General features: G+C 37.2%; 2 protein-coding genes across 4 annotated transcripts; both read left to right on the plus strand.

Annotated features, from left to right (window-relative positions):
• Positions 1-19,864: 19,864 nt before the first annotated feature.
• incenp (inner centromere protein) lies at positions 19,865-37,333 on the plus strand. Of its 3 annotated transcripts, none has more exons than XM_073831888.1 (21): positions 19,865-20,002; positions 21,129-21,278; positions 21,423-21,530; positions 22,912-23,504; positions 24,132-24,183; positions 24,299-24,371; positions 27,997-28,129; positions 28,215-28,248; positions 28,335-28,422; positions 28,646-28,780; positions 28,906-28,923; positions 30,442-30,551; positions 32,104-32,227; positions 32,319-32,441; positions 32,686-32,897; positions 32,980-33,079; positions 33,686-33,775; positions 34,729-34,815; positions 34,910-35,002; positions 35,289-35,436; positions 36,775-37,333. In XM_073831888.1, exons 2-21 carry the CDS (start codon positions 21,139-21,141, stop codon positions 36,957-36,959), a joined length of 2,646 nt encoding a protein of 881 aa, XP_073687989.1. In that variant the 5' UTR covers positions 19,865-20,002; positions 21,129-21,138; the 3' UTR covers positions 36,960-37,333. The 3 variants fall into 3 exon arrangements, with proteins under 3 accessions (XP_073687989.1, XP_073687990.1, XP_073687991.1); XM_073831889.1 differs by having other exon boundaries at positions 28,221-28,248; XM_073831890.1 differs by lacking the exon at positions 28,906-28,923.
• A 3,013-nt stretch (positions 37,334-40,346) lies between these two features.
• prnprs3 (prion protein, related sequence 3) lies at positions 40,347-50,121 on the plus strand. The gene is made up of 2 exons (XM_073832016.1): positions 40,347-40,462; positions 46,244-50,121. Exon 2 carries the CDS (start codon positions 46,246-46,248, stop codon positions 47,944-47,946), a length of 1,701 nt encoding a protein of 566 aa, XP_073688117.1. The 5' UTR covers positions 40,347-40,462; positions 46,244-46,245; the 3' UTR covers positions 47,947-50,121.
• The last annotated feature ends 21,968 nt before the right edge of the window (positions 50,122-72,089 follow it).

Genomic DNA, 72,089 nt, shown 5'->3' on the forward strand with positions numbered 1-72,089 from the left:
GGATTAATCGTTATTAATTTCAGAAAAAAATTGCAACATATAAATAATAGGTTTAATTAGATTTCGAACTTTCCTCAACATTTTCAATACTGCAAAGAAAATATTTGCAAAATTACAATTACAATAATTGTTTTTCTATGTAAATGTACTAAATTCCTCGGCAAAGTACTGCAACATGAGCACAAGTTAGTAATTTAAGAGCTTCCAACAAAACAAGGCTTCGGACAAAACAACGCATCTCAAAAGGCAACATAGCCAACATGTCATGTCAGAAGCATGTCATGACTTAAAATGCTATCTAGGCAGGCAGCTCACTAAGTTTGGATCAGAGCTAGGAATTAGCAAAACCAAAGGTAGGGAAGAGTTGTGTTATTTGGCCCATCAGGTCAGCATTATAAGATGACTGACAGTTTTGTTTTTGAAGCTGGAGCGTCAATGAAGAACAAGAAGACAGAGGTAAAACAAAGTCTTCACTCGTTACGTAAGTTGCTCTGAGACTCTTCCCGGGGTCCTACCTCAAGTCTGGACTTCCACAGTCTCTCGTCAACCTCATCGGAGTCAGAAGAGGGCACTTCTAGAACTTTAGGTGGGACTTGTAGCTCATTCTCAACCAGCAATGAAGGTTTGTGAAGTTCTACAGGTTCTTCGTCTACGTTGCTTGCAGATTCTAGAGGACACTTTTCTTTGCTTCCACTATCAGGTTCCTCAGTGTCATCTGCTTGGTTCTCAGGCTCCTGGTCCTCATCGATTATGGCTTCTGGGATGATTTGAGGGTTGTGTTGGTCATTGGGAAGCTCTGTATCGCTGACCTCAACACTAACCGTACGCTGGACGCTTTCAGATTGCGAGTCCTCCAGGCCTGACTCTCTCTGCTCTGGGATGGGCAAAAGTATGGCACTTCTCGCCCGGGCGGTGGGCCGCACTATTGGCTCTTCCTCTTCCTCACTGGAATCTTCATCATATTCTTCCTTTTCCACCTCTTTCTTTTCCTCTTCATCATCTTGTTCATCTTCTTTCCATTCTTGCTCCGAAAGATCACTCGTTGGTTCCTTGTGCTCCAGTTCTCCGAACCTCTCTTTTAGTTCAGCGGCCACGTTTTTGAACTGGGACTTGGTCTCCTTTTTTTCAGTCTCCACCCAGATTTTCTCATAGCGTTCCTCCCAGGGAATCTCATCAGCTTTCTCTTCTTGTTTATCCTCTCTAGGAGAGGTTGGGCGCTCCAGTGTTTCATGGTTAGATGGACTATTTATGTCTACAGGTGACGCTTGTAATGCCTCTCTTGCCTTTGTTTGCACAATTAGACAAAAGAATAGAATTAACAATGAAAAACCAAACAAGTCTGGTTGACAAGGACTTCAGACCAAACTTGAGACACATGCATGTGACTTGTGCCAACATTTAAAACCGATCACTGTCACAAATACCACATTTAACTAAAATAAAGCACAAAGGAAACGTGGTCACATTAAACACACAATCCTTTGAAGAAAACATATCACTGAAGCTTCCAATTACCACTAGGGCAAAAGATTGAATTTTCAACACTTAATTTAGTATGAAGAGGCAGAATTTTATTAAAGGCATATTCTTCCAATCTTCAATTAATAAACTGATAAGAATTTAAATAATTGAAAAATGTCTGCAAAGTATGCACCAAAATTAAATCATTCAATTTTTTCACAGTGACTGTTTTTTTTTTTTTCACACAATGCATCATCCATTAAATGCAATAAAATGCAACATTTCAATAAAAAAGGCAAATGTGAAAAAGAAATGTAAAAATTAAAAAATAAAATGCTACTGCAATAATAAAAAGGCAAATGTGAAAAAGAAATGTAAAAATGAAAAAATACAATTGTATTGCAATATTAAATGCAATAAAATGCAATAAAAGAAGTTTAAAAATAAAAAAATGAAATGCTATTTCAATATTAAATGCAATAATAACATAAAAAGGTAAATGTGAAAAAGATGTTGCACCTACACATTTTTTTAACAGTGACATAATTCAAATTAAAATGTAAAGTTTATTTTTTATTTTATTTATTTTTTAGTTTCCATTTTCAGTCAACCTGTATGTTAAATTCTGTTAATCAGTAGGTGGATCTTCTTGTACTTGTAGATTGTAGTGGACATTATAAGTAAATGCATTTTGCATTTATATTTCAGTTTGACAGGATGATACGTCGTGACTGTCAAAATTAAAATGAATATTTTATTTTTATTTTATTTTATTTTTAATTTTGGCACATAATTTGCAGACGTTTTCAATTATGAAATGCTTAATTGAATTTTTATTTTTAGTTTATTAGCTTATTTAAAATTGGTAGAATATGCCTTCCACAGAGCTTTTTTATTATATTAAAATCGCCCACCTGATCTGCATCTTCACTTGCGTCAGAACTGTCTTCACTCTCGACATCTTCAGCTTTAGGTTCCTGCCGATGAACTGAAGAAAAATTCAGACACATTACTTTATAATATAAAATACAGTGAGAAGTATATTGAACTCTGAATGTTTACCCTCACATTAAAGAGTTTTACCTGCATTAGGCTCAGCGACATTTGGCTGTGAATTTGTCGTCTTGGCTGGACTGGAGGTGTCAGTATCCCATTCCGATTCTGTGTATCAATAAATCATATTACTTAAAAATTTTATTTGTGAGCAGTTGTATTATCATAAAGATTTCTAGTTTCACCTTCACTCTCTGGTCTCTGATTGGAATCCAAGCGTAGTCGTGGCAGTGGTTGTGGTTGTGGCTTTGAGCTGGTGTTTGGGTTGAGAGATCGTGGACTAGGTAAAGGTGTTGTGCTTGAGTTTGTGGGTTTGTGTCTCTCTGGACTGGCTTCTTTATGTTCTCTTGTGTCCTCATCCTGTTGCTGGGGTGTTATGGGTAGTGCGGAAGGTGTTGGGCTTTCAAAGATGGGTTCCTCATCCAGCTTATGAACTGGGAAATTTTTACTGGCCTTACTGGCGGTACTAGCAGAGTCCCAGTCTGAAGCATCTATGAGAGGCAGTGAAGATAAATAATAAATGCAGACCTAAATAGGGTTTGACTGATTATCGGCCTGGCCGATTATTGTCACCGATATTAAGCATTTTTATAAGTCATTTTCAAAAACGATTTGTCACTAAAATTAATTAAAAGCATTTAAAGATTTTTTCAGAGCCTTTGTAATTCTTATTTTTGACATTAATTATCATTTTTACACCAGACATATATATTAGTTCAAAATATCGGTTATCGCTCTAATTGATCTGTAATAGTTGGTATCGGCGTCGGCCCTGAAAAACACATATCGGTCACATGACATTCTGACAGAAGATCTTTCCAAGTAAGCAGTTCCACAAAGAGTGTTTTTTATATATTATATACATTTTTTATATATTTTTAGCCTTTCTGCCATTTGACAATAAATGATAAATGCAGACCTAAATATGGGTCGACCAATTATCAGCCTGGCCCATTATCGGCGCCAGTATTAAGCATTTTTATGGTTATTTGGTGATCAAATTTAAAAGCATTTAAATAAAGTTTTTGTCAAAGCCCTTGTTATTCTTAATTTTGACATCAATTTTCATTTTTTACATAAGACATATATATCGGTTCAAAATATTGGTTATCGGTCTACTTGATCTGTAATAATTGGTATCAGCATCAGCCCTAAAAAACACATATTGGTCGACCCATAGACCTAAATGAGAATAATGCGGAACTGAAGAGTTTTCATTGACATTCTGACATTCTTCCAAGTAAGCAGTTTCACAAAGAGCGTTTTTTATATATTATATTAAATTTGTATTTATTTTCAGCCTTTTTGCCATTTGACAGAAGACATTTGAGAAAGAACAGAAAAAAATGTGGAAAAAGGCCAGGGAAATAGCTAAATGGCACAAGCCGGACTGAAAATTGTCATCCACGGCACGTGCACTAACTGCCAGGCTCCGGCTCTGATATTAGCAAGCATCAGCAGAACTATCAATGTCTAATGGAGGTACTCAGAGCATAAGTGCTTGAGTATCTGAACTGGAGGGCATTGATTAAATTAAGACAAAAACATGAGACATCAGACATACAAAACAATCATTCAGTGCGAAATTTAATTCAGGAAGGATTCAGGAAATGTTTTTTATTGAAAGAAAACATCAAGATTACCTTCAAGATCATCAGCATCCCCCAAACCAAGCTCTTCCATCAGGTCTGTAAGAACAGAGATGTTTAAAAGAGATGCCAAACATGTAACAATATAATATAATTGTTGAAAAAAATGAGATGACCTGTTTTCTTATTAGCTTCTTTTGAATCCATCAGCTTACTAAGAACAGACACTGGCTCCCTTTTAATCACTTTGGGCTGTGTGGAAAAATGTTGCATTTATTATTAAATTCAGAAGTTCTAAAAAATATTACTTACTTATATTTATAAAAGAAGCAAATCAAGTTCAATAACTTGTTATTAATTCCAAAATGATGCTTACTGGTATTTCGGTTTCCTTCTCTTCTTCATCATCATCCTCATCATTTCTTAAAGCTGAAAAGCAAGAAGGGACAATGTTGAAAACTCAAAAACCTCACATAACTGAAAACCGAAAATGAATGGACAAAAACAAGCATCCATGTAGCGAGGGCGCATGCGTGCGCAGGCATGCACATGCAGCAAAGGAGGTCTCCCATGATGCCTGTGAACTGCTGTTTGAGAGTGGCCAAATACTCAAAAACAATAAGAGAAATAGTTCTGTAAATGTTCATTTCAATAAACCAAAAGAATAATGGACCTTCCCCACTAAAGCATGTATTAGTTGAGGATCATGCTGTGTCACATCACATGCCTTGAATGCACAACAGATGCATAAGACGAGATAAGGATGCGAGGACAAGATGTTAATGTGACAGCTGTTACAATCATGATTAATCTAGCAGGACAACAGCAAATCATGAATGCCTACCCATCGGCCTGCAGCCTCCTGGCTGGCCTATACTTCTCAATAAATTAATGTTCCTCCCTCCTTTTACAAAGGAGGGAACGTATAAGAAGTCTACAAAGGAATTCAATGAGATCATGAAATGCAAATCTACAAATAACCTAAAATTTTGCATAGCATGTCTGGTAAAAACATCTGTTAAGCAGAAGCAATGGAAAATGTCAATCTTTTGCATATTTTTAAGCATGAAATGGTTGCAGAAGGCTACACAGACAAAGCTATTATGGTATTCCATTAAAATGCAATCATATTTTTATGTAGAAAAACAGAAATCACTAGAAATGCCTTACATACCTTCAGTGTTCTCCTCACAAATACTGGACATGGATCTATGTGATTTGGCAGGAGTGTGTGGAGTACTGGCCTTTTTCTTCTGTGGGCTCTCAGAACCAGACTGTGAGGGGAAAAAGAGAGAAATGTTTTTTTTCAGTGTTTATATTTCCAATGAATATAAATTAATCTCTACATTTTTGCATAATTTAAAAGCTATATGTGTACTGTTATAAATTAATTGAATTAAATATAACTTTTAAGTTAAAATTTTATTAAATATATATTCTATTTAATTACAAAATAAATACAAACTAATTTTTACAATTTTAAATAACAAAAACTTTGTCTGTATGTATTTACACTATCAGTCAAAAGTTTTTGATGTTTTTTTTTAAAGAAGTCTCTTCTGTTTACCAAGCCTGCATTTATTTGATCCAAAGTACAGCAGTTCTAAATACAGTTTTCTATTTCAATATATTTTAAAGTGTAATTTATTCCTGTGATTTATTCCTGTGAAGCTGAATGTTTAGCATCATTACTCCAATCTTCAAATGATCCTTTAGAAATCATTCTAATATTCTGATTTGCTGCTCAAAAAACATTTATTATTAGTATGTTGAAAACAGCTAAGTAATATTTTTCAGGTTTCTTTGATGAATAGAAAGTTCAGAAGAATAGAATTTCTGAAATATAATCTTTTGCAACATCATAAATGTCTTTATCATCATTGCTAAATACAAAAGTATTAATTTTTATAATTTCTTTCCCCTTACCTTTTAAATGATACAGTGTATAATCTTTGAAAAGCTTGTTATTTCAGATAAATGCTGAATTTTGGATAATTCTAATTATCAAAGAATCCTGAAAAAAAATGTACTCAACTGTTTTAAATATCGATAATAATACAAATAATAATGATAATGATGCGGAAATTTTGCTTTGATCACAGGAATAAATTGCATTTAAAAATATATTCAAATAGAAAGCAGTTATTTTAAATAGTAAAAATATTTCACAATATTATTGCTAATGCAGGCTTGGTGAGCAGAAGAGACTTCTTTAAAAAAACATTAAAAATCATACTATTCAAAAGCTTTTAACTGGTAGTGTATTACATAATTTAATTAAATATACAGTAATTGTTAAATAATATTGGATATCAATGTGCAACTCACCTCCGAATCCCAAGGAGAGTCGTCATTTTCGTCTTCTTTTTCGAGTCCCAATTCTGAAAGGAAATCTGGAAAAACATGTAAAGAACAATATATGATCATGTAATAATGTAATACATTGCACATGTGGTCACTAAATGCCAAAAACGTAAGTAAAAATCCATCAAATGATAAAGAATGAAAATGTACCTCTACGCTTTTCTTTGCTAGTGCCACCATTTTGAGCGTTTTTAGCTTTTTCACACATTTCCTCCGGTTCATCCCTCTCATCCTCATCTTCTTCATCCTCCTCTTCCTCATCCTCTGTGGAGGCCTCTTCCTGTTAAAGGAAGATGCGTTGCAAACCAGTATAAACGGCAAGCATTTTACACTCAATAAATGGTTGGCATCGAAGCGGCATACTTCAACGAGATTAGATACATAAAAGTCAGGATTGCATCTTTGTCTCCTATCCATATCTACCACATCTAGAAGCTATAGCTACAAACCACAAGCCAACACCTTCTATCCACAAGCTATGGCTATTCTAGCCATCGTCTCCTGAGTACCTGTAATGATCCTTGCTCTGAACATCTTTCTTTCATCACAGACTCATTTACAGAGTTCTGTTCACTCAACATCTCAAGTTCTTCCTCTTCATCATCTTCATCAGAATCAGACGAGAGATCAACTTCATCTATGACGGTGTAGGGGATTTTTTCTTGAAGAGCAGTTTCTAGACCTGGACGTTCATCTGCAAACTCTCCCGTAAGGTCATCCTCATTTTGAGGGACAGGGCTTAAATGTTGAGGGGAATCTAGATTTGTAGATTTATTAATGTCCTGTGAGTATTGATCCCGATGGATAAACATTGAAGGTGATGGACTACGATGTTGAGGACTTGGCAAACGGCTTGAGGAACTTGAGTTTTGTGGACTAGCTGCTGTTGAATGTTGATGGCTAGGTGCAGGAGATTGCCTTGGACTTGGTGTGCATTTGGGACTAGGACTTGTTGGAACTGGGCTTATTGCATTTAAAGGTTTGGGGCTACTTGAGAGAGATCTCATCAGCAATGGTTTGTCCAATTGTGCTTGACTTGGACTTGATGTGATGGAACATTTTGGGCTACTATTGGAGAGATTTGAGGTCTGTGGCTGATCTGCATCATCAATGCAGCCATCATCTTCTTCCAACAAAGATTCATCATCAGAGCCATCAGAGATCTGATCTATTCCAGAAACCTTGACAGAGCCACTTGCAAAGTCATACTGCATTTGCTTCACTTGGCTGTCATCCTCTTGACTTATACTTTGGTCCTCATCACTTTGACCAACAATCATGGACACTGGTATAGTTACACTGTCACCACTCTGATCGATGCAACCAGGTTCTTCATGTAAAGGACTCTGGGAATGTTGTGCAGTAGGTTCTTCATGTAAAGGACTCTTTGAAAGATGCTCAGACGATTCTTCATGTAAAGGACTCTGGGAATGGTGCTCAGCAGGTTCTTCATGTAGAAGACTCTGGGAAAGGTGCTCAATAGGTTCTAATGATGCCCTTTTTGAAGTACTGTCATCTTGAACCAAAGCCTCTTGATGTTGGTCCGTTTCTCCACTTGGCATCTCCATGTTCAATTCCTTATCTCCTTCGGGCGCCCCATCACTTTTGTCTGAGCCACACTCCCAAGATACCTCAGGGCTCTCTGGTTCCTTCTGTCCCAGCAGTGTCAGAAATAGGTTCAGTGGCTTCTTCGTTTGCACTTCATCTTCTTCCTCATCAACATCATCCCAATCATCTTCATCATCATCTGCAGTAGTTACAGCCTTTGACTTAGGTGATGCTGAAGGAACTTCGAGATTGCTGGTTTCAAGATCATTTATTCCTTCATTTTGACTCAGTGGAACATCTTGAAGTAGTGGATCACATGTATTAGTTGTTCCTTGAGAGTTCTCCACTTCTAAAATGTTCTTCTTAGTCTTCAAAAGCTCCTCATCTTCTTCGTCATCATCCTCCCAATCATCATCACTTTGGTTTTCATTCTTGCTCTCAACTGGATTTTCTAAAGACACTTCACATTCTGCAGGAGGACCTGGACTGTCATTGGCCTCCTCGCTGTCCTCCTCATCAGAGAATCTCGCCACGACTCTGATAGCTGAGACAAGACAGCCATCTTCTAAATCGAGAATCCCTGGAATTGGACTTCCAAAAAGTGTCTTTTCAGGAATTGTTTCTTTTTCTGAAGCCTCTGTAAGTACCTTCAGAGGATAGTCCTCCTTCATGTCCTGTCCAGGTTGGTCGACATTTTCATCAGCCATATCTGATTGTTCAGTTGTACCAAGAGCCATGGTTTCGGGCAACCCAGGAAGGCTTGCTGCCTGTTGTGCCACAGCAGCTTCTTCTTCTTCATCTTCCTCTTCATCATCTTCTTCACTATCTTCATTTTCATCTTCTTCATCATCATTGTCATCATCATCATCCTCATCTTCTCCCTCCTCCTCTTCTTCTTCTTCACCATCATCATCCTCATCTTCATCATCCTCACCCTCATCATCTTCACCTTCTTCAGATTCATCCTCTGGACTTTCATTGCCTTCCTCATCTAGTTTACTACCAGAAGGGAGCTCTGTTATCTCACTCTGGCCACCTGATATGGCAGGGTGGATTGGGTTGAATAAAAACAATAAAGAAGGGAAGAGTTAGACAGTGTACCACACAGAGACACAGTCAGGTTACCTTAAGGGTGCTGCTGAAGGGGGTGGAGCTCATCTGGGGTAGGTGGGGTAAAGAGGCAGGTGGGGTTGCTAAAGGGGGCTGGAGGGAGGTGCTGCTGGAGGGGAGTGGCCTAGACAGTGGTGGGCGGATTGCACCCTTATCCTCACTGTCTAGTTCAGACTCTGATCCGCTCCAGGATTTGTCTGCATCCCGATCTGCTATGACTACAGACAAAGACAGTATATCACAATGCTCAATTGACCCTTGAAATCTGGATTTGTTATTGTAACAAGCTTAGCCAATTTTTTTAAAAACGTCAATCTTTCCCCATTATCCCCAAGTAGATAATTGCATTGTTTGCTACCTATTATCCTTGCCAAGATGGCCACCTAATGGGACTAATGCTACAGGGTAGGCATTTCAATTTACACTACCAGTCAAAAGTTGTTGAACAGTAAGACTTTTAATGTTTTTCACTTCTGCTCACCAAGCCTGCATTTATTTAATCCAAAGTACAGCAAAAACAGCAACATTTCGAAATAGTTTTACTATTCAAAATAACCAGTTTATATTATATTATATTCAAATATTCTGATTTGCTGCTCAAAAAACATTTATTATTATGTTGAAAACAGCTGAGTAGGATTTTTTTTTAGGTTTCTTTGATGTATAGAAAGTTCAGAAGAACAGCATTTATCTGAAATAGAAATCTTTTGTAACATTATAAATGTCTTTATCATCACCTTTGATCAATTTAAACCATCCCTGCTAGATGAAAGTATTAATTTCTTTTATTTCTTTACCCCTCCCAAAAATATTCTCCAATATTCTTAATGGTATAGTGTATAATGTTACAAAAGGTTTTATTTCAGATAAATGCTGATCTTTGGATCTTTCTATTTATCAAAGAATCCTGGAAGTAATTTTAAAATATACTCAAATAGAAAGAAGTTATTTTAAATAGTAAATATTTCAAAATGTTACTGTTTTTGCTGTTCTTTGGATCAAATAAGTGCAGGCTTGGTGAGCAGAAAATGCTTGTTTAAAAGCATTAAAATTTAAAACTTACCTTCTACATTTTCCCTTTTTGAGGCAATTATGAGTTTCTTCAAGTTTACTTTCTGTTTCTGTAAAAAAAGCGTGGTTTTACCTAACCCAGTATTACAATATTTGTAATCAATTTCACGTGTGCTATAGAGAACATCTTAAAGTACCTTTGGGCTCAAATCTAACTCGTCGTCATCATCTGATGAAGGCCAGGAATCAGCAGCACCACTTTTTGATGCCCTGAAAATGAACACAATGTAGTGCTTGATAAACGTATCATTCGTAGCTGCTGTTATCACCCATTCCTGTTTAGACATACCCATGACATCTCACCTGCTAATAGAGTCTGTGTGAGAATTGTCCTCTGTATCTGAGGAGAGAAATTTAAAATTGATTTTCTACATTGAAGACAAGAGACAACCTAAATATAACTATAGCTACAAACATTTTCTTGCAATATAGCTAAATGAACATCTACAGACCTATTCACAATTTGTGGTGAAATTATACATTCCTACAGACCTATTCACATTGATACATTATGTTTTTTTGTTTGTTTGTTTTTTTCATTTGTTTGACAAAAAACTCCAGTGGGTTAAGACCAATAGGCATTTGGTTCAAGTATCTAAAATCTATTACAAATTCTACATTTGATGCTGAGTAAAAAGCAGTTTGACAGTACATCAGTATCAGCTTGATCAGTACAGCTATTACTTCTATTATAGCTTACATTTCTACATCACAGCATTAAAGAGTGAGCAAAACTTGCCTTAAAAATACATTACATACAGTACACATTAAATTGAGTGAAATTTGTCTGTTGAGCTGTAGGCCCTATTCTGCTTTAAATTGTCATTCTTGGTGTGAGTAGGTCTTTAATCTAGTATGCAAGCATACAATACACAGAAGAATGGTTCCTATGACAAGACACACCACGGTTTACCATTCAGTAACACAAAATGATCTCATATGACCCTTAATATTGTGTCTTAAAGGAATAGTTCACCCAAAAATGAAAATTTGCTTAAAATGTGTTCCCCCTCAGGTCATCAAAGAGGTAGATGAGTTTATTTCTTCGATGGAACAGATTTGGAGAAATTATTGTGATGTTTTTATCAGCTGTTTGGACTCTCATTCTGAATGGCACACATTCACCTCAGAGAATCTACTGGTGGTCAAGTGATGTAATGCTACATTTCTCCAAATCCGTTGAAGAAACAAGCTAATCTTCATCTTGGATGGCATGAGGATGAGTACATTTTCAGCTAATTAAAATATTTGAGCGAACTATTCCTTTAATCCCGAGATGGTAAAGAACAATGTGTCTGATCTACAGCACATCCATTGGCGCACATTGGAAATACCTTTCCCTGCTCGTGCGGAGCTGCTTCCTGCTGCTATAAGAGCTGAGTGTGAAGTAACAGTGGGGAAACAGAACCAAATCAAAACACTGCAGTCAACACTGCAGCAATACTGACACACATATACAAATGACACTGAAAAACTTGAATTATGCAGAGTTAAACTCACCATCTTTATCCAGAGCTGGTCCTCCCAAAGCCAAACCGGCCCCAATACCACCGGGGCTCCCGAGCACGGATGTTCGTTTCTTTTTGCTAGCAGTGAAATGTGAAGGTGACTGAAGGGATCTTCTCTTCGTCCCATGCTCGATAATCAGATGTGAACACCTGGAACAGAACGATTTTTGATATGAACACCTACAAGCAATTGCTTCAAACAAAGCTTTGGGTTTTCAAAATCAAATGGTGAGTTTGAAATGCAAGCAGGCAAAAGAAGAAAGCCCTTACGCGTGGTGTCCATTCATGACGGCATAATCATCAGAAGACCATCCCTTATCATCTTTTACTGTGATGTCGGCATCGTACTGCAGGAGCAAACGCACCATGCTGATTTGTCCGTTGCACGCAGCTATCATTAACGCAGACCTTAACAATGACAAACAGAATGTGAATCAGTGTTGTTATTGTTAACTAAAACTAATAGATGAACTAATCCAATAAAGTGCATCATTCGAACCGTTGCTCCTGGTTCTTGACATTAACATCCGCTCCCTCTTTCAGTAAAAGCTCTGTCATGTCTGCATGGTTTTCCATCACAGCCAGCATCAGTGGAGTGTTGCCATCCTGTCAATCCAAACACAACAAAACATCTCAAGGTTGGACTTCACTGACTGTCTTACCTTTCAATGTGGAAGACGGTTGCTTTTGGGTTTTAAGTGCATCTTTGTTTTAAGGATATATTACGCTGAGGACAACTGAGGGATTCATGTGCAACTATTACAGAAGATTCAAATGCTCACTGATGCTCCAGAAGGAAACACAATGCATTAAGAGCCGGGGGTGAAAACTTTTTGAATGTGAAGATCAGGGTAAATTTAACTTGTTTTGTCTTCTGGGAAACATGCAGGTATCGTCTGTAGCTTCTGAAAGACAGTACTGAATAAAAAAATATGATATTTAGGCAAAATAGTAAAAATGTACACATCTCATTCCGTTCAAAAGTTTTCATCCCCTGGCTCTTAATGCATAATTTTTCCTTTTTGTTTGAACCTTCTGTAATAGTTGCATGTGAGTCCCTCAGTTGTCCTCAGTGTGAAAAGATGGATCTCAAAATGATACAATCATTGTTGGAAAGGGCTCAAATAAACAAAAATGCTGACAAAACAAAGAATTTGTGCGACCTGAAAGATTTTTCTGAAGAAGAGCGGGCAGTTTAACTGTTCAGGACAGACAAGGGACTCAAGAACAATTATCACTAAACAAATAAACACGTTCAGGTAACAACACAGTATTAAGAATCAAATGTATGTAAACTTTTGAACAAGGTCTTTTTTTTTATTCAGTTTAAAGGTGCCATAGAATTGAAAACTGTGTTTACTTTGGCATAGTTAAATAACAGTTCAGTACCTGGACATGACATACCATGAGTCTCAAACACCATTGTTTCCTCCTTCTTATATAAATCTAGTGTTTGCAAAAGACCACTGAAAAATAGGTCAATTCCAACATAACACCGACTGTTACGCAACAGCCCTGGGATCGTTAATAGTTATGCCTCCAACATTTGCATCGCCCAATCATCGGTAACGTCAGTACATCAGTAAAACAAGGCAAGCCACTGAAGAGACACGGTTAGCTTAATGTTAGCGCTAGCCTGTTACATTGCAGTATATAGGATTTCACTTACCACATAAACAGAGAGATGACTGCGCTGATGATGGTGAATGATGGAGAAATGACTGCGCTGATGATGGCGAATGATTTACAGATCCCAAGTATCACTGTCAAGCAGCTGAACTTGTGTGGTAAGTAAGCACTCCCTCTGCATTATAACTTTACACAGAGCACACACGATCACAGTAATGAGACTAAAATGTTGGCGATTCAAAACGGCAGATTCAACAAACCGCATATTAAAAGCAGCTAGAGATCCTAATTAAATATATATTTTTGTCAATGTGCCAGCTATAGAGATGAGCAGCTCTGTGAAACAGCCAATCAGAGCAGAGCTCATTAATATTCATTAAGCTTCCAAAAAAAGGCAATAACAGAGCATTTCATTCTAGGGACAAATCCTAGAGTAGTAAATGGACCTGTAAAACCATTTCTGGAGATTTTTTGCCCTTTCCTATGCCATATACCTTCTATGTAGATATCAGAGAACAATTTAAAATATTCTCTCAATGCATTCTATGGCACCTTTAATTTTTCCTGTAGACTAAACGTCTTTTTGTGAAATGTGACCCTGGACCACAAAACCAGTCATAAGGTTAAATTTTACAAAACTGAGATGTATACATCATATGAAAGTTCAATAATTAAGCTTTCTACTGATGTATGGTTTGTTAGGATAGGACAATATCTGGCCGAGATACATCTATTTGAAAATCTGGAATCTGAGGGGGCAAAAAAATCTAAATACTGAAAAAATCACCTTTAAAGTTGTCCAAATTAAGTTCTTAACAATGCATATTACTAATCAAAAATTACATTTTGATATATTTACAGTAGGTATTTTACAAAAAATCTTCATGGAACATGATTTTTACATAATTTCCTAATGATTTTTGGCATAAAAGAAAAATCTATAATTTTGACCCATACAAAGTATTTTTGGCTATTGCTACAAATATACCCCAGCGACTTAAGACTGGTTTTGTGGTCCAGGGTCACAAATATCTTATTCAGGCCAGTACTAAATTCAAAAATAACATGCATTTTGTATGATTCCTCCTATTTTGATAAAATAATTGACATTTTACAGATTCTGCAAGGTGTATGTAAACTTTTGACTTCAACTGTATTATTTCTGCAATTTGGCACTGCATAAATGAAACACTTCATCTTTAAATATCAGACACCAGCTGTGTGTGGTTAATACTGTCATAATCTGAAGTCAGGCACTAAAGATTCACCTTGTTCTGTGCATTGATGTTGGCTGAGTGCTCCAGAAGCTGCAGCGCCACAGGTAGGGAGGGGATACGGGCGGCCAGGTGCAGTGCCGTGTTTCCATTGATGTCTACCAAGTTGGGGTCAGCTTCATGTTCCAGAAGCAAAGAGACAGAGCGGTCTTGTTCACATTGAACCGCCTACCAGACATGCATAACCACAAGAACATACCAGTCAGCATGTATTTTACATGCATACGATTTCACAAGAACAAACTGAGGGTACCTTCATTAAGGCGGAGCGGTTCTGATTGTCGCATAAGTTCAGCTTCGCTTTGCCCTCCACCAAGAACTGAACCACGTCTGTGTGTCCGCAGGCACAAGCGATGTGCAGCGCAGTTCTATGGGTCCAATTAAAGAATATAATTTAGAGCATTACTGAAGATACAAATGATTGGAAGCTACATGCAATTTAAAGCAACAGCAAATAATATCTAAAAAAAAAGAAACTAATATTTTTATTCAACAACGATACATCAAAAGTGACAGTAAAAGTATTGATCATGTGACACTGAAAACAGGTAATGATGCTGAAAATTCAGCTTTACATCACAGAGATAAAATACATTTTAAAATTGTAATAACCTTTAACAATATTACTGTTTTTGCTCTATTTTAGACTAAATAAATCCAGCCTGGGTGAGCAGAAGAGACTTAGTGTAATGAATGAATGTCTTTTCTGAAAGAACAAGGTGAAATAAGTCGACAATTAAGCTGCTGGGGCTGCAAATATGATTTTGCATCAACAAATGCTACCATTAAATGATTCTTAATGCAGTTTAATGTCAACAAGAAATCAAAATTGAGCCTATTTACTCTCTAATTAAACATTCTTTGTATTATCGTACTAAGGTTGTTCCAAAGAAACATGTTAACCAATAACCAAACACTATTTAGCCATTGACTTACCAAACTGGCATTAAGTCTAGCTGCATTCTAGTAAGAAACAACCATTTTTAACAATTCCATAACTTCTCAAAATTGAGCCTATTTTTACTCTCTAATTAAACATTTTTTGTATTATCGTACTAAGGTTGTTCCAAAGAAACATGTTAACCAATAACCAAACACTATTTAGCCATTGACTTAAAAAAAACTGGCATTAAGTCTACCTGCATTCTAGTAAGAAACAACCATTTTTAACAATTCCATAACTTCTCAATTTCAAGTTGAACATCGAAATAGTTGCTTTATAGGTGCATTAATAACTTACTTACAACTTCATGAAAATTAAAATGTCTAGCCAATATAAAAATGCTAAAAATTGGTTATTACTTTGTTATCAGGGGCAAGTAAAAGGGCAAGTAAAAACCAACAAATTCATTCTGACCAAATCAATATTTTATATGCATTTAGTTTGTTGTAAATAAAAAAAATAATAATAATATTAATGAAAAAATTAAGTTAAATTTTATCAAAAATACAAATATATATCTAGTAAAATACAAATACTTATTTGCTAAAAAAATAAATGCACACTACCAGTGAAAAGTTTTTGAGCAGTAAGATTTTTTAAGCCTGCATTTATTTGATTCAAGCTCAGTAAAAACAGCTAAATTCTGAAATATTTCTATTAAAAATAACTGTTTTTATTATGTTTTGAATATATTTTAATATTTTATATTTTAAAAAGCTACATTTTCAGTATCATTACTCCAGTCTTCAGTGTCACATGATCCTTCAGAAATCATTCTAATATACTGATTTGCTGCTCCAAAAATATTTATTATTATTATGTTGAAACATAATTTTTTTCAGGTAGATTTTTTTTAAGTTTCTTTATTTGAAAAGAAAGTTCAGAAGAACAGCATTTATCTGAAACAGAAATCTTTTGTAATATCATAAATGTCTTTATCATCACTTTTGATCAAGTTAAAGCATCCTTTCTAAATAAAAGTATTAATTTCTATAATTTATTGTATGTATAATGTGTACTGACTCCAAGCTTTTGAATGGAATAGTGTATAATATTACAAAAGCTTTTTATTTTAGATAAATGCTGATCTTTGGATCTTTCTATTTATCAATCCTGATGAATCCTGAAACAAATGTACTCAACTGTTTTAAATATTAATAATAATAAAATGTTTCTTGAACAGAAAATCAGCACATTAGAATGATTTCTGAAGCATCATGTGACACTAAAGACTGGAGTTTTGATGCTGAAAGTTCAGCTTTGAAATCACAAGAATAAATTACATTTTTAAATATATTCAAATAGAAAACAGATATTTTAAATAGTAAATATATATTCACATTTTTTCTATTTTTGCTAAACTTTGGATCAAATAAATGCAGGCTTGGTGAGCAGAAGAAACTCCTTAAAAAAAACATTACAAATCTTACTGTTTAAAAACTTTTGACTGGTAGTGTAGGTCATTCTTTTGTAATTCAAATGTTGGCAAGTCAAGTAAAAAGTACTATGACTACTGGCCAAATTCCTACTGCTGAGCCCTGATAGAGAAGCCTGATGGCGACACCTGGGGCTGCATTACAGAAACTTTCTATCTTGAGTCTAAGGTTAAGATCTGGCAAGGTTCAATGTGAAAATCGCTGTCTGTGGTAAGATTCTGTATTAACTGTAATACATTTCGCTTTGTCCACTACCAACAAAATAGCTGCAGTTCATCAACCATTACCTGTTTTCCTTATCCAGCTGGTTTAAATCATTCTTTTTGGCCAGCTGTCTGAGTTTGACCACATCTCCGCTGAACGCAGCCTTGTGGACCTTCCCGAGGTCTTTCTCCTTCACATCGTAGCTGGCCGACAGCACGCTCCCAGTCTCGGAGGGGCTGGGGGAGCCCTTCTTCTTCTTGAAGTTGAATATCTTCTTCATGGTCTGTGATGGCACATCTCCATCTGCGGATTGTCGTTTACCTGAGCTTCAGGTTCTGATCACCTTGTATGTCTCGTCCATCCTCTAAAAATAAATCCTGCAAAGAGGATTAGAGTTATTTAATAATGGCAGAAGCACAGGTCAGTCTGTAGTGTGCACGTTTACTTTGCTCAGCTGTCCTTATGACACTTCTGTTTGATCATGAATTATACTCATTCAAATGATTATAAATCACACATTCTGTGGTGACACTGTGGTATTATGGTAGTATCAGATAGTAATATTATGGTATTGTATTCATATACACTAGGCAAGGCAAGGCAAGTTTATTTATATAGCACATTTCATACACAATGGTAATTCAAAGTGCTGTACATAAAAGGAATTAAAATCATAATAGCATAAAAATCAAATCATAAAAATGTAAAATAATAATCACAACAATAAAAACTAAATTTAAGAACATTTAAGATGATTTAAAAAAATGATTTAAAATTAATTAATACAGTAAAATGATTATACATAAAATAATGCAATCTGTTCGGACGTAACACAGTGCTCATTCAATAAATGCACAACTGAACAGATGAGTTTTGAGTCTGCATTTAAATGTGGCTAATGTATTAGCACATCTGATCTCTTCTGGAACCAGTCAAAAGTTTTTGAACAGTAATTTAATTATAGATGTTTTTTTCTGCTCACTAAGCCTGCATTTATTTGATCCAAAGCACAGCAAAAACAGTAAAATTCTGAAATATTTTTAACAACTCCTTTACTATTCGAATACATTTTAAAATGTAATTTATTCCTGTGATTTCATAGCTGAATTTTTAGCATCATGATCCTTCAGAAATCATTCTAATATTCTGATTTGCTGCTCAAAATTATTACGTGTCTTTGATGAACAGAAAGTTCGCAAGAACAGCATTTATTTGAAACAGAAATCTTTTGTAACATTATAAATGTCTTTATCATCACTTTTAAGCAATTTACAGCATCCTTGCTAATAAAACTATTAATTTCTATAATTTCTCTCCCAAAACAACCTAAAAAGAATACTGACTCCAAGCTTTTGAATGTTACAAAAGCTTTTTATATATTTTTTTTATATATTTCAGATAAATGCTGATCTGTGGATCTTTCTATTCATAAAATAATCAAATGTAATGAACTGTTTTAAATATTGATATTAATAATAAAAACTTTTTCTTGATCAGCAAATCAGCATATTAGAATGATATCTGAAGGATCATGTGACACCGAAGACTGCAGTAATGCTGCTGAAAATTTAGCTTTGATCACAAGAATAAATTACATTTTAAAATATATTCAAATAGAAAACAGCTATTTTAAATAATAAAAATATGTCAATAGTTTTACTGCTTTTGCTGTACTTTGAAACAAATAAATTTAGGTTTGGTGAGCAGAAGAGACATTAAAAAGAAACATTAAAAACTGGTAGTGCAGTAAGGTGCTTCCAAGTTACTCCAAGGTAATACCATGGTGCTTGTTTAAAATACCATAGTAAAGCACTGGCTTCTTTTTAAATAAGCTATAAACCAGCTAACTATACAAAAGATTACATTAGAATCACATGCGATAAGCATAAAACATTTAAACACAGTTGTTTACATAAAAAATAATATATTTATGTCTGTTCAGAAAATCTTATAATCTCAGATCACCTCAGCATGTTAATCTGCTAGTCAATGATAGTCAACCAAACAACCTGGCGAGCTTGCAAACTCACCTACATTGTCGTTTCGGTGTGGGGCGTCTGTTATATATATTTTAAACGACAAATAAAACAAAAAAAGATTATAAACGACGCTCGTTATCGAGTGAGACACATCGAGTCTGCTCAAATGATGAGCCGTTTACGACGCTAGCAAGCTGAAGCTAGCTGCTTCCGTTACCATGGTAACAGTGTGAAGCTCGCTTTTAATTCTAATAATTCATTCAAAAATGTTGTACTACGCACAAAACCTTGGGAAATTTTATAAACTCTTATGAACAGATTTTAAACTGTCATCTAGCTGTACTATTAATAAAAATGAACTAGTAATATGAATAGCACGGAACTCGCTATTTTCCGCTCTGTTTTCACACGGAATGTTAAACGCGCTAACATCACGAAGGAGGCGGGGACTTCCCCGCTCTCTTCCTGCATTGGACGGTTTGAATCAATGACAGGCACGCGTATCATCCAATGAGAGCGTATCTAAATTTTCTTATTGTGATTGGCTGTTTGTTGTGACAGACAGCTGGGTTGTCCAATTGCACACATGGATTTTTTGATCCCGCCCAGAATTGGCCGTTCGTAGCTCGTTATTCGTCAGAGCAGAATTTTAAACTATTTAAACCGTTTTGAGCGGGTGGCTGAAAACAAGAGACAGCGGAGCCGGAGACATAAAGTAGCTGCTAAAGTTAAACTAGCCTCTAATGTTTATAAACAAAATACAAGCAAGGATCATACTTTTGGATCACCAACTCGTTGTTTTTGCAGTGTGATCGTGCATACAGGCTAAAGAGGTAGATGGCGTTTTACAATGTATTATGCTGCTGTTTAAATTAACGTTAGCTAGGTTGGCTATGGATTCTTAATGTAGTCAGAAAAATTTTCACGTTTTAGTTAAAAGCAAGTATTATGTGTAACGTTACGTTTAATATTCTTAAAGTGTAACAACCGAAATGGCTGTTTGTTTATTATTCTGTGTTCAAGCATGTTCATTTGAACTAAGATCAGAAAAAAAGATTTCGTTTGTAAAAGCCAACTTAGAATAAATGTTTACATTTGTTAATTTCACAAAAGAAACCGGGAGGAAATGAAATCTGAATTTGCTTTAACGTCTAAAAGTGTGTTAGTCGTTACGTGATTAGTATGTAACGTTACCTGCATCGTGAGTCAGTGAAATTATTTCTATTGTCTTGAGAAATACCGTCTAAATGCTAAACTTTTACTTTAACATTTGACAGATGTCAAATAAAGCGTTTTTATGCTAAAGTTAGATGAAAATGAAATGCATATGAATATTAATGAGACTGGAGATTTTGCTCTTTGTTGTCAAGTTCGCCACTGAAGAGGAAATGCCTGTTTTTCTATTTACCCTGAAGCACATAATCACATATGTAATGTAAACGAATGTGTTTTCAAAATGACAGCTTGACAAAAGTGCCTAGTTTGTGATCATTTGCATGCAAATTTATTTGTGACCTTGCACCACAAAACCAGTCTTAAGTAGCATGGGTGTATTTGTAGCAGTAGGCAAAAATGCATTGAATGAGTTCAAATGATTGCTCTTTATTTTAAGCCAAAAATCATTAGGATATTAAGTAAAGATCATGTTCCATGAAGATTTAAGTTTCCTAACACAAATATTAAAACTTAATTTTTTATTAGTAATATGCATTGCTAAGAACTTAATTTGGAAAACTTTTTAAAGGCGATTTTCTCAATATTTAGTTTTTTGCACCCTCATATTCCAGATTTTGAAATTGTTGTATCTTGGCCAAATATTGACCCATCCTAACAAACCTTACATCAGCTGACCCTTATGAGTGGTTTTGTGGTCCAGGGTCACATTTTATCCCACTTCACAGAGTTACTTTATTAGTCAGAATTGCAAAACCAAGAACTACTTTCCTTCTGTATTTCCAGGGACGCCACCATGAGTTCCTTGCCGGAGACCACGCGCTCCCTCATGGAAGTTTTTAATGGGAAGCTCCAGGATTTTACCAATGAAATTGACAGTGTCCACATGGTGTGGCTGGAGGAGATCCAGCAGGAAGCTTATCGCATGTTTTCCAGGTGAGAGACTCTGTAAATGTGAGGTGGAGCGTGTTATACACTTCATACTTGTTCTGTCTTGTCAACTTTGTGTTTGAAAGAATCACTTGGCTGCTATTTAGGTTATTAGACATGTTCATTAAAAAAAAATATTTTGCTGTTCAGTGACTTCAGCACCGAGCCAGAACTCATGCCAAAGACTCCATCACAGAAAAAGACTAACCGCAGGAAGCGGGTGTCAATGGAGCTTAATGAGTCTCGCAGCAAAAGACGGTAAGGTTTTTGACAGTGCTTGTTTGTCAATGTCTGTTTAGTTGCTTGGTACAGCAACAATTGTTAATATACACTACCAGTCAAAAGTTTTTGAACAGTAAGATTTTTTAAGTGTTTTTTTTTTAATTATTATATAAAGATGAATTTTTTGGCATTTTTGCCTTTATTATGATAGGACAGATCAGGTATGACAGGAAGCGAAGTGGGAGAGAGATAGGGGGCAGGATCGGGAAAGGTCCTCGAGTTGCTATTCGAACGCAACATGACAATGCGCTGGCAATATTTTTAAATAAGAACTCTCTTCTGCTCACAGAGCCTGCATTGATTTGATCCAAAGTACAGCAGGTTTTCTGCATCATTATTCAGTTTTCAATGTCACATGATCCTTCAGAGTTTTTTTTCTTTTTGGAAAATAAATTATGGAAATTGACTATTTAGCAAGGATGCTTTAAATTGATCAAACGTGATGATAAAGACATTTATAATGTTACAAAATATTTCTATTTCAGATAAATGCCGTTTTTCTAAACTCTCTATTCATCAAAGAAACCTGAAAAAAATTATACACAGCTGTTTTTAACAACAATAATGTTTTAAGCAGCAAATCAGAATGCTATAATGATTTCTGAAGGATCATGTGACTGGAGTAATGATGCTAAAAATTCAGCTTTGAAGTCACAGGAATAAATAACATTTTGAAATGTACTCCCGATAGAAAACTATTGTTTTAAATGGTAAAAATATTTCAAAGATTTACTATTTTTGCTTTGGACCAAATAAATGCAGGCTTGGTGAGCAAAACATTAAATCTTACCGTTCAAAAACTTTTGCTTGTTAGTGTGGTTTACATTTTATTAGATTAAGTTATTCATTTTGGTTAGATTTCTACAATATAGCTGATTTTTGGTAGGGCTCCTCTGGTCATGTAGGGCTGTGTTTTTTTTTTTGTTTTTTTTTGTGGTGGTGTTTTTTTTTTTTATTATTAATATGACTTCATGTATTTAATGTCACTGTAAAACAAATTGTTTAAGAAGGTGTTTTTTTTTTTTTTTTTTTACCGTACAAATGTTTTAACAACTATTTATGGCTGTATTAATTTGTCAAACATGAAGCCATCAAACCTTTTTTTTTAATGAAAGCTGCATGGAAATTAAAGCTTCTCTGTACAAACCTATTTAACAACCTTTGCAGTTTGATAAATATCACTATTTTGTTATAATTAGTCATGCATTCCTATGTTCCTGCTGCTCAAACAGAAAAACATGACACCAGTCATGCCAAGGTCATGGGTTTGATTCCCAGGAAATGTAAAAACTCAAATTGGCTGATTTGAATTTTATTTTTTTCGTACAATGATGTAGTATGTTGTCACTGTCTCTAGTTTCTCCAAGGGGAAACGCAGCAACCTGCGTCGTTCCTCGGTCCAGATGACCCTAAACAGCATCTCTGAACTCGTTACGCCACACCTGCCAAACGACAGCTCCGAGAGCCTGATAGAGGAACCTGCTCGCCGCACGCGTCGCAACAAAGCCACCGCTCCTGCTGAAACCGAACCTGTCAAGCGCAGCACCCGTAACAAAGGTGGCGCCAAAGCCAAGGAAATAGAAGTGGTGGAGGAGAACATTCAAGAAGCCATTGAGATTCAGGATTCAGGCTCCAATCAGGATCAGATTCTGGTGTCTGAAGCTGTGGTGAAGATTCCCTCCTCGGAGCGCTTGAGTGCGGATTCGATGCTGAACACTGCTGTGTCTCCGAGCCGATCCGCTAATAAAATCCCCATTGCTACATCTGGGTTGCAGACAACACCTCAGGGCTCTTCTCGGACGTCGGTTCGGCGCTCACTGGTGGTGCGCCGTTCTCTGGTGGGCCTCAGGCATAGCATGACCCAGGAAGCTGTTCGCAGGGCGTCCCGACGCTCTTTCCTGAAGAAGAAAGCCAGGCTGGGAAACTCGACCTGCAGCAGCTCAGTCAGTGGTGAGACTTTGACAGAACTCAAAGGAATAGTTTGAGCAAAAATAAAAGTTTTGTCATTAATTGCTCACCCTCATTATCATTCCAAACATGCCTTCGTTCGCCTTAAGTCGCAAATTAAGATAAGATAATAAGATTTGATGAAATCTGAGAGCTTTCTGACCCTCCATAGATGTGGTATCATCATGAACACACGTCGAAGACTGACACGAAAGAGAAATTGTTCAGTCAAGTTGTTGTTTTTGTTTTCTGTGCGTGCTAAAAAGTATTCTCGTAGCTTCATAACATTATGGTTGAACCACTGATGTCACGTGGACTGTTTGAACGATGTCCTTAATACCTTTCTGAGCCTTGAACGTGTCAGTTGCACTGGTGTCTATGCCAGGTCAGAACACTTTTGGATTTCATCAAAAATATCTTAATTTGTGTTCTGAAGATGAAAAAAGGTCTTACGGGTTTGGAACAATATGAGGGCGAGTAATTAATGACACAACTTGACCCTGTATCATTTTGAGTCACCAACTCTAATTGTAAGTAAATGACTGAGATCAGTTTGAATGCCTTAATAGGATTTGCTTGCTTTAGTTGTGTTTAAAGTAAGTTGTTTTTGTTTACTGTTGCTCTTTCCAGAGGACATTTGTATGGACATTGAAACTGAGGAAATGGAGAACAAAATAGAACAGTGAGTGCTTCTGCTTTTATTTCAGTTGTTAAATTGTTTCGTCTGGGATTCAAAACCACAACCTTTTGGTTATCAGTTAAGATCTTGTAAACACTGTTTCACGGTTCTGTTTTAGGGTTGATCCACCGCAAATGGTGACTGAACCAGCTACTGAAACCAAACCTGAACCAGAAGTCGTCCAAACTAAGGTATGAAATATCTACTCTGCTCTGCTTTCATTCACTAAAAGAGCCACTTCCAGTCAAAGCCAAAAAAAATTCAGACACCTTCAGCATTTTTCACTTTTTGCTTTTTCATTAAAAAAATGGTAATAAAATGACAAACTGTCTTAGAACAAATACATCTTGATAATGTCAGATAGTTTGATAGAAGGTATGTAATTGATTACAATCAATGAAAAATTTAGACAACTGTTATGACAAACACTATAGATACTATTTGATCAATTACCATGTAATGCTTAATTTTGTTCATTCTGTGGTGTTAAAAAAAGTGGCATTAGCAATTGAAGAACAAACACGCAAGCAAAACATGGTCAGTTAAAATTTTTGTCCTAAATTAATTAATTTTACTGCTAGCCCACTGTATGAAGATTTTTGGGGTATTATATGTTAGGGCTGTGCAATTAGTTGGAATTGTTTCGATTTAGGCTCTAAACTATTATGACATTCCAAGTAAAGTGAATGTTTTGCTTAAAGTGCGTACCTAAATGGTCAAATGCATGCACACATATAAATGCAGCGTTTGGTGATTATTCGTGTAAACCTTCATCAGTTATGTCTTAAATTAACAAACAGTTGAGAACGAAAATACGTGTGTAACAGTATATTGGATCTGTGCAGCTCTTAAAGCGGCCACAAGTAATATTTCTTCTGCTGTCTCTGTGCTTAATGTTAATAAAACAACGAAAGACACAGACAAAATCACTCACTGCTCTTGACAGAGGGACTTTTTATAAAAAAAAAAAGCATGTTTAATTCTTACAGAATAAATAAATAAATAAAAAAGATACAACTGAAAGTTTATTTATTGTATTGCTATCTTTAAATTAGTCCATCATATAACGTTCCGGACCCACTCATAACCATGTTAAATAATCGTGGTTACAATGTTGACCAACATAATCGTGATTGATTTTTGCCATAATTGAGCAGCCCTATAGTATGTCAAAGTTTATTTTATTTTGCTATCCTCACTTACATAAACGAATGATAGTGTCCTGCACCCACTAGTGTAAAAATAATATTTGGTTTGACTGTAAAAGGCCCTTTCGCACCAAGGGTGATAAATATAAAGTTTTATAAGTCATTCTAAATTTAAGAAAATGGCACCACAGCTATAGCAATGGTGTTACAGAGAAACAATACAGTTCTGATCACTTTTAAAACGGCTTTGCTGGTAGGTATTTATCTTGGAGACGTGGCCACAGTTCTTCTGGATTTAGTCTGTTTCAGTTTGTTCTGATTCTTTGTCATCCCATAAGGACTTGGTGATGGTAAGATCAGATGTCTGTGGAGCCCTGGTTGTTGTCAGAGTCCTTGTCCATCCAAAAAAATTCACTGGGTTATAGGGCTGTGCAATATGGACAAAATAATCATATTGCGATATTTTGAACGAATATTGCGATTGCGATTTTACTTGCGATTTTTTTTTTTTTTTTTTTTTTTTTTTTTTTTTTTTTTTGCTTTTTCAAACAAGCTACATACATACATTCTAAATGTATTCAGTGCACAAGAAGTGCATAAAACATTTCACCATGAAATAACATAGTATTAAGTTTAATAAACAAAACTGTAGTAAAATTGTCTTTAAAACAGACAACATAAAATAAATAAGCCATTTTACTTTTTTTCCCGGTACTTTAGCCTACTTTGTGCAATAACGAATACATTCATTTCAGTGGAAAAATAAGTCAAACTCTCTATTTTAACATTTTGAGGGTTCTAAAATCTTTTTTTTTTCTTATTTGTTTTAATTTTTCTGATAATGAAAAAGCATAAACATTTATTTATTTTTAATCAAATGATAAATAAACCCTTTTAATTTGTCAAACAAACAGAAATTTATTGTTAAAATCAATGCGTGGAAGAAAAATTATATTCAGTTTAAAACGTTTAAATAATAATAAAGTGGTTAATCTTGTTGTAATATTTTTTTTTTTATCATATATATTATGTAAATTATTTAAATAGGAATATATAAACACCTACATTATACTGTACAAAAGTAATACAGGACTAATATTGTTCTGTTTCATGTTAAACCGTACTTTTATTTTGACAGGTTGCAGTGAAGTTTCTGTGTGTATATGATGCTAGTTTTCTCAAATGAAACGGTAAAAGTGAAACTCACAGCAGCGATTTGGCGATTGAGTTTATCTGTTCATGTGAGATGCAAATGCCAAAAATTAGCGGGAGCGTCACGTGTGCTTCAGTCTGCATGTAGTAAAGAAATAAAACGCGTCTCTGCCATTCTTTCATACATACAGAAGCAAACGGAACATGCAGGATTCATATTAAAACGGTCTTTTTGCATTTCAGTTTTCACAGACGCTAGTCCATATCGCGATTTGAATTAAGTGACAGACCAACTTTTGATTTATTAATCCAAAAATCGACGAATTCCGTGGCATTCCGCCGCCGCGCTATAGTAGATTAGGTTTTTATGAATGGAGTCCGCGATCCAGTCCGTGTTTTCGCGGAGGAGACATTGTAATCACGCGACCATGAAGAGACAGAAATGACATTCCTTGGTGTAAATAAGATAAATAACATAAGGCAATTTAGTATGTTTAATAAAAGAACTATGTATAGACCTGTTCTATAGGAAAGATAACCTTAAATGACTTCTATTGTGATGTGGCGCTATATCGAAAATAAAATGAACTTGACGTTCAAGGGGGGCGGTGGTGCCGTTGGGAGGATAGATAAAATCGCAACCTTGTGCGGTTTAGAAATCGCATGTGCTTAAATCGCGATTTTTTTGCGATTGCGATTAATTGCACAGCCCTACTGGGTTATTACAATTAAAGGAACACTCCACTTTTTTTTGGAAATGGGCTCGTTCTCCAACTCCCCCCTGAGTTAATAAGTTGAGTTTTACCATTCAGCCGTTCTCCTGTTCTGGTGATTTTACTTTTAGCATAGTTTAGCATAGATCATTGAATCCTATTAGACCAATATTGCATCACGTTCAAAAATGACCAACAAATTTCGATATTTTTCCTATTTAAAACTTGACACTTCTGTAGTTATATTGTGTACTAATAACGGCAGAAAATGTAAAGCTGCGATTTTTCTAGGCCGATAAGATTAGGAACTACACTCCCATTCCAGCGTAATAGTCAAGGAAGTTTGCTGCTGTAATATGGACACAGCTAGCGGAGTAATAAAACACAGCGCCTGGAATTTATTTCTCAGCTAGGTTACTTCTAATGTGACCGGTGTGATATTACTGCGCCTGCTTCGGCCATGTTATGGCAGCAAACTTCCTTGACTATTACACCGGAATGGGAGTGTAGTTCCTAATCTTATCGGCCTAGAAAATCCCAGGAGGGTTGGAGAATGAGCCTATTGGGGGAAAAAAAGTGTTCCTTTAATGGCAAAAGGACTGATTGAAACCGATATTTCATACTGACACACAACAGCGAAAAAGAGCAATAATTAAAACCACTTATTTGCGCAGTCCTGTAGTCATCTTTATAGTTCTTGGTGTAAAAAAGCCTTAAGCTCAAACCGTTATTTCTTGTTTGTTAGTAACTATTTTATTGCACGGTGCAATTTGTAAGTAACTTACGGCTGGGTAATTTCATAGGAACCGAAACCCGAGAAGACTGAAGAAAACAAACCTGAGGTAGAAGAGCAACTTCCAGAAGAGATTGTTGAATCTCCAAGCACCACTGAGAGCTGTCGCTTCACTCGATCCATGGCTCGTACCTCAGGAACAGGTGTGTGTCTAACATATCTGCTGATGTTAAATACAGAACATGTAATGACAAGTAATGTTTGACTCTGTATTCACTTATTTTCCAGTAACAGATGGGTTAAAATCCAAAGGAGATGGCCGGTGAGCACACTGTTAATTTATTTTTCTTATTATAGTTGGTGGATTTATACGCTGTTTTCTGATAGTCTATGTGGCTTTTCTATCAGGGCTACACGTTCAGGCTCAAAGCGTCATGCAGCTCAAGAAATCAGCACACCCAAAAAGAAACCATCGCCTCCAAAGAAGTGCCTCACGGTATGAGCATATGATCACAATGACCAAAATGAACTCCTAAAGAAGCCACAACTGTTTTCTGAGTCTCGTTGAGGAGAAAAGCTTTCCAGAGATCCACATAATTCTCTGGTTGTTTGCTTGCTTTAATAGATTTTTAATGATCTGGAAGTTTCTTGACGATTCAATTAGAAAGTCTTTTGTCTGATCACACAATCCAATATGTGTCCATTTGTTGTCTTTGTAGAGTATTGCTCCACACATGCGTTCATTCGTGCACACTGTTCAGAAGAACCAGATGCTCATGATGACTCCTGGGTCTCTGGGCCGCACCAACATCATGAAGTCCTTCATTAAATCTGCTTCCAAAACTGAGGTCAAGGTGAGCAGGCTATTTTTGTATTTCAGAGTAGTCTAATTTGTTGTGTTGACTATAAATGTTTGCTGATGTGCTATAAGTAGAAGTCGTTTTAGTTGGTAATTGTACTTCCTGTCTTTCCCCCTCAGTTGGGCTCTGGTTCTGTGGTGAGTATAAACGCAGCGAATCCAGACTTGGGTCATTTCTGTGTCAGTCACAAGAGTACCATTCCTGTATTATGACTGGTCATTAGTTTGTTGGTTATTAACACTACTGTTCAAAAGTTTGGGATTTAAGTTAATACTTTTATTTAGCAAGTTCGCATAAAATTGTAACCCTGGACCACAAAACCAGGATTGGTTCACTTTCATAACAATTTACAGATAATGTACTCGCCCCTTGTCATCCAAGATGTTCATGTCTGTCTTTCCTCAGTCATAAAGAAATTGTTTTTTGAGGAAAACATTTCAAGATTTCTCTCTATATAATGGATATGTATGGTGCCCCGAAGTTTGAACTTCCAAAATGCAGTTTAAATGCGGCTTCAAAAGGCTCTAACTACTCCTTTAAGTAGCACAGGTATATTTGTAGAAATAGCTAAAAATATGTTGTATGGCTCAAAATTATTGATATGATACGTAAAGATCATGTTCCATGAATATATTTTGTAAATGTCCTATTATAAATGTAGTTTTTGGTTGATAATATGCATAAGTTGGACAACTTTTAAAGGTGATTTATTGATTTATTTTTATATTTTTGCATTCTCAGATTCCAGATTTTCAAATAGTTGTACCTTGGATAAATATTATATTGTGCTATCCTAATAAACCAACATTGCTGGAAAGCTAATTTAACAAAAATTGACCCTTATGTCTGGTCTTGTGGTCCAGGTTCACAAATGAACCAAAAAAATGACATTTATAATATTACAATAGATTTCTATTTGAAATGGATGCTGTTGTTTTATTAATCAAGGTGCCCTGAAAAAAAATGACATTAATCATGGTCTCACAAAAGTAAAGAAGCACAGTTTTGTTTTGTTTTTGTTTTTTTGGAACTTAATAATCTGAAATGTTTCTTTAACACCAGTTTAGAATATTAGAATGATTTCTGAAGGATCGTGTGGCACTGAAGACTGGAGCAGTGATGCTGAAAATTCATCACAGGAATTGCATTTTAAACTGCATTGAAATAGAGTGATTTTAAATTGTAGTAATTTTACATTATTGCTGTTTCTACAGTATTTTTAATCAAATAAATGCAGCCTTGGTGAGTTTAAGACACCACTTTTTTTTAAATACAAGTTTTACTGATCCCAAACATTTGAACTGTAGTTAAACTCATATCGAGCTTTGTTAAATGGGCATTTTGTCACTTAGCTGAACGTCCACTGTACAATTAAGACTTTGTCGGATTAACCTCATCACTCGTGTGGTGTATGGATGTCTTTTTTTTTTTTTTTTTTTTTTTTGTGGTTTGGGAAGTTCACATTCACTCTTTTTGTATCTGTGACATTAGCCTATAGTCTTGTTTTCAATCATTGCTTTCACAAAGTGAAAGAACCTGTCTTTATGTGTGATTTAACTCCTAGCGTCCATCATCCTTGTTTAAACCCTCAGTCACTCACTCAGTTGCTGCATTTTTTCCTAATGCTCACTCTATAATTATTACTTTTCCTCCAGGAGCGAGAACGGCAGAAGTGGGACGCCTTGAACAAGAAAATAGAACAAGAGAATGAACGAAAGAAAAAGTTGGAGGAGGATAGGCGAAAGAAACAGGAAGAAATGAAGAGGTGGGAAGGTGCTCATCTTACAGTGCCTTGCAAAAGTATTCATACCCTTTTCAGGTTTTATGTTGCTGCCACATCAATTTATACTCCATGCGCCATAATGACAAAACAACAACAGAATTGTCACAACCGTTGTGAAATTAATACATTGCATGAGTATTCACACCCTTAAATCAGTAATTAGCTGAAGCACCTTTTTGGGTATGATGCAACAAGATTTGCACATCAACATTGGGCATTTATCTGCCATTCTTCACCTCACCTCTCAAGCTCTGTCAGCTTGGATGGGAGATATTTTCAAGTTTCTCCAGAAATATTTGATTGGGTTCAAGCCCAGGCTGTGGCTGGGCCACTTAAAGACATTCACAGAGTTGTCTATAAGCCACTCTTGCTGTGTCCTTTGGGTCATTGTCCCGTTGGAAGGTGAACCTTCTGCCTGTATGAGGTTTTGAATGCTCTGGACTGGGTTTTCATTAAGGCTATTTCAATATTTTGGTGCATTAGGCTACCACCACACTTTAGTTTTGGGATGGTACTCTGCAGTTTATGAGCAGTGCCTGATTTCCTTGGAACATGATGCTTGGAAATGAGGTTCAACAGACCAGGCAATCTTGTTGCTTACAGTCTGAGGTTCTTTTAAGTGCTTTTTTTGCAAATTCCAATTGTGCTTTCATGTATGTTCACTGAGGAGTGAATTGAGTTTTGCCATAAAGCCCAGATTTGTGCTGACATACTTGGCCAGGAATCCCTGGAAGAAGAGGTTTTGTATCTCAATGGGACTTTCCTGGTAAAATAAAGGATAAATCAGTGGAGTGTTGCAGTGATGTTTGTCCTTCTGTAGGTTTCACGTAACAAAATTAATGTTAGGTTCTTGGTCAACACTATAGCCAAGGCCCTTCTCCATCAATTGCTTAGTTTGGCCTCGAGGCCAGCTCTAGGAATAGTTGTGGTTGTGGCGGGAGCGGGACAAAACATGAATGTCGTGGGCGGGACGAGATAACATGTATATCTGCCGGAGCGGGACTGAAAAATCCATCCTGGGTGACAGAGACCACATGTTTCTGTGAACCTTCAAAGCAGCAGATTTTTTATTTTTATTTTTTTTTTTCTGAACTCTTCCTCAGATGTGTGACTTGAGGCTATCCTGTCTCTAAACTCTGCAGGTTTTAACTAGTTTTTGCTCTGTTTTCAACTGTTAGACCTTTTAATGTGTTTTCGTGTGTGCGCGCGTGCCTTTTCATACACATTCAACTCCATTTGTGACAAGTTAATGCCACTTGAAGTGTAGTAACATCTACAAGTGATAAATGCTCCTCAGATGAATTTTTACTGTCCTAGATAAGGGTATGAATACTTATGCAATAGAATGAGTTTGCAAAGATATTAACCTGGGAGTATACAAAACGTGGAAAAAAAAAATGGAGTGTGAATACTTTTGCAAGGCACTTTGTGTGTTTGCCATTAATAATTCAGGTTTAATGAATAGTACTGAATCGATCAATCTAGTTTAAGTGTGAATGCAAACCCAGACTCAAGTGAATTCTGTGCACTGTAGGAAGCGCGACGAGCGTTTGAAGCGGGTTGTTGAGGCTCGAGTGAAAGGCGAAAAGGAGAAGGAGCAGGAAAAGAAAAAGAAGATCGAAGAAAAGATGGCACAGCTGGAAAAGAAAAATGACATGGTACTGAAAATATAAAAAATAAAAGGAAACCCACAGTAACTGTCTAGTGTTGAGCTACTGTTTCCTAAGGTCTATTGTGATTCTTTCTCAGCTGCGTGTTGAGCGGTTGGCTGAGGAGAAAGCCAAGAGGAAGGTGGCCACTAAAAGACAGGAAGAGCTGGAACTGCGCAAGAAACAGGAAGAGGCAGCCAGACAAAAGAAACTTCAGCAAGTTGTAAGTCAACCTCTGCATTCAAAGTGGGAAGGCCATGTTAAAAACAATTCAAGTGCAGGCAATTGTTGATCTTGACAAATAATGAAAGTGTACTTAGAAATTGTGTATTTATTCATATTCTGTATGATGCAAAGCTGAGTTTTCAGCATCATTACTCCAGCCTTTAATGTCACATGATCCTTCAGAAATCATTCTAATATGCTGATTAGCTGCTTAAGAATCATTTACATGTCTTTTTCTTCAGGAGGAAGAGGAGCGGCGACACCAGGAGCTGCTGGCCAAACGTAAGGCTGAAGAGGAGCGAGAGAAGGCCCGCAAACTGGCTGAGGCCACGCGTGCTCTGGAGCTGAAGAAGGAACAAGAGCGGGAGAAAGAGAAGGAGCGCGAACGAGAGAGGGAAAAAGAGAAGGAGCGGGAGAGAGAGCGGGAACGAGAAAGACAGGCTGCAGCTGAGAAGTTGGTTTTGGCTTTTTTGGATCTTTAAAATGGAAGCATAACATTCAGAGATGCTAAATTTGCATGTTTGTGTTTCTTGCAGAGAAAGACTAGAGAAAGAGAAGGCTATCGCTCTTCAGAAGGAACTGGAGAGGGCAGCCAGAGAGAAAGAGAGGAAGGAAATGGAGGAGAAGAGGAAGATGGTGAGAATTGTTTGTTTGTCCTAATGATGGTTGATTGCTGGATTTTCTATTTCTTGGTCCATAATCAAGCTCCTCTAAAAGGAAAAGTTCAGCCAAAAATAAAAATGCAGTCATTAATTAATCTCCCTCATGCCGTTCCAAACTTTTAAGACCTTTGTTCATCTTCAGGACACGAATTAAGATCTGTTTGATTAAATCAAGTGAAATCCTGAGCTTTCTGACTCTGCATAGACAGTAACGCAACTACCACGTTCAAGACCTAGGGTCATAGTACTGAACGCACGTCGAAGACCGACGAAGAAATTGTTTAATGCAGTCGTTGTGTTGCTTTCTATGGAGGGTCAGAAAGCTCTCGGCTTTTATCAGAACTGTCATAGATTGTGTTCTGATGAACGAAGGTCATCAGGTTTGGAACGGCATGAGGGTGAGTAATGACAATTTTAATTTTTTTGGTGAACTATCCCATTAAACATCTGCTTAACATTTTCCCCTCTCCAATAAGGACAGAACGATTATTGAAAATGTGTAGTACCTGCTAAAGGCACTTGTGTTGCATATCAATCGCAAAATCTCATCAATTTTCTGTTCATCAATTTTTCTTAACAGGAAGAGCAGAGAAGGGCTGAAGAGGAGAGGGAAGCCCAACGGAAACTTGCAGCAGCCTCTGCCCCAGCGCCTCCTACAGTTACAGCACAGGTAATTGCCAACATCTAAAGTCAATTATCCTTGTTTTTATATTATATTATATTATATTATTATTCAACTAGTCAAAAGTTTTTGAATAGTAAGTTTTTTTTTTTTTTTTTAAGAATTCTCACAAACTGTTCATTTGATCCAAAAAAACAGAACAATTATTTTAAATGGTCAGTATTTTTTACTATTTAAAATAACTGCTTTCTGTTTGAATGTATTGTAAAATGTCATTCCTGTGATTAAAGCTAAATTTTCAGCGTCATTACTCCAGTTTTAGTCTCACATGATCCTTCAGAAATCATTCTAATATGTTGAATTGCTGTTCAAGGGGGAAAATTATCATATTTAAAACTTTATTTTATTATTATTTTTTTTTTTTTCAGTTTTTGAATAGAAAGATTAGCATTTATCTGAGATAAAATGCTTTTGTAATATTACATGCTATATCATTTAAAAGCTTGCTTTTGGGGGGGGGGTATTTAATACTTCTATTTAGCAAGGATGCTTTAAATTGATCAAGTGATATAATGCTACAAAAGATTTGTATTTCAGATAAATGCTGTTCTTCTGAACATTCTATTTATCAAATTTAAATTCTACTCTGTCTTCAACAATGATGGGTTTTTTTTTTTGTTATTTAGAAGCAAATCAGAATATTAGAATGATTTCTAAAGGATCATGTGACTAGAGTAATTATGCTAAAAATTCAGCTTAGAAATCACAGGAATAACAGGCATTTTTAAAATGTATGCAAAATTATTTTAAATAGTAAAATTTTGAAATTTTTTCACCGTTTTATTGTACTTTGACTCAAATAAATACAGCCTTCCTGAGCAGAAGAGACTTCTTTTGAAAACATTTAAAATCTTGTTGTCCAAAAACTTTTGTCTGGTGGTGTACATGCATTTTATGTATTCATATTTGGTCCATTTTAAACATTTTTGTAAAATTACCAGGTCTCTTCTGCAAAACCACAAGCAGCTAATATGCTCAACGCCACTATAACCAAGGGTTCTGCTCTAAACAAGACTGTAGATATTGAGGTAAACGCCTTTGCTTTCCCAGTTGTTCTAAATTCTAAGTATTTAAACATACTGCGAATAAATATTTATTGAAGATTTTACTCCATTTCCACAGGCCTCTCTTCTGAAAACTCCAGTTGGGAAAGGAGCTGCTCACAATAAGACCATAGATCACGGAGCTGGACTCAACGTGACCGTGGACATTGAGGTGAGGTCACCGCAACTGTTACTTGTCTCCTTTTTTTTTTTTTTTTTTTTTCTTCTTCTTCTTTTCCTTGCTGAAGGAGGGAATGTTGGATTGCATAACTAAGCACCAATTAGTTCCCAGAGAAGCAATGCATTGAAGACTTAAATTTCCAGTTAGATGTTTTTTCCGTCTAATAGCCACTGATGACTTAACTTGAGGTTTTTTGTTTGCTTAGAAACACATAAACTATTCTCAGATGGCTGGAACAGCTGGTTTCTGATTCCATCTCTTGTGTTATACTTTGCAGCAATCTCCACAGTCATACCAGATCACCCCTAAGGGCCAAAAAGTGACTGTTTTGGTGAATCCTGAAGACTATGGCATGGACCAGAACAGCGATGACTCAACAGATGATGAATCTGCGCCCAGAAAACCCATCCCGTCCTGGGCTGAGGGTATGATGCTTCTTGGCAGCTACTGGAAATGTTTATTTGTAGTCACAGTTTAGCTTATGTTCCATCTGTGGACTCTAGGGGTGTTCAGTGGGTCAAATGGTTTTCACTAGGGCTGTCCCCGACTATGAATTTTCATAGTCGAATCAGAATTTTCGAATCTTTCTATAGTCGACCGATAGTCGAATCATCTAGGCTTATGTGCGTGTGTGAATGGGTTGGGAGGGGCACGACACTATAGTCAGCAGGAGGGTAAAACTATTTTTATTTTATTTTATAAGCGACCAAAACTGCCTGCCAACTGACAGACAAACTTATTTAGGTTTAAATAAAAACACAGAACGCGTCTTTTAGTTCTAAAAACGCGAGGCGCACAGCACTGCCTTTTTTGGTGACTTTTAATGAAAGAGCAGTGTGCTGCGGTTTTTTTATGTTGCTAAGCAACGACCAAAACAGCTGTCCTGTCAGTCAAATCAAAGGATTATAGCGCGAGCGCTCTAAAATCTTAGTTTTTTGCTGTTAAGTAAACTGTCATATTAGCAGAAACCCTAAATAATACAGCTCCGGGTTACCCACGATAGACACCAAAGGTTTCTCCTCCATTTCTTGGAGTCTCCGGACTTTTTAAGCAACGGTAAACTTTCGCCATCACAACAGAAGGCCCGCCTCTCCATTCATTCGATTGGACAATGGAAAAGAACGCAAATGACGTTGGGCGTTTTTCCGCTCAGAGTTGATTTTTTTTTTTTTCAACTTCAGGCGCTCAGAGCGCTCCTGCAAAACGCGAGGCGCAGCAGGCGGCGAAAACGCGAGGCGCCGGGGGGCATAAACAGCGTGCAGAACGCTCACTGCCAACAGAAAACCATTCAAAAGAGGCGCCTCCAACTGCAAAAACGCGTTCGGTGTGATCGCCGCCATCCCTGCCGTCAAGATGGTCCTCATCTCGTCATGCATCAGGGAAAGTGAAAATTAAATTAGTCACAGGGGTGGTTGGATTTATTCACAAACACGTTAAAAATATTTATTGAACGCTTCTTTCTTTTCACTTTTGTTTTTACTGCATTATCATAATCAAAGGCTGTATATAACTTAATATAACCGTACAAAACCAGTAGTTCTGTGTGCAATTAGACATTGAGCACCCCCATATTGGCAAAATGGTATGATGCTCGTTTCACCCGCGAAGATTCGACTGTGAGATCGGTGGTCGAATCAGGCTCCGCATATCGATGCATCGAATCTTCGACTATTCGGGGACAGCCCTAGTTTTCACTGAATTCTGATTTGAGAATTTGCTCTTGTTTATTTTGCATCATCCTAATGTGATGTTGTTTTGTGCAGGTATGCAGTTGCAGCAGACAATAATGAAGCACTATTATAATCCACTGGATTTGAATTCGTATTTCGGAGAACCTGAACCGCCCAAACTGGAGGCGATCTTTAAGCGGACCAAAGCTCGCTTCTTCAAGCGCACTAGCTCTGCTGTCTGGCATTCTCCACCACGTCTAGGAAATCTGGGCCATTAAGCATATGTATTTTTGTATTTTTTTTTTCTGTAGTCTTTTTTATGTTGTCTTTTATATAACTTTAATAAAGCATTTTAAAAATCTATATGTAAGCAGGTTAGACTGGGTGGGGGAAAGAGCAGAATGTGTAATTTACATTACACAAGAGACGATGGGGTTTAACGCCAGCTTCCTGCCGCTGAGGGCGGACTGGGATGGGCTCTGTTTAACTTACCTGCTTTGTTTTTTAGGTAATGGGATTACCCTGTCACCTATGTATTTGAATATAGAGCCACATGTAATAAGTTTGGATGTGTTCACAGGAGCTGCTACAAATGGGATGATGTAGAAAATACGGGGATGGTGTTTGCCTATAAAACTCACTTCACAAAGAGTGTCAGATTTACTGTGGACTGTTCTAAATGTCTGCAATGTCTCTTGTTTTTGGTAGTGTCAAAGTACGTTTCCATTACAGATTTCTTCAAAACTGGTGATATTTTATAAATGTTGATTAAAAAGTATTGCGAAATGACGCCGTTTCCATTAACCGATGTTATGCGACTAAAACTGAATTTTCTCCTCTCATGATAAGTCATGGCAACACATTTTTGTAGGATTTTGGCTATATTTTATATTGCCTGAAAAACCACCTGCTAGCATAGACTTATTTTGCAATTATATGGGAGTTTTTGCGCAATTGACGTGTTGCCATTAGGCGTATTTGCTATTTCAATTTGTGCAATTTAAAGGGTAATGGAAACGCAGCTATTGATGTGATTTGTGGTGCACGCAGATTTAATTTTGTTACAATCTTTTACATGGGCTGTTTATACAACAATGTAGTCAAAAAAATGAGAAGTTTAAGTTTCACTTACACACCATGTTTTCAAAACAATTCTTGTTTACCCGCATCTGCAAAAATCCTGTATTACATGTTCCAGGCCAGTAGTTGGCACAAAGCTCTGCGTGAACACCGGATTCTGGTTCATGACAGTTAGGGTAAACTCCCAACTAATTTTCTCCAACTTTAAAATCATCCTACATCACTATTTTAACTTTTTGTTTTTGTAAAGGGCATTTGACCTCCTTTGCTTGTTCACTTTTAATATTGGGTTGGTAATTCTGCAGCGGTGTAGGATGATTTTGAAGTTGGAGGAGAAAATGAGATGGGAGTTTTTCGACATATCCTAACTGTCACGGACCGGAATACAGAGTTCATGCAGAGCTAGACAAGACGAGCATTTGAGGTTGAAAAGTATATACAGTCAAGCCTGAAATTATTCATACCTCTGGCAAATCTGGCTTAAAGTTACTTTAAAAAAAAAAAAAAAAAAAAAAATTTTTGACTGGAAATGACACTGGGTTCCCCCAAAAGGTAAGACAATGTGCAAAAGGCATCATTGTGTGTGTGTGTGTGTGGGGGGGGGGGGGTATACCCTTTGCAAACTGTCACAGTCTATGGGAAAATCCAAAGTTCTATACCATTCCCAATAGTCCAAGCTGTTCTAAAGCATCCTAATTACTCTGATTCATTGGGAACAGCTGTTAATCAACTCAACAGGTGAAAAACAGAAGCTCTCAGCTGTTTGTTTGTGGACAGTCATGGCTAAGACAAAGGAGCTCACTGAGGACCTGCGGCTGTGCATTGTGGCTGCTCACAAATACAAGACGTTCCGCACTGTGAAAAATCTCAAGAGGACATGGTCGAAAGCCAAAAGTGACACCTGTGCTGGCCAGGAGGATAGTGAGAGAGGTAAAAAAAAAAAAAAAAACACCACCAAGGCCATCCTGATGAATCTGGGCTCTGCTGGTGGCGACATCTCAAGGCAGACAGTCCAACAGACACTGCACACCGCTGGGTTCCACGGACACAGACCAAGGAGGACACCACTTCTTCAGATAAGGTACACAGAAGCCTGCTTGGCCTTTACAAATGTTCATCTGGACAAAGAAGACTTCTGGTCTTCTGTTTTATAGTCAGATGAAACAAAAATTTAATTGTTTGCCCACAATGATGTAGCCTTCGTTTGGTGTAAAAAAAAAAAAAAAAAAGGAGAAACCTTCAACCCTAAGAGCACCATCCCCACTGTCAAACATGGTGGTGGGAACCTAATGTTTTTTTTTAGCCAGTGGACCAGGGAACCTAATCACAGTAAACGGCACCATGAAAAAGGAGCAATACAGGTCCTTCTCAAAAAATTAGCATATTGTGATAAAGTTCATTATTTTCTGTAATGTACTGATAAACATTAGACTTTCATATATTTTAGATTCATTACACACAACTAAAGTAGTTCAAGCCTTTTGTTTTAATATTGATGATTTTGGCATACAGCTCATGAAAACCCAAAATTCCTATCTCAAAAAATTTGCATATTTAATCCAACCAATAAAAGAAAAGTGTTTTTAATACAAAAAAGTCAACCTTCAAATAATTATGTTCAGTTATGCACTCAATACTTAGTCGGGAATCCTTTTGCAGAAATGACTGCTTCAATGCGGCGTGGCATGGAGGTGTTATGGAGGCCCAGGATGCTTCGATAGCGGCCTTAAGCTCATCCAGAGTGTTGGGTCTTGCGTCTCTCAACTTTCTCTTCACAATATCCCACGGATTCTCTATGGGGTTCAGGTCAGGAGAGTTGGCAGGCCAATTGAGCACAGTAATACCATGATCAGTAAACCATTTACCAGTGGTTTTGGCACTGTGAGCAGGTGCCAGGTCGTGCTGAAAAATGAAATCTTCATCTCCATAAAGCTTTTCAGCAGATGGAAGCATGAAGTGCTCCAAAATCTCCTGATAGCTAGCTGCATTGACCCTGCCCTAAAATTAAAGAAATAATAACATAATGGAAATAAAGAGGCAATAGCTATTTTGAAATTTTGTTTTCATGAGCCATTTGAGACTGTTATCTTACCTTATAAAAATCAACTTGTAAGTATATTTTCAAGTATTTTTTTGCGCATGTGATTTTATGTAACAGGATGATGCAGACTGAAATAGACAACATTACACCACATTAAAAACATCACGAAACATATTTCTAATTAAACTGGTTAATTTGTAGACGTGGCTCAAATCGTCACTTAGTTCAAACTGGAGTAGATAACCTAAAATTAGTTTTATTTTCACTTAGTGGTTATAATAAACAAATCTTCTATCTTGTAAACCTAAATTATTCATTTAAAAAAAATATGACAGTGACATGGAAACCTACTGCACACTGAAATGACCATCACATTTGTTTACTTCTGGATGTAAAGTGTTTTGATAAACATCCGAAAGGATATGTTGAGAAAAAAGCATCTCCTAAATGAATAATTACATTGGGGTCTGGCCAGAATCCCCAAGACACTTCTGGTAAATTGTGTCAGAGAAAGGATTACGGCCAATACGCATGCGCAGATGGCGGCGGTTACTCATCTCGTGAGCGCGCACGCCAGTGGAAAGTTTCATCGTCACTAACGGCGTCGCACAGCCAAGGGACAACAATCACCCAGGAGAAAGAGCTGCAATCAACACGAAGGTACGTTAGCGATTAAAACACGTTTATTATTGGAGTAAACATAGCTGGTTGTGTTATGATTGGCCACTGGTTTATTGTAGCTACTCGTTTTGCTTTATAATAACAGGTGCAGTTGACGGTCACACGCCTAATATAGTCCCGCTATTTAAAGCCTTTGTGAATTTAACGTTAACTTACCCGCGACTAGCGACTTGATATTGTTTAACGTTACATTTATTATAAATTGGCATATCGACACTACTCATATTTAAATATTATATATAATATATGCCTCACTCATGTTTTGAAAAATTGCGTAATATGTCGTATAAAAAGGCAAATAAAATAAAATTAATGGGGTTAGATAAAACGTTAATATTAACGTAATATTGAATTCAGTTTGATGTTATCGGATATATTGAGCTCTTGGATTTAATTTTGTTCAGTGCATCTTGACCTAAAGCCATGAACAACGTACATGTCGGAAATGGCCTCTAAGCAGGGATTCACAGATACACACGAAAAATATTGTTTTCATTCCTGTCAGTACATGTTTAGTCACGCAGGTGTTGCGATACTCAAGATAAACGGAAACTAGTCTGTTTTAGGTTGTTAGACTAGATATTTTTTGCGAAATCAATCATACAGGATGACGCCACACCTCTTGTTAATATAAATCTGAGCACTGTAGGTGTGACCGGGGCAAGTTGTCCCGTTTTTACTCCAGTCAGGATTGGATTTGAGTCAAATTATTGAGAGACAAACTATAATGTCTTCACTATTAAACAGTCCCGTCGTAATTGCAGTAAATAGTAAAATTAAAGGGTTTAAGTTGACACTATTGCGGGGCATGTTGTCACAATGTATGAGGAAAATGATCAAAATGGCAAAAATACTAAAGAAGACTAATTTTCAGGCACTGTTTTGACCAACAAATAGTGTAAATAATATATCATTTTGAACATTTTAAAAACAAGCGATGACTTGCCCCACCCCAACGTTTATGGAAAACGCCCTTACTGGGATCACAGTTTGGTTAAAGTCCTTCATTTTCCTTTAAAACTTTTATGTACACTACCAGTCAAACGTTTTTGAACAGTAAAATTTTAATGTTTTTTAAAGAAGTCTCTTCTGCTCATCAATCCTCCATTTATTTGATCCAAAGTCAAATAAGTGTTCTATTTGAATATACTTTAAAATGAAATGTATTCTTGTGATTTCAAAGCTGATTTGTTTAGCGTCGTTATTCCAGTCATATTCACATGATGCTTCAGAAATTATTCTAATATTCTGATTTGCTGCTCAAAAACATTTATTATTTTTATTATTATGTTGAAAACAGCTGAGTAGACCTTTCAGGTTTCTTTGATGGATAAAATGTCTTGTAGGATGGCATTTTCTGAAATGGAAATTGTTTGTAATATAAATGTCTTTAATATCACGTTTGATCATGTTAAATTTCTTTCCCCCAAAATAAAAAATATACTTGCTCCAAGCTTTTCAGTGTTATTATTGATACAAAAGCTTTTTATTTCAGATAAATGATGATCTTTGGATCTTTCTATTTATCAAAGAAGCCTCAAAGAATGTACTGTTTTAAATGTTGATAATAATAAATGTTTCTTGAGCAGCAAATCTGCATATTAGAATGATTTCTGAAGGATCATGTGACACTTAAGACTGGCATATTGATGCTGAAATTTTAGCTTTGATCAAAGGAATAAAGTACATTTTAAAATATATTCAAATGGAAAGCAATTATTTTAAATCATAAAAATATAATATCAAATAAATGCAGGCTTGGTGAGCAGAAGAGACTTACTTAAAAAAACACCAAAAAAAATCTTTTGACCGGTAGTGTATGAATGTGTGTCAGTGTGCATTTAATATGTTCATTTGTTACCCAGACTATTATAGGACATGATGATGCTTGAATTTCAGTTTGAAAGGTAAATTGTATATAGGCCTGTATATATATAAAAAAGATCCTTTTGTAAGACCGTTTGGAAATGGATGTTTAAATTTATAAGCTTATGTAAATGAACTTAAAACTTTATAGTTACTGAGATGTATTCTCTGTAACTCTTAATTTCCAGGATTTTTGTCCTAAGCATAGCTATGACAGCTATGTATATAAAACATGTTTAAACTGTGTGTGTTTTTGGTCACTGAAGACCTTTCTGTTACTGTTGTTTACAACCTCTCTCCTGACTTTCTGTCAGTGGTAATGTGTAACGACAAGTCAATCTAATGCCGGGTTCACACTGCACGATTTTCAAAGTCATCGAATCGCTGCCGTTCTCACACTGCATGACTGTGTGAGGTATCATGTAGTTCCAGTTGTGTTTACACTACACAATGGATTGGCAAAAAGGGATCATACATTACACAACGGCTCATTAGAAAGAATTGCAGACAATGCCACCTTGTCTACAAACTAGGGCTGGATGATATAACCTAAAATCAAAATCTTGATTAATTGAACGTTCTGCCTCGATTGCGCCCTCATAGTTATATATGTGAATCTGACTCATGATCACTGTTGCATGTGATCTTCCTCTCAGCGATCTTGTCCTGTTACTCAAGTGTTTACTTTAGGTCAGGGGTCGACAAGCAAGTTTGGCATCATGCCACAAAAAAAAAATTCCCACTACATTGTGGACCAGAACATAGTCAAAGGAAAATTTAAGAAATTAATTGATGAAAGATGCATCTAATTGCCTGTGACAGACTGTTACACTGTACAGTGACTCCAGGGTATATACAGGAATCATGGAGTTAAATTTTAACCTTTTAAGACCTCATCACCATGTCAAGCTTTAACTGGTTGCATAGACAACACTTTTACTTATATTTACCATATATTGATTGTAAGATAGCACAACTAAACAGTCTTAGTTAGTGATAACTCCTTATCAATGCAACATAATTCAAAAGGGTGGGAATGAAGCACAAAAACAATTGAGTGACTAACCCAATGTAAGTTTAATTAGAAAGGGAAATCCAAAACAAGAATTAGACCAATAAACAAAACAATTGACAATATATCGAAATCGAAAGTAAAAGTGAACAGCAAGCGCTTTGTCAATGGGAATTTAAATAAATTGTGACAGATCTTTCTCAGAACCGGCCACTAAAATAATCTGGCTGTGGGCACGGGCAAGATGGTATTGCTGGCAGGCCAACTCTTGCTGACCACTAGGATTTTTACTGGCCATTTACAATGGCATTATGCCTGCTCCACCATGTTGCAAAAGCTGCCATGCCAAGTTACCTGCTACTTGCAATGCTTGCCCCATGTGGTCTTCTGATTGGTCCACTGTTTTGGAACTGACATCGATGAGTGGCGCTGCATGTAAAAGTTTAAATTCTGTTAACTTGACACAGCATCTTAAATGTGCCACTCACACGAGAGATGCTGCAAAAGACGCAAACACAATGGTCATATATGTCCATATAGTGCCAACTACACATGCTGTATTATTTTTTTCACTTTGGGAAAGTATTAACAGGATTTAAAAAAAATGAAATGACTAACATAGGAAAATTACTTTGGTTTGAGTTTCTTAATTTTGGTTTCGATTACTTTTCGATTAATCATCCAGCCCTACTAAAAACACAACCAAACACATGCGAGAATTGATACGGGAAATAACATAAGAGCATGCAAGAGACAGGCAAACTCATGCGAGTCAAAAACGGTAACCCGCAAAAGGCTTGCAATCCAAGTTGTCTATCCACTGATTTGCAGTGAAAAATAAACATAATTCGATAACGATAATTATCACAATATAGTTTTGCATTTTGCAGCCTGCACTTTTGGATGCCGCACGCAGTATTTAGTTTATAGCCACAGGGCTCTACAGTGCGACCATTTCACTCGAATTTGCGACTAGAAATTAATTCGTGCGACTCTTTGCAATGTTGAGTAATATATCACAGAGATATCTGACGAATCCTTTCATAAATAAAGTGTAGACAGAGTGTAAATAAGAGACTGATTGTGCAGTAAAGAGAGCGTCGTTGTTTATAATAAAGCTGTGTGATATTGCGAATTAAGATGAGTGACAGCTTTTAATAATTTTTAAGGGAGTTTGTAAATGAGATATTGATCTAATACAGCAGTTAAATAAACAAGAAGTTATTATTAAGTGACTTACAATGACTAACTACAACACTATGCCTGATTTTGCTCTATTTCGTCGTCAAAAGTAATCTGAAACGAGACACAACTGCGCGCATCTCCTTTCAAACACAGCAGTGTTTCGTTTATGAATGAAACGTGCGTTTTTAAACGAATCTAGTGAAATGATTCAATTTCCCATTCATAAAGAGAGTCACTTGCTTTTATTCCCGAATGAACCATCCGTTCGAACGAATCAAATGAACGATATGATTCAGTAATTAAATCAGTGTCTTGCCGCCATCTGCTGGCAGATCTGTTCAGTTATTTAAATCTTTAATATTTCTGTATTCAAAATGTTATATTTAAAACATTAATCTCAACATGAATTTATGGTTTTGATTGTACTCATGTCACCTCTGAGCCTCTTTAAACATATGAAAAGGTAAAAACAAAGGTAAAAAAACAAAATTCCCCTGTAAAGGAGTCAAATATCACCTGGTAATAGGAAGAGTTTTGATTATTGTTTAGAATGTGCTCCTAAAATTGCTCCTAGCAAGAAAAGTAAGCGTAGAGCCCTGAGCCATTATTTATTTATTTTTTTTATATTGTCAGACATTTTACAAAATGTGTTAAATCAGCTGCACAAAGGGATTGGCATGCTGAAAAGATTAGTCTTTTCTTATTTTTGTTGAATGATAAATATACTTAAAAATCACTTAAACTCTGCATTTACAGTCAGAGCCATGTTACAAGTGTTGTATCATATTACAGTTCTTATTTTTTTATAAAAACGTTTTATATATTCTATTAATATTAATAATATTGTATTCTATTGATGTTGATTTTACTAGTAATTTTCTAATCTGTATTCTACCTCAATTGATCATTGTTTGGAAAGTATTTGTCATGTTCTGACAATAAACCATAAATAATAACTGTCTGGTTTTTCTTTCACTCAGGAGTAAAAATCTGCCATTAAAATTGATAGATATAAAGATTTGACATTTATCGTGATAATTATCGACTGATATGAAAAAAATTATCGTGATAATTTTTTTTTGCATTATCGCCCAGCCCTACTCTCTCATTGGCTGTAGGTCGTCGCCGTGACTATACGTGTTGCCGATAGGTCCAGATATTTAGTATGCCAAATATCTCACAGGCATCCGCACTTCTCTCAGCAGCCGTTTACACGACTACGTTTTCAGCCAAAAATGGGGAATGCTGTTTTGCCTGTTCATTTACACAACAATGGCGTTTTGGGGACTGAAAGTTTTTTTAATTAAATTTTGAAAACGGGTTTCAAAATGGATCGTTTTCATGTAAACACCCAATACGGCAATCTTTGTAAATGGTGACGTCATGCACGTGTGTAGAACGTGTTAGTATGTGCACAGTATGTGTCGATTTTTAAGGCAAGCGCAAACAATGCACCAACTACTGGCCTGGCAAATGTAATACAGAGTTTTTGGCAGTTTTCGTGGATATGTGTAAACGCAAATCATTTTGAAAATGTTGTTGTGTATATGTGAAACTTTGTCAACTCACGTCAATGAGCAGCAGTTTGTCTCCAATTTTGGAACCTTTCGGGAACTTGGAAAATTTGACATCTCATTTGACAGTTTTGAAAAGCAAAAAGATCTCTTTTCATTGAACCTCTCTGTCTTTTTCAACAGAAATGGGTCGCCTAACAGTACTGTTACTCTGTCTGGCACTTGTGGTGTCAGTTGTGGCCAGACGAGGGGGTGGCAGTAAAAGCGGAGGCTGGGGCAAAGTTGGTGGAAGCTCAAACAAAGGTGGAAGTAGCAGCAGCAGCAGCAGCAGCAGCAGTAGCAGCAGCAGCAACACCAATAAAGGCACTTCATCTCGTGGGACACAGTCGTCCCCTGGAAACTATCCTCGCCAACCTCAAGTACCAAACCAGAATCCACCCCCCTACCCTGGTACTGGAGGCGGGTATCCCGGGCAGGGCAGATATCCACCAGCAGGCTCTAACCCAGGTCAAGGATACCCCAACCAAGGTGGATACCCAAACCAAGGCAGCTACCCAGGGCGTGGTAGTAACCCTGCCCAAGGTGGTTATCCGGCCCAAGGTGGTTATCCAGCCCAAGGTGGTTATCCGGCCCAAGGTGGTTATCCGGCCCAAGGTGGTTATCCAGCCCAAGGTGGTTATCCACAAGGTAATTACCCAGGGCGTAGTGGTTACCCTGCACAAGGTGGTTACCCTGCACAAGGTGGTTACCCAGCACAGGGTGGTTACCCAGGGGGAGGATCATATCCCAACAGATACCCTGGAGGAAATCCGTACCCAGCTGGAGGCTCTTATCCAGGTTATCCAGTCCGTGGAGGTTCCAGCCCTAATCAGTTTGGTGGAGGTTTTGCAGGAGCAGGAGCAGGTGCAGGTGCAGGTGGATATCCAGGAGCGGCACAATATCCTTACTGGAACCCCAGCAACAAAATCATGAGCCCAGGCTATGGTGGCAACTACGGTAGTTATGGGCAAGGTGGCAGATCACCTTTCGCCCAGTCAGTGCAGAACATGGGTATGGCCCCTTCATATAAATCAAAGGGATTTGGCAAGCAGGCAGTTTTGGCTGCTGGGGCTGGGGCAGTAGCCGGTATGGCTCTGGGATATGGCCTCGGAAGTTTCCCTCGCCCCCGTTTCAATTTCCACAACCAACAAGAGGAATACTACTACAATAACTACATGTACAAACGTTACGGCCAACCTCCCCCTGACAGTAACGTGAACGGGAACACTAACACTCAAGGTGGAAGCCCAGGTGGAGGATTGACCTCTGCTGGACAAGGAAACGTTAACCCTCATGACATCTTCCAGAATCCTCCACCACAGTCCTACGATAGCTTCATGGACAAGTGTGTGAAGAGAACAGACTTGCTCCGTAAGGATCCGGAAGGAAGATCAAGGAGGTCCACTGACTTCGTTGAGGCTCAAGCAGCAGAAGTAGTTGAGGATCCTACTGGTCTTCAAGAAAACAGCACGAGCAACAACAGCACCAAAGAAAGAGACATGTCCGTAAACTCTTCATCTGTAACCTCACACCCACCCGAAACACCCAGTCAACCTCAACAACAGACGCAGAGAAGAAACGCAGAAGCTGATGATGACGACAATGACACTGTTAGCATTATGGAGATTGGCTATCCTGTGCTAATTGAGCAAATGAAAGCACGACGTTGTGTTGAGATGTACATGGTCTACGCGGAACAACATGCAGAAAAACAGGTGCAAGATCGCAGTAATGCAGATGTTGGAACCAACAAAGGTAGTGGTGACTTACCTGGACCCTATGGCCATGGAGTCATGCTACTCTTTGCTAGCGTTCTGTCACTTATCTTCAGTTCCCTTCTACACTGAAATTCTGGAAGAGGTTACACGTAAAGCCATTGAGTCAGCAGTTTGTCTTGGATGTTTAGAGACTTTGGAGAAGGTATTCTCGAAAGACTAGTGAAGATTCAAGAGAAAGTACTGACACTTCTCACAGTGATTCCTGTATAGTTACTCTACTTAATTGCAACATGAGCCACCTAACAATTTGTCATGAGCCCACATTTTCCAAAGAAGCTACAAATAACTGCAAACAGTCCATTTTTTGTACAACATTCACCTTCCATCACTGCTGCCTTCTCGCATGTGTTTTGATGAACACCAACTTCCCTTCAAGACAGCATTCAGCATGGACCCTTTATTATCTCCAGTTTAAACAAAATTGTGCATGGCATTGGCATTTGACGTATTTTATGGCAACAGCAAACAGAAACCGTGGATATTTTGTTGTAACATAGAATGGTGGCTTCCTACGGAGTCCCTAAAGGGGACATGGTGATGAAAAAATATTTTTTACATCTCATGCCTTCTCACGCAAAATCAGTTGAGTTCAGACAAACACTTCCTGTTTACTTTACAGCTTGCAGTGGTTCATACAACTCTGTGTGTTCACAATGGAGCGGTTCATTGAGTTTTATTTTGAACTTGGACTCAAGTATAAAGAAATACAGTCAGTGCTCAGTTCAAGACACGGTTTTGGGACATTACAAAATGTAAAAAAAAAATGAACATACCCGCTAAATTACACATTAAGCGTAGCCCCCATAGAAAGAAAATGCTTAATTAAAAAATATACTATGTACAGGCAAGCAACGCGGTAATCCATTAAGCCACATTAAGAGTTTATAATGTTTTTATACAGGGGAGAAAACACGTATAACGCTGCGCATTCTGTTCATGTTCTAGGCTCGTTTGCTTTCCTGTGCATAATATATTTTATTAATAAACTGTGTACCAGATTTGGCCTTTTAATATTACCATCTTTGCCCATTAGCCTACCTTAAGCATCTTCTACAATTAAAGCATTTTCTATGGGGGAGAAAAAGCTTAACGTACATTAGCATGTTGTGTTCATGGCTATTTGCTTTATTAATAGTAAAGTTATTAATTTTAAAAGTATTAGTAGTATTTATTAATACTGAATTTGGGCCTCCAATGTGACTGTTTTACTACATTAAGCTATGTTAACCATTTTAGAATGTACCAAAACCGTGCCTTGAAGTAAGAACTGACTGTATTTCTACTTGAGTGCAAGTTCAAAATGAAAGTCTATGAACCACTAACTTATAAGTAAACAGGAAGTGTTGTCCAAACTCAACTGGTTTTGCAAGAGAACGTAAATATCTTTGCGAGGGAACGGAAATTTTTTTTTCCAACCACCATGTCCCTTCAGGGGCTCCGAAGCTTCCAGTTCATTTCTTTTGATGGCACTCCTACTTGTGTGGTACATATTGACAATTTTGTGTTGTAGAATTATCTTTGATTGTTTGGACTGTTAACTTCGAGATAAACTTTCTACTGATGTATTTATTTCTTTTAAATTATTAATATAGGTTTTTCACAATTCTCCACTGTTTTGTTATTTTTACTGTTTAGAGGCCGTTCACAAAGAATGTGCTTTTGCATTCTACTCCATTGTTTTGCTGTATAAACATCAGACTCTTTTGAAGTAAAAACACACAAACACTGCATTTTTTTAGAATGCAGTGCCAAATTAAAAGACATTCAAAGACCTTGGGTTTTTTCATTCCACTTTTTAAATGGAAAAGCACTTTCTGTGTGAATAGCTTCTTAATGAATGTTTTTGTGATCATAACCATTTTGGGTTTTTTATGTGTACGATAATAACCCTGTGTGTAAGTTTCATTCATATCAGATATACTATAACACTAATGCAGTTCAACTCAATGAAATAAAACAAGAAAAATAAATTTATATAAAGCTGGATCTTTATCAGTAACTTGCTGTGGTTTTCTGAATATTACTGCTGAATATTCAAGTAGATTATCAACCCAGCTTGGCACTTTGCTTAATCATTTATGTAGAAGGACTGTGGCGACCACTGGATGACCAGTAGAAGGCAATCCTAAACGCCTTTATTCTTTCTCAGCTGCATATGTATTGTTATGCCTTTGAGATTTTGTGAATGTTAAAAGTGTGTATAATGTTACCATCACTAGGATTAAAGTGATTAAATGCACCTTAGTTCTGACTCTGCCTGTTTCATATTTTTAGAAAAGGTCATAGGATGGAGTGTTTTTGTCCTCGTTCTTGGCCTAGTAGTTGTTCCAGTTCATGTTAATGTTTCATTTACTTCTTGTTTACAGATGTCACTTGATGCCCAATGTAGAATCTGGTCCCTGAAGCAAAAACAGTTTTTCTATTGTGGTGTCAGGTAAGCTAAATGTTCACCTGTGTTCAGTGTATTGTGATAGTTCCTTTTGGAGGAGTCATTTTGTTGTTTTTGTCTTTGATATCCATTCAAGTGTACTCCTCATGTTGACACATGCAAAATATTAGCTAACTAATTTGCAACTTAATTATACCCCAAGTGGAAAACCGTTAGTCTGTTGTGGTTCTAAGACTATGAGGAGTGGCAAAATCCAAATATAGGACTAATTGTGCGAAAACGTGCAAAACTGTCAGAATCATTTATCTTCACCTATGTTTTGGAATATGAATGAACCCTTGGGAAGAAGACTTCAGCACAACAGTGCATCACAGGAGATGAAAATCCCTTGTTTGGTGATCATTACTGTGCTTAATCAGGCAGAAACGCACAAAAACAAATATGTTTCTGTTAATGATGCAAAATGAGACATCACACATGAGATATTGACACAAGCCATAAACAGGACACTGGTAGTGATGAAGACTAAAGACTAACAAAAGATTGTACAGTGTACACAAGTTTCCAACTGAATTAGAATTGACTGTGAAATAAAATGATTAGTTGACCATTGTTGGTTCTTGTTGGTTAAGATTATAAATGTCCAAGATAAAATCTTCATGTTGGAGGCTTGATGTTGAGGTATTGGTCTTGTGACTATAAAACTGGATAAATGCATGACAACGTAATCGCCACATATGGAGTACTACCACCAGCCTGCACTCCAAAAATCTTTATAAACTTTCAAAACAAGCTGTGTTTTATTAGGGTTGGACCTAAACTCTGTAAAAAAAAAAAAACAACAGTATGTGAGAAGATCAGTATGTCTGAATTTAGAGTATTTGTAAAACAGTAAGGGAAAAGTACCCAGATGACCTACTCGTAGTTAAATGGCATATGCAGTAGACTGAATTTAATTCATACTACTTGCATCCATACTACTTTTTAACAGTTGTAAAGTAATTACTTAAATAAAAAGAAGTACATACTCATTATGATTTCGGGAGCAAGGCAACACAAAGTTCTCAAGGTAATGCAAAAGTTTCGCGAGGAAACGCAAATATCTTTGGAAGAGAAAAACAAAACTTTTGCGAGAGAATGCAAATATCTGCGAGAACACAAGTTTTGCAAGGAAACGCAAATATCTTTGCGAGGGAACACAAAAGTTTATCAAGAGAACAAAAGTTTGAGGAAACGCAATTAATTTGCGAAAGAGCACAAAAGTTTTGCGAGAGAACTAAGGTTTTCGAGGGAACGCAAATACCTTTGCAAAAGAATGCAGAAGTTTTGCGAGAGAATGCCTGAGAGAATGCAAAAGAGAACGCAAATATCTGCGAGAGAACCCAAAAGTTTTGCGAGGGAATGCAAATATATCTTTGCGAGAGAAGAAGTTTTACAAGGGAACACAAAAGTTTCTCAAGGTAATGCAAAAGTTTTTCAAGTAAACTCAAATATCTTTGCGAGGGAGCGCAAAAGTTTTGCGAGAGAACGAAAGTTTTGGAGGAAACAAATATCTTTGCAAGAGGGCGCAAAAATTTTGCGAGAGAACAAAGGTTTTCGAGGGAAGGCAAATATCTTTGTGAGAGAATGGAAAAGTTTTGCAAGGGAATGCACGTTTTGTGAGAGAATGCATGAGAATTCTCAGAATGCGTTCTCTTTTGCAAGAGAATGAAGGTTTTCGAGGGAAGGCAAATATCTTTGTGAGTAAATGTAAAAGTTTTGCGAGAAAATGCAAAAGAATGCAAGTTTTGCAAGAGAATGCATGAGTGAATGCAAAAGTTTTGGCGAGGGAATGTAAAGTTTCTTGAGGGAATGCAAAAAAGTTTCTTGAGGGAACGCAAAACTTGTGAGGGAACGCAAATATCTTTGCGAGAGAATGCTAAAGTTTTGCGGGGGAATGCAAGTTTTGCGAGAGAATGCAAATATATTTGCGAGAGAATGCAGAAGTTTTGCGAGAGAATGCAGAGGTTTTGCGAAGAAACGCAAATATCTTTGCAAGAGAACACAAACATTTTGCGAGAGAACACAAAAGTTTTGCAAATGAAAGCAAAGTTTCTTGAGGGAACGCAAAACTTTTGCAAGGGAACGCAAATATCTTTGCGAGAGAATGCAAGTTTGACAAGGGAATGCAAAGAACACAAAAATGTTTTAAATATATTTTCCTCCCACCCCAATTCTTTTTTCCACCACCATATCCCTTTAGGGGCTCCGTACGAAACTCACCCACATCGTCTGAGGGTGAGTACATTTTTAACAAATTTTAATTTTGGGGTGAACTATTCCTTTAAGATTTAAGAAACCCATGACCAATTTAAATGTAGTTCATTTATCCTCTGATTCGTAAAATTTTAATATAAAATCTGTTTAGCATGTTGTTTTGATGCTGCTGCTTTCATATTGGCCTATCTGTCCCGTGAGAGAACTAGTGAGACCACCTTCCTCTTCGCGGGCTTTTTAAAAGCGCGCACTCTTGTAAGATCTCGTGCACTCATGTACATAACAGCTATGGCTCTGTTTTGGATGTACGGGATTATTATGAATCCCCGACTCGAACTTTCTACATCGTTCCCACTTTTCTGGGTCTGTCCTATATGGCGATTCTGGCCGCGCAAGCAGACCGGTACCACGCGGTCTCAGCGCCTTTCAAATACTCGCAGCGCATGACGCGAAACAGAACCCTGCTGGTGATTCTGGCCTACTGGGTTTATGCTTTTCTAATAGTGGCTGTTAATAATTTGGTTACTTTGGCGGTTGCTAAAAGAGTGACGAGCTTTGGTACTTTTGTGGCGAACATTTTCACTGTCATTATCATGATTGGCTTGAACGTCAGGCTGTTCTTCATCGCTAAATTTCAGCTAGAACACGAACCACCGAGCGAGGAACGCGACAACAAGCGCGCGTCCGTTTACCTCATCGTAATAGTAGCTATGTGTTTTCTTCTTGCATGGTTGCTCATTTTTCTTCATATTATTGTGTGTAATTTTGCGGGGTCTACGTGCTATACGTTTAGAAATGAGGGCTCAGACCCTCTGCGCATTCTGCCACGGGTGAACGCAGTTCTGACCTCTTTATTGTATATCAGGGGCTGTTCAGCACTAAGGAGCACACTACTAAGTAAAGTCTGGAGAACCGAATGCTGTAAGAGGAAAGGGTAAACTCTTTCTTTCTCTCTGTCTCTCTTGCACACATTGATGAAATATTGATCTTAATGTAAATTATCTCAGACAATCATAAATAATATTTCATTATTTATGAAATATTGATCTTAATGTAATTAATCTCTAGACCAGGGGTGGCGAACTCCAGTCCTGGAGAGCCACAGCCCTGCAGAGTTCAGCTCTAACACTAATTAAAACTCACCTGCCTGTAGCTTTCTAGTAACCCTTCAGACCTTGATTAGGTTGTTCAGGTGTTTTTGATTAGGGTTGAAGCAAAATTCTGCAGGACTGTGGCTCTCCAGGAACGATGTTCGCCACCCCTGCTCTAGACCATCTTGGATACATTATTTCATCTAATGGATTTTTAATTATTGTTACTTTTTAATTCAAAACAAGAATATAATTATGTCCAGTCTTTATTATTATTATTATTACGTAAGTGTTTTAATATATGTGACCCTGGATCACAAAACCTTAAGTATTAAAGGAACACTCCACTTTTTTTGGAAATAGGCTCATTCTCCAACTCCCCCCGAGTTAATAAGTTGAGTTTTACCGTTTTGAAATCTATTCAGCCGTTCTCCTGTTCTGGCGATATCACTTTTAGCATAGTTTAGCATAGATCATTGAATCCTATTAGACCAGTAGCATCACGTTCAAAAATGACCAACAAGTTTCCATATTTGTTGTATTTAAAACTTGACTCTTCTGTAGTTATATCGTGTAAGACCGGTGGAAATGCAAAGCTTAATTTTCTAGGCTGATAAGATTAGGAACTGTTGTGGAAATTTCCCTTGAGACCTCGGTAATAAAGACAAACTTAAGTAATAGTTAATAAAAAGGTTTATTCTTTGCAAAGAAGATCAACAGTCGTACAGAAACACAGGTTTGCTGCATGAGTGTGATGAAGGAGGGAGGGATTTGCTGCGCTTTATACCTCTTGCACACTCAAGGTCACAAATTGAAAACCTGCTGATACTCTCACATGGGATAGACAGAAGAAAGACATCTCTATACATTATTTACCCCAAACACTCTCTGCCATTGTCTTAAGCCTCCCCCTCCTGACCCCTAAGGTCAGCCTATGGTCTCACGAGGCCCTCAGACCCTTCCTCACTCGAATGGCACAAAGGGACTAAAGAAAGAGAGCTTCTCTGTGTACATCCCTTAACACATAAATGTATATCACATGAGCATAAAAATCACCCCTTATGAATTTTTTCACTAACAGAACTACACTTCCATTCCGGCGTAATAGTCAAGGAAGTTTGCTGCCGTAATAAGGCTGAAGCAGGAGCAGTAATACCACGCAGCACATGTGCAAATGCTAAACTAGTTGGGAACTCATTTCTGATAATACTCCGCCTGCTTCAGCCATATTACGGCAGCAAACTTCCTTGACTATTACGCCGAAATGGAAGTGTAGTTCCTAATCTTATCAGCCTAGAAACTCGCAGCTTTGCATTTCCACCGGTCTTAGTACACGATACAACTACAGAAGAGTCAAGTTTTAAATACAACAAATATGGAAACTCGTTGGTCATTTTTGAACGCGATGCTATTGGTCTCATAGGATTCAATGATCTATGCTAAGCTATGCTAAAAGTGATATCGCCAGAACAGGAGAACGGCTGAATGGATTTCAAAACGGTAAAACTCAACTTATTAACTCGGGGGGGAGTTGGAGAATGAGCCTATTTCCAAAAAAAGTGGAGTGTTCCTTTAAGTAGCCAAAAATACATTGTATGGGTCAAAATGCTGTTTTTTTTTTTTTTTTATGCCAAAAATCTTTAGGATATTAATTAAAGATCATGTTCGATTAGGAACATAAATATATCAAAACTTAATTTTTAATTAATGATATGCTTTGCTAAGAACTTCATTTGGACAACTTTTGATTTTTTTTGCACCCTCAGATTCCAGATTTTTGTATCTTGACCAAACATTGTCCTAACTAACTATACATCAATGGAAAGCTTTTTTTATTCAGCTTTCAGATGCATAAATCTTATGACTGGCTTTGTGGTCCAGGGTCACATATCTTGTATTATAGGCAAATAGTTATAAGTAATAGTTTAATTAATAAAAGTATATGTATATTATTAACATTATTTTCTTAAGTAAAACAAAAGTATGTGAGCCATTTACAATGTTAAAAGGATTTTTTTTTTTTTTTTTTGAATGGGAATGTTTATGCATAAACCCAATAATAAAAATATAACAATATGGATCATACGTTCGTTTTAAGAAAGAAATGTAAGCTATATGTCAAGAGTATTTTGACAGTCTGTGTAGTTGGATGGTTGAGCTCCAAAAAATAAAGTGGCTTTGACGTTAAATATTTGAAAACTAAAAGGTAGGAAAAAAAACAACCCTAAACTCTAACACACAAAGAACAATAAAAAAATAAAAAAATGAGTGTGATATCTTAAATGGTTAAAATATCTTTTGAGGTCTGTAAAGGAAACAATGCATCATAGACTTTAGGTATAGTCAAAATATTTGTTTGTAATATTTTTGAATAGAATATTTACAAAGAGGGTTAAAAAAAGATTCACCTTTACCAATTTTTTCCACTTTTTTTTTTCTCTCAGTGTGAACCCTCTGTCTTTGGCGAAAAATGGAGCTGTCGTCTCCAAGATGTGATTTTGCAAACCAAGGCAATAAAGGAACAGAATTTAAAAGATAAAGTGCCAAGTTAGAATCTCATTTTAACATTTGCTTCCTGGTGTTTTCTGCTTTCTGAAATCACAATAACATTGATTTAATTGTCTGGGAAATGGAGCTCTTGCTGCTATCAGAATAATTTAGCAATAAATTCCACATAGCCTTGTGATTCATACTGTATCTGTCTTATTATTTGGACTTTGATGTCATATTTAAAGAAAAAATGACACAATTCTGAAATAGTGTGTTGGTGGTTTTTTTCATTGTATGCGAATTTAGTATGTCGCATGTTTTCAATGATCATAAAGGAGATTGGCTAGTAACTAGGCCTAGTATAATTTAACTCTATATTATAAATATACAAATCAAGTCAAGTATTTTTGGTCAATTCTTGATTAAATCTTTATTATGATTCTGTGTAAATATCAACCACATTTAAAAAATAAAAAGTATTACTTCCGCTCTGCAAAGCGCGCGTTTGGCTCGAGCAGTGCGCACGCACAGGAGTCTATGACAGGAATGGCGAGAATTTCTGAGGTGACGGTTATACAGGTCCATAGCTAGACTAGCAAAAGCGGAAGTTCTTTAAAAAAAAAAAAAAAAAAAAGTGGTCCTTTTTCAGTTCCCACCCATTTTGTATTTAATTATGAGGTTCAAATATAGCCTACTTCATTTTGGTGACTTCTCATGCGCCAGTTTGTGCTGGATTAGCATGTCTGTTGATATCTTAATAAGCATGATTTCTGATTTCTGATGCACCAAAAATATTTACTACAATGTGGTCAAACTGCTTACAAAGATCATGTGTCACCTTCTTCAGTAAACACACAAATACCTAAAGAAATCAATGAAGAGCCACGAGTGACATTGTTAATGCAATAAATGCACAGATGCTTTATGTTTATAGGATTTAAATAAAAAACTGGGCCAGAGCCAAAACATCAGGGGGTAAAGGTAGTGGGTGAGGGCTTACATCATGGTAATGTAAGATTTAGTGAGACAGTGGTGGGTGGTCCGGGGGCATGCTCCCCTGGAGAAAATATTTACATATTTTAAAGTTAATTTAAAGTTAAATTGATTAATTTGGTGCACTTTTAATAATATTTGACGTCATTTGTAAGCATTAATAGGCCTATTAGGCAACTTTCAATGCATTTAGTGGACACTTTAGCTTTATATGTGAGTCTTAAGTAGCAGGGGTATATTTGTAACAATAGCCAAAAATACATTGTATGGGTAAAATTTTTCTTTAATGCCAAAAATCATTAGAATATTAAGTAAGGATCATGTTTACCATAAATATATCAAAACTTAATTTTTGATTAGTAATGTGCATTGCTAAGAACCTCACTTGGACAACTTTAAAGGTGATTTCCTAAATATTTACGTTTTTTTTTTGCACCCTCAGATTTCAGATTTTCAAATATCAGTTGTATCTCAGCCAAATATTGTCCTAACAAACCATACATACATGTTAAGGTTATTTATTCAACTTTCAGGTGAGTTATACATCTCAATTAAAAAAAAAAATTGACCCTTATGGGTTTTGTGGTCCAGGGTCACAGATTTTAAAACAAACAAAAAAGGCTCACCACCTGTCTCTTTTTTTTTTTTCTTAAGTCCATTTGCATTCTTGGATTATTTACATGGCAGACAGCACATATGTAACACACAAAGCTTTAAGCTCTAAGCAAATAAACACACACATTCAATCATCTCCATTGTTTGTTTTTCTTTACACATTTCCCAGACACATACACACTGAGGCCTGAAAAAGCATTCACTTGTGCATAACATATAGTGATGGTCATGTTCTTTTGGGGGAGGTGTTTCTGCCACCTGTTTTTCCCTTTGCTATCTATTCAGTGCACTTGATTTCCCTTCACCCATTCATAGGAGACTGGATGACTAATAAAAAGCTTAATAATTGCATTTACAGTCGAGTCCTGTGTGGCCATAAAGCTGTTAGCATCGTCAATTGATCATTAATCATGTCAAAACATGTCACACAACGTCTGGATCCTGTCAGAAGCATTAATTACGCTTTGTATTCTGGCTTATAAAAATAAACACCTGGGAAGGTGACTCTTCTTTACAAGTCATCAAGGGACATCCTTATGATTAGTGTGGTTAACCAGGCAGAGCAACTGCACACATAGTTACTGATCATAACACTGCCCTCTCTGTTAAGTTTAAGGAACCTATTGGGCACTTACAGTTGAGGTCAAGTTTACATACACCTTGCCAAAATAAGAGTGTTATTTTTTATTTAGTACTGACCTGAATAAGGAATTTAACATTAAAGATGTTTACATATAGGCCACAAGAGAAAATAATAGTTGAATTTATAAAAATGACCACTTGACTTTACATACACCTGAATCTTAATACTTTGTTGTTACCTGAATGCCTGTTTAGTGATAGTTGTTCATGAGTCCCTTGTTTGTCCTGAACAGTTAAACTGCCTGCTGTTCTTCAGAAAAATCCTTCAGGTCGCACAAATTCTTTGGTTTTTCAACATTTTTGTGTATTTTAACCCTTTCCAACAATGACTGTATGATTTTGAGATTCATCTTTTCACATTTAGGACAACTGAGGGACTCATATGCAACTATTAGAAAAGGTTCAAATGCTCACTGATGCTTCAGATAGAAAAACTATGCATTAAGAGGCTTAACTTTTAGAATTTGAAGATCAGGGTAAATGTAACTTATTTTGTCTTCTGGGAAGCATGTAAGTATCTTCTGTAGCTTCTGAAGGGCAGTACTAAATGGAAAAAAAGTGTTATTTAGGCAAAATAAGACAAATGTACACATCTTCGTTCTGTTCAAAAGTTTTCATTCTCCAGCTCTTAATGCATTGTGTTTCCTTCTGAAGCATTTGAACCTTCTGTAATAGTTGCATTTGAGTCCCTCAGTTGTCCTCAGTGTGAAAAGATGGATCTCAAAATCACACAGTCATTGTTGGAAAGGGTTCAAATACACAAAAATGATGAAAAACCAAAGAATTTGTTGGACCTGATGGATTTTTCTGAACAGTTTAACTGTTTAGGACAAAGAAGGGACTTGTGAACGATGAACAATCACTAAACAAAACAAAAGCTGTGGATCATTCAGATATCAACACAGTGTTAAGAATCAAGTGCATGTAAACTTTTGAACAGGGTTATAAATTCAACTATTACTTTCTCTCGTGGATGATATGTAAACATGTTTTATGTGAAATATCTTATTCAGGCCAGTACTAAATAAACAATAGCATGCATTTTGTATGATCCCTCTTATTTTGGTAAAATAATTAACTTTGCAGATTCTGCAAGGTGTATGTAAACTTTTAAATCTCAACTGTATTTCTGCTCTGATTATGACTGTGATGACGATCATGGTACTAGCTCTAGCTGAGCTAATAAATAGTGACAAATACACATGAATTTAAAAGTTGGAACTACTTATGAGTAGATTGGTGGATGGGCTTTATGTCAACACACTAAACACCCAGTATATGGAGTAGACATGCTTTAAAAGTGCAACTTGAAAACATTAACATTTCATGTGTTCTTAGTTTTTTTTTTATGATATAAACCAGGTTTGTTCATAATTTTGGAGCAACAGGAGCATAGAGTGCCCTCTAAAATAAAGATTTGTCATTGAAAAAAAATGACATTTTGATCTTGAAGTTTCTGTGACTTTTTATTTCACATGTCCATGTTTTACATTTCTAAATAAAAAATGGGAAATAAAAAAAAATGATTGTCACTTTAATTATACAAGTCAAGAAAAACATCAGTGGATACAAAAGTCTTAGTCATCGTTTTAGGATTTACAGAAAAAAAATCACTCATCACTCTTATAGCTTGTGCTTACAGATGTCACACACATTGTCATCTTGGCACTTTATATAAATCATCAACAAGTCAGTTCCTAAAAAATGTCAAATTAAAACGCACAAGCAATAATACATTGGCTCTATCAAAATGCTACTATTTCAAGATGCAACAGACGCATCAAGTGAGAAAAACATGACAGGGGAATGAAACTGCTCATAGAGTTCACAAAATGTGGTCAATATCTAAATATATATTTTTAAAGTTTCTTTAAAAATTCTTTCTGCTTGAGGTTTGTCACATCCCTGCTACATCCTGTCTATAGTCTTCTCCATATTCTGAGCTCACTCTGAGAAAAGACAAAAGCACTTTTGCAATAATTTGTCAAACATAAGTGCAACAGAGAAATTGTAAAAGGTTAAATCAAGAAAGCAAAATTATGTGGAAGAAATGTGGCTATGAGTGAGATTAGCCAGGAAAATCATGGAAAAAAAAGTGTGCCTCACAGCAAGAGGCCTTTCTGTCTAAAGTGAATTGAAAGCTGTAAAATAGCCTGTAGGTGTGATTTTGTGTGTGTGTGTGTGTGTGTGTGTGTGTGTGTGTGTGTGTATCTGTTCAGGGTGGCCCAAAACGCTGGGACAGGCTCCAGCCTCTCCGTGACCCTTCAGAGGATAAAGCAGGCTGGAAAATGGATGGGTGGATGGAAAAAACAAGAGGACGTTACTGGGCAAACCAACAAAGGCCTGTTATATCTCACATTGGTAGGTCTGTATTTCATTGACTAACAAAAGTGAAGATTTTAATCTGCAGACCAGCACCACATTACTTGACCCTGGAAATTTCATGACTTTTCCAGTCATTCAGCATTACTGGATACAAATGTAATGCACCAATATATACAGATATAGTTGTTTACTGTAGAAAAAAATGTATCCCTGTTATTGTAACGGTGCATGTGTGAGTGTGTGATAGATTTACCCTTACTCTTGCGGCATGGTATTCTCCAGACTTTAACCATTATGGTGCTCTTGAGTGCAGTACAGCCTCTGATGTAGAGTAAGGGAGTGATGAGCGCATTGACACGAGCCAAAATGCGGAGAGGGTCTGTGCCATCATTTCTAAACGGAAAACACGAACCCCCTCTAAATGTACACACAGTCATAAGAAGAAACCACGCAATCAGAAAACACACGGCCACTATTATGATGAGATAAATTGACGCACGCTTGTTGTCGCATTCCTCGCTCGGAGGTTCGTGTTCTAGCTGAAATTTGGCGATGACAAACAGCCTCAAGTTCAAACCAATCATGATAATGATACTGAAAATGTTCGCCACAAAAGTACCCAAGCCCGTCACCACTTTAGCGACCCCCGTAGTCACCAAATTATTAACAGCCACTAAAATAAAAGCATAAACCCAGTAGGCCAAAATCACCAGCAGGGTTCTGTTTCGCATCATGCACTGCGAGTATTTGAAAGGCGCTGAGACCGCGTGGTACCGGTCTGCTTGCGCGGCCAGAATCGCCATATAGGACAGACCCAGAAAAGTGGGAACGATGTAGAAAGTGCGAGTCAGGGAGTCTCCGGAGTGCAGCAGGCGCGAGTGACTAGTGAAAACACGGAATGAGTTTAATTTATATTGACTCTGAATGAGCCAAGTGGATTGGATTTGAAGAAACAACAATGTGTAATTTAAGACTGTAGCGAAATGGAGTTTAATTGATTAGGGCATTCATCATACAATGGATTTTACTCCGTCTGACATGCTCTGAAAAGTGCACAGATATATTTGCTGAATTAGAGACGGGAAAAGTGGGTGGGTCCAATATCATTGGTCTTTAAAAGTGGGTGGGTCCTGTCCCACCCACGTACAATGGTTCCGACACCCATGCATTCACGCCATGTCATAATTCCGAGATGAAAACAAGTGACATTCTACTCTATCTGAATAATGTGTTTCTACTGCAACGCTATCAACGCCAAAGCCCTTGTGTGCTCCTGAACTTGTAAACTCTGAATGTTCTGAGAGTTACGACTTGGACCAGTGACAGCTGTACCATGTGACGGCCACCAGGCTCATTTTGGCGCTACTTCAGCGCTAACTCCCGAGTATAAAAACATAGAAATCTATGAGTAAAATGTCACTTCTTGTCATCTAATTACGACATGGCGGGAAGACAGCTTATAGGTGCATTCACGTCATATTGGAATTTCCTAATTTTGAGATTTCAACTTGTAAAAAGTGCTCACGTCCTCGTAGAACTTGTAATTACAGCTTGTGAACTGGGAGTCTTCTAAAAGCTACGACTTGTTCCACATGACCGCTGTACTACCTGACCAAAGTAGGCTCTGTTTAGGCGTTGATAGTGTTGCCATAGAAAAGGCATAATTCCGAATCCAAGGACGTGGACAGCTCCTAGTAGAATGTCACGTGTTGTCATCTTGAAATTACGTAATTACAACATGACATGAACGCAGCATAAGTTACATATGTTCTCTCACTTTAACAACTCTCAAAATAAAGTGCTCTGTGACTGAAAAGAGGTATAAATAACAGTTAACTTCTGACTTGTTCAGGACTTTAATCTGTAAAATAGGCTTTTGTAATTTTGTCTTTGTTTACTTAGGTCTCCTTTAGACTGCTTGATCCCCAATTCTGATTTGTTACCTATATCCATTTTTAGAAAAAACGCGAATTATGCTTGATAGCTCTGCAATATATGTGGAGTTTGCCAAACATCACCATGATGTTGTCATTTAGTGCCTCCACACATGCTTCCTCCTGAAAACAATGACTTAATTAAATCGCAGAGAAGTACCCAATTGTTGCATAAAGAACGCAATGCCTCAGAAAATCTGATCTGACTGTTTACATAACAGTCGATTGGCACTTGCCTGAAACCAATCCCAAAGTATCTGAATCTATGCGTAACTTCAGTTCCCTGAAGGAATAAGCGTTGCGTGAAATGCTAATGGGGTTAACTCATGTTATGTCCGCTAATCTGCCCTCCAAAGGCAAAGCGCAGTAACTACGCATTTGGTCAAAATTGAGTTAAGGCTTAAAATGGACTTTGTGACAACTGTTTTGTCTTGTGGCAAAGTCTTCTGGTTCAATTTTGTCCCAGAGAAACGAGAGTGTTTCAGATAAACAAGAGTGTCAACATGTTTGACAAGCTGGCGTAAAAACTTTAAAGGCATTTTTCTCAGTTTCAGTGTTGGTGTAGTTACTGCACTTTGCCTTTGGAGGGCAGTAATGAAACCTGATTTGTTCATGTATGTGTAGTTGCACAAACCAATGGTGATGAAACCCACCAGAAGAGGAGGAGCTGACTACATTTCATCAGATTCTTTAGACTGAAGTGACAGTCATCGATTCATGTGCAGCAATGCTCATTCCCTTTTCTCACGGAACCGAGGTTACGCAAGTAGCCGGACCTCTCCCTTTCGAATGGTCTCTCCCATTGGGTGAAACACTAAATAGGAATGCATCCAATATTTCTATGCTTATAAGCAAAAGCAGAACGAAGCCACTCTGCGAGCCCAGACTCAGAGCGCCCTTACTAAGGGGTCCTGCAACCACAAGTTGAGACAATGAGACATGAATAGTCTAGGCCAGGGATGGGCAACTTCGGTGCACTGTCTTGCAGAGTTTAGCCCCAACCCTAATCAAACACACCTGAACAAGCTAATCAAGGTCTTCAAGATCACCAGAAAGCCACAGGCAGGTTTGTTTAATTAGGATTGGAGCTGAACTCTGCAGAATGGTGGTCCTCCAGGACCAAAGTTGCCCATCTTTGGTCTAGGCTGAGGGCTACATAATGTAACCCACTCCACTCACACAATGGGATTTAGTAAACTTTAAGCATACAGGATCTGGGGAAGTCCAAGTTATAGAATCTGGCAAAGGTAGACAGTCAACAAGCCATTGGCCGCCCAAATCTCACTAATAGAAATCCCTCTGGATTATGCCCAGGAGGAGGCCATTTCTCTGGTGGAGTGGGCCCTCACACCTATAGGGCACTGCAAGCACGTTGAGGCATAAGCCAAGGCTATAGCATTTACTATCCAGTAAGACAGTCTCTGCTTCGTGACCGGCGTGACCCTTTGGAGCGGACCCGGAGCATACAAAGAGCTGCTCTGAATGCCTTGCAGAAAGGTTAACAAGTGAGACACATCAAAGAGAATGTGTCCTAGCTAGGTATTGTTGACCAATCAGAAAAGACTGACCATTTCTGGGGGTAAAGGTGTCTTGTAAACAATGCTCTAGCCTCTAATATGGCATTAGTCACACTTATGGGGAGCTACAAAAGGTCCTGTCCAGGGGCCAAAAATGAATGCTCCACAGATCTGGCCTGGGGTGCCAAATTGAGCCCTCTGCTTGTGAGAAGAGTTTCTTACTTAATGGTATCAGCCAAGGAGCTGCTGACACCAGCTGAATCAACTCATGGAACCATCCCTCCAGAGTAGGGCCATCAGAAGGACCAAGCATTGACTTTCCTGACCTGTCTTATGACTTGAGGCTGCAGGACAGTCAGGGGGAAGGCGAACAGGTGAACTCTTGCTCCAGTCATGGGCCAGAACATCTCGCTGGAAAAATAAATTGGACAGTGAGAGTTGTCTTCTGAGGCAAATAAGTCCACCTCTGCCTCACAGCAGGAGTTTGCCCTGTGCCCATAACAGACTGCGATGAGCCAACCTGTGGAAGCAACGTGACCTGAGACTGCCTTGGTGATTGATGTAGGCTACCACTGCCATGTTGTCAGAGCAGACCAGGACGTGGTGAACCCTTAGGGCCAGTAGGAAGGTTGTAGGGCTAGACCAACTGCAATAATTTCAAGGCAGGTGATGTGCAGGTGTTGATCTAGGTCTGACCAGGAGCCGAATGCCGGTTTGTGTTCTATTCTGAAGTCAATCTGGCTAACACCAGCCAATCGACGAGGTAATTGAGAATGTGTATTAACATTTGTCTTAGAGGGGAAAGAGCCGTGGATATGCACTTCGGAAAAGTGTATGGGGACTGTCCGAATGGCATGACTGTGTATTGATAGACCACTCCCTTGAATGTGAATCTCAGTAATGGTCTGTGATGGTGGGATATCTGTGTTAGAGGATGGATACCCGAGCCGAGCCCGACGGTACCCGACGGAACCTGACGGGCCGGGCCGGGTTTGGACAGATATTTAGAAAGGACGCTCGGGTTCGGGTCGGGCTAGTTCACATCAGCGCGATAGTGCGCCTGTGTTATAACGGTGCTTTTTGCCCAGTGTGCACTGATGCTCTCATCTGTTGACATTTCCGAACACTTTCCTACAGTTGCTTAATAAAAGCGGGCTTTCCACACAAAAAAAGTGCATGTGTCATTAGTATGAGAAAAAAAAGTGTCGGGCTGGGATCGGGCTCGGACATAAATATCTTAATGCTTGTCGGGCTCGGGTCGGGTTCGGTTACTGCTCTGTCGGACGCGGGCCGGGCTTGGACAGAAAAATGCGGCCCGATCCGCACTCTAATCTGTGTAACATCTTGAATGGCCATTTTATAGAAGAGCAATTCAGCTGTCTGAGATTGAAGATGGGTCTGAGCCTGCCAACTTTCTTTGGAAGCAGCGGCTGTAAAAGCCTGACTCGCTGTTCACTAGGAACCATTTCCATGGCTCATTTTGCATGCAGTGTTTGTACTTTGGACAGAAGAACATGAGCAAATGTAGTTTTGTTAAATCTCAAGTTTTTAAGTCATTGTAATATAAAACTATCACACATTTTATTTTATTTTATTTTATTTTTATTAGAATGAAAAAGTAACAGATACAAGAACATTTGTGTAAACACACAAGTGACGGACAGAGAGATATCAGGGAAAATGAAGAGATTGAAAAGTAACATGGAAGTGAAGGTGCAGTTCAAGAGAGAACCTTAAATATTTAGCATGACCCCAGCTTAAAGATTTAAACCTTTTTATGTGATGGTGATGGCCATGTATAAAAATAGGGTTATCTGTGGTTGTCTGTATGATTTCAGAAAGCAGTTTATATTCTGATGTAAATGCAGAGTGATGGTCAAATTGGGAAAGGACTAATAGACCTATAATAAATAATAAACTACTTCCGCTACAAATTAAATAAAAAAGTGTTCAGTTACAAATAACATTTTAAATTATTATTAAACGTTGATTTACACAAGCCAAAAGAAACAACAGTTGATAAAAAAGGGAGCTGTTATAAATAAAAATATAGATTTACATTAAAATCACTCATAGCTTGTACTTACAGATGTCATATACACAAAATCATTTTGGCACTTTTTTTTAACAAGTTACTTCCTAAGAAGGTAAAGTTAAGATGCATGAGCAATAATACATTTGCTCTATTAAATGCTATTCAAAGATACAAACAGACAAAAAAAAAAAAAAAACAGAGACATGAAACTGCTCATAGAGTTAGCTTTAAGTGGTGTGTTTTAGATTCACAGATGTCTACTAAATATTTAAATATTAAAAAAACGTGGTGCACACTTAATATTTTGTTGGAGTGCCTTTAGCTATCAGTATCATGTGCATTTGTTGTGGCACTGTTTTAACAACCTTATGCAACATCACAACATTTATTTCCATCAAGAGTTGCATTCATTTTTGGCTCAGATTTTGTATCAAACCACTTTGTTTGACTCCAGCACATCCCACAGACTTTCAGTGGAGTAAAGTCCAGGCCAATTTATATGTGAAAATTATTCCTCATGTTCCCTGAACCATTCTTTCACGGTTCAAGCCCACTGAATCCTGGCCTCATCATCCTGAAATAAGACCATCAGATACTACTTCCAACATGGTTGTTTAAGAAATAAAAATCTATACACATTGTATGCTAGAAACATTAATCACTGCAATAATGATCCAATCCAGAACTCTAAAAAATTGGCTTATTTAAATCCAAATTATAACTTTTTTCTTTCAGCCAGGCAGTGTATTTTTAAAATCTTTAGAAAGTCCTGTCACTCGAAGTGTCACATCCTGAAGATCCCTGCTACATCCTGTCTCTTCTCCATATTCTGTGGGTTCACTCTGAGAAAAGATTAAATAACTTTTTTACCATAATATGTCATATGCAAAAGAAAAATTATAAAAGGTTAAATCAAGAAGAGAAAATTTATCGGAGGAAATATAATTATGGGAGGAAAAAAGGCGGGTGGCACAGTGGCTTAGAGAGTAGCACTGTTGGCTCACAGCAAGAGGCCACAATTCAAAGACATGCAGCATAGGTGAATTGGACACCGAATAATCGCCTGTAGGTGTGAATTTGTGTGTATCTGTATGTTAGTGGCCTAAAATCCTGGGTAAGGATCCAGCCTCCCGTGACCCTTCAGAAAAAATGGATAGATGAATGAAAAAAATTAATAGGGCTCGGGCAAATCTATCAAAGGCCCGCTGTGTCCAATGTTGGTAGGTCTGGATTTCATTGACTAACAAAAGTTAGATTCAATCTGCAGACCAGCACCACATGATTTGACCCTGGAAATTGTAATGGCTTTTCCAGTCATTCATCATTACTGGATAATAACTTCATGTATCAGCATATACAAATATAGCTGTTTACTGTAGAACGATTTGACAAAGATTACTTTTTTTTTCAGGCTTGTAAAAAAAATTTCTATGAGACGATGCATGTGTGAGTGTGTGATAGATTTACCCTTTACGCTTGCAGCATGGTATTCTCCTCCAGACTTTATTCAATACGGTGCTCCTGAGTGGACTACAGCCTCGGATGTACAGTAATGGTGTGATGACTGCATTAAGACGCGCCAAAATGCGCAGGGGGTCCATGCCCTCATTTCTAAACAAATAGCATGAAGACCCCGTAAAGTTACACACAATAACATGAAGAAAAAGGGGCAGCCACGCTATCAGAAAACACACAGCTACTATTACGATGAGATAAATGGACGCGCGCTTGTTGTCGCGTTCCTCGCTCGGGGGTTCGCGTTCGAGCTGAAATTTGGCGATAAAGAACAGCCTGAAGTTCAACCCAATCATAATAACGACGGAGAAAATGTTCCCCACAAAAGCAGCAAGGAACGTCACTCTTTTAGCAACCCCCATAGGCACCAAATTATTAACAGCCGCTATTAGAAAACCATAAACCCAGTAGGCCAGAATCACCAGCAGGGTTCTGTTGCGAGTCATGCGCTGCGAGTATTTGAAAGGCGCTGAGACCGCGTGGTACCGGTCTGACTGCGCGGCCAGAATCGCCATATAGGACAGACCCAGAAAAGTAAGAGCGATGTAGTAAGTGCGAGTCGGGGAATCATAATAATCGCGTACATCCAGAACTCCAGCATAATAATACGTGACACCCGTGCACATGTCACTGAGACAAGTGCTGAGCATGTACATGAAGCGGTTCTCGTTACGCAGGGATCTGTTTATCAGGATGCCGATAATCACGGACGCGTTGATAAATGTGATGGCGGTGGCAAAAAATATGTTAAAGAGAAAAACAAGTACGTTTTCGAAACTAGTAAGAGGCAGCACGGGGCCAAGACCCGCACTACTCTCAGAAATATTCATGAGTGACTAGAGTAGGCTATCAGTGAACGCACTCGTAAGAGAGCCCAACCATTGATGACAATACTGTATGAATGAAAGCGCAGGAGTGAATTCAGACAGGCGTGCTGGGCGTTTTTAAAATGAGGGCTGTCTGAGATTCACGTGGCAGGTTCCTTGAAACTATGTTTGCATATCATGCATAACCAAGAGGTTATCAAACAGTATAAAGGTCAATGGTGTGATGAATTGACAATATCTATAATTTAATATATTTTGAAACAGGCTATATAAAATTCACAAACAAAAATCACTTGAACATCTTTTTTTTATTTTTTTTTATTAAATCCATTTTGTGGGCGCACTGCTATGTGACCCTGAAACACAAAACAGTCATATGGGTTTTAAACTGAAGGCTGCATATATACAATTTTCATTGATGTGTGGTTTAATATTTGAAAATCTGGAATCTGAGAGTCCAAAATACTTTTAAAAAATCACCTTTGAAATTAAGTTCTTAGCAATGTATATTACGAATCAAAATTACATTTTGATATATTTACAGTTGAAATTTACTAAATATCTGATTTTTGGCATAAAAGAAAAATGGATCATGATGACCCATGCATTGTATTTTTGGCTATTGCTACAAATATAGCCATGCTACTTAAGACTGGTTTCGTGGTCCAGGGTCACATTTGTACACAGAAATTTGCACAGTGGATAAAAATGACGTTGTCTTTGGATACAAATATACAGTGGTGGCCAAAATTATCATAACACTAGTATTTTTAATAAAATGGTTTTAAATCATAGTTTTAAAATCTTTAGGGACTTGTGTTAAAATGCTGTAAAATTAGGATGCTGTCAAAGATAATGTCATAAATAGATTTTCTTTATCAATTAGTTTGGAAGTTTGGAAATGTAAACTAATATTTCCTACTGACACAATACAGCAAAAGATAAAAATAACTGACTTAAAACCATTTTAGCATACAGTGAAATACTGTTACAATAAATTTGGCCACCACTAGATTCACAGACAAAAATCAGTCTTATCTTGTACATACAGATGTCACATACACAATATAATTTTGGCACTTTATATAATTTATCTGCTTTAAAGTTAGTTCATAAGAAGGTAAAATTAAGATGCATAAGCAATAATAGGTTTGCTCTATCAAATGCTATTTCAAGATACAAACAGACGTGTCAAGTGGAAAAAAGGTCAGAGACATGAAACTACTCATAGAGTTAGCATTAAATTGTGTTTTAAATTCACAGATGTTTACTGAATATTAAAATATACACTACCTGGCCAAAAAAAAAAAAAGTTATTGCACACTAAAATAATTGATAAGATGTCAGAAACATATTAATCAATAATGATCCAATCATAAACTCTTTTTTAAAATCCAAATGACAAATTTCCTTCCGGACAGGCAGTTCCTGTCGAAGTTTGTCACATCCTGAAGATTCCTGCTACATCCTATTTACAGTCTTCTCCATATTTTGGGGGATCACTCTGAGGAAAATTGAAACAACTTTTGCCAACAACTTTTTTAAATGCAACAGAGAAAATATAAAAGGTCAATTTAGAAAGAGAAAAATTATGGGCAGAAATATGGCTATGAGTGAGATTAGCCAGGGAAAACAAGTTGGTGTGCACAGGGAGTAGCATTCTAGAGAGGCCTTTCTGTCTAGAGTTTGCACCACATCCCTGAAAATTTCATGACTTTTCCAGTCATGAGAATTGCATGTGTCAGTATACATACAACTGTTTACTGTAGAAAGACTTGACTAAGATTACATTTTTTAATTTTCAGGCTTAGAAAGGGCATGTGTGAATGTGTGATAGATTTACCCTTTCCTCCTGCAGCATTGAGTTCTCCAGACTTTACTTAGTAGTGTGCTCCTTATTGCTGAACAGCCCCTGATATTCAATAAAGGGGTCAGAACTGCGTTCACCCGTGGCAGAACAAGCAGGGGGTCTGTACCCTCATTTCTGAACGTATAGCACGAAGACCCCGTAAAATTACACACAATAACACGAATAAAAATTGGCACCCACGTGATCAAAAAACACATGGCCACTATTATGATGAGATAAACGGACGCACACTTGTTGTCGCGTTCCTCGCTCGGTGGTTCGCGTTCTAGCTGAAATTTGGCGATTAAGAACAGCCTGATGTTCAACCCAATCATGATAATGACGGTGAAAATGTTCGCCACAAAAGTACCAAGACTCGTCACTCTTTTAGCAACCCCCATAGACACCGAATTATTAACAGCCACTATTAGAAAAGCATAAACCCAGTAGGCCAGAATCACCAGCAGGGTTCTGTTGCGCGTCATGCGCTGCGAGTATTTGAAAGGCGCTGAGACCGCGTGGTACCGGTCTGCTTGCGCGGCCAGAATCGCCATATAGGACAGACCCAGAAAAGTAGGAGCGATATAGAAAGTGCGATACGGGGAATCATAATAATCCCGTACATCCAAAACTCCAACATAATAATAGGAGACGCCCGTGCAGATGTCACTGAGACAAGTGCTGAGCATGTACATGAAGCGGTTCTCGTTGCGCAGGGTTCTGTTCATCAAGATAGAGACAAACACGGACACGTTCAAGAAAATGATGGCGGTGGCGAGAATTATGTTGAAGAGAAACAAAAGCACGTTCTCAAAACTAGTAAGAGGCAGCACGGTGCCAAGACCCGCACTACTCTGAGAAATATTCATGAGTAGTGAGAGTATCAATAAACAAAGTGTAATAGAGCTCAGCTGTTGACGGTGATGAGAGCGCACGAGTCAAAGCAGATACGCGTGCGGGGCGTTTTTATAATGAAGAGGACTGCCTTGTAGCAGGTTTCTGGAAGCCGTTTTAACGTCTGCTTTTGAATATTAAAATGACCGCATACCCAGGAGAAAACGCAGTGAAATGCAAGGGATGTAATGCATTTATTGCATCAATTAAAAGAAAAACATTGTTTTAATTACTTTGTATTATTAACGTCATTATTAAAGTGTTAGCCATTTTATGGTCCTAAACTGTCAAGGTGGTATGTATTTCGTTTTTTAAAAAAAACAAAAACATATTTTTAAAGGCTAATGAGGATATTTAGACTATAATGAATCGAAATACCACTCATGATACATGATACTTTTTAACGTAGAGTGACGCAGCCATTTGTAACTTGAATGTGCAAGTTCTCAGGTGTAATCCGCTTCCCTATATTTAACTGTAAAAATAGCTCCTTATGCTGCATACTGGCATTTCCCATTGCATAATTTTATTGATTTATCGTAATTATAAACGCATATTACAAGCGCAAATAGTTTTATTATTTACTGCACTCCCTTACAGCTTTGTTCAGTACAATCGAGTCAATCGCGATTAATCGCATCCAAAATAAACTTTTTGTTTATATATGTGAGTGTACTGTGTATATTTATTACGTATATATTTTGTATATACACACATACAGTAGCTATATATTTAGAAACTATTTATATACGTATATATTTATATTCATAGAATTTATATTGTATATATAATATTTATTATATAACACATTTTTCTTAAATATATACATGCATGTGTGTA

This window comes from Garra rufa, chromosome 25, assembly GCF_049309525.1.
Source record: "Garra rufa chromosome 25, GarRuf1.0, whole genome shotgun sequence".
Lineage (NCBI taxonomy): Eukaryota > Metazoa > Chordata > Actinopteri > Cypriniformes > Cyprinidae > Garra > Garra rufa.

Excerpts from the sequence above, each read along its gene's own strand:
- incenp (XM_073831888.1), top strand. The coding sequence starts at position 21,139 with ATGAGTTCCTTGCCGGAGACCACGCGCTCCCTCATGGAAGTTTTTAAT. Across the intron at positions 28,130-28,214 it reads GGCTCGTACCTCAGGAACAG|TAACAGATGGGTTAAAATCC; the intron begins GTGTGTGTCTAA and ends CTTATTTTCCAG. Across the intron at positions 35,437-36,774 it reads CATCCCGTCCTGGGCTGAGG|GTATGCAGTTGCAGCAGACA; the intron begins GTATGATGCTTC and ends TGTTTTGTGCAG.
- prnprs3 (XM_073832016.1), top strand. The coding sequence starts at position 46,246 with ATGGGTCGCCTAACAGTACTGTTACTCTGTCTGGCACTTGTGGTGTCA.